This window comes from Leiobunum rupestre, chromosome 6, assembly GCF_980474605.1.
Source record: "Leiobunum rupestre chromosome 6, qqLeiRupe1.1.hap1, whole genome shotgun sequence".
Classification (NCBI taxonomy): domain Eukaryota; kingdom Metazoa; phylum Arthropoda; class Arachnida; order Opiliones; family Sclerosomatidae; genus Leiobunum; species Leiobunum rupestre.
In genome coordinates this window covers 9,942,427-10,014,515 of record NC_143389.1, presented here as the reverse complement: position 1 = coordinate 10,014,515, position 72,089 = coordinate 9,942,427, and the positions used below count along the sequence as shown (strand labels likewise).

General features: G+C 36.2%; 2 protein-coding genes across 2 annotated transcripts; both read right to left on the bottom strand.

Moving 5' to 3' along the window:
• Positions 1–29,602: 29,602 nt before the first annotated feature.
• Positions 29,603–35,289, bottom strand: LOC149939240 (uncharacterized). The gene is made up of 3 exons (XM_090179073.1): positions 35,219–35,289; positions 34,808–35,115; positions 29,603–29,930 (listed from the first exon to the last, which is right to left on the bottom strand). The coding sequence occupies exons 1-3, from the start codon at positions 35,252–35,254 to the stop codon at positions 29,603–29,605; spliced, it is 672 nt and encodes a 223-aa protein (XP_090035199.1). The 5' UTR covers positions 35,255–35,289.
• Positions 35,256–58,209, bottom strand: LOC149939239 (glutamate receptor 2-like). The gene is made up of 5 exons (XM_090179072.1): positions 58,117–58,209; positions 46,054–46,212; positions 40,827–40,986; positions 40,542–40,762; positions 35,256–35,309 (listed from the first exon to the last, which is right to left on the bottom strand). Exons 1-5 carry the CDS (start codon positions 58,138–58,140, stop codon positions 35,256–35,258), a joined length of 618 nt encoding a protein of 205 aa, XP_090035198.1. The 5' UTR covers positions 58,141–58,209.
• Positions 58,210–72,089: the final 13,880 nt, after the last annotated feature.

The window sequence follows — 72,089 nt, the reverse complement described above, 5'->3', positions numbered from 1 at the left end:
TACACCCGACTTGCCGCCTACGACTGATATTTAAAAACTAATAACATCACCAAACTAGAAAAGTTTGACTTTTCATTTACCCGAGAGGTACTATCGAAACCTCCCTGGGAGAGGATACGAAAGGCCGGGAGTAAAATATAATGAATTCTCTAAAACTTTATTTTTTTCTCTCTAGGGCCTATGTGCTACTCATGAAGTGGTGGCTTATTGCCACGAAAAAGCTGAGAAAGTATCTATAATTGCCCCTGCTATATTGGACTTAAGCGTTCCATCCGAGGCTATTACCAACACGCTTGCATCAGAACTCGGCTACCATTTGTAAACTTTAACCAACGAGCCAAGTCCTTTCCACGGCACCTCCTTCTTGGACGTATCACTAATTTCATGATTGAAATATTCTCAAGACGCACCGTCTTAGACAACGTCCTGGTTTTTCAAGACCCCCGTTCCTTCCTAATATTCGGGCCCTGGGTATTACGAGCTGTCCAACTTCAATACTGTCCTTGCTCTTACTGTTTGGATGGTAACGGAGGACTATGTCTCTACCCGAAACTGGGGATTTCTCTGTCCCACCAAGCAAAGAAATATCAATGGCTTGATACCCATGGTGGCAGTGTGAAAATTGATCGAGATGAAATCACTAATTTTAACTCCGACGAAGGGCAAGACATAGTCGACGCCGGTCTTCTTACTCCTCCTTGCTCCCCAGAAATACTGAACCTTGATATAGACATAAATCAATTGGATGATTTCCCACTAAATCCATTCGAAGAAGTCCCAAGTTTATAGTCCCAAGTAAGTGCAAAAATAATGCCTTAATACATAAAAACTTATTTAGAATGACTAGATTCATAATTTGAATGAACAAAATATTATTTCGATATAATATGTGATATATTTTCCAAAAAAAAGGTTATACAATAGTGTTAAAAGATTTTTATAGGCCTTATCTTTTTTTCGAGTGGTGATTTAGAAGATAATAGGTATATAAATATACCTACGTGTAGTAGATCAAACATTATTACTCTTGGTCTTTTATAACCGTTTCAAAGCTATTAACCAAAATCAAAAAACATAAAATAGACCATAGCAAATGGTGCTTTATCAAAACCGACATCTCAAAACGATCACCATATAAATCATCGACACAAGCGAGACTGAGTCAAAATTAGACACGAATATTTTTTCACTAAGAATAGTTAAGTTTTATTTTAATCAAAAGCTAAAATAATTAAGATAATGTAATATTTTGATCAAAATTCCTTGAAAACTAAAGTAATAAGATCAAATAGCATTTACAATAGTAAAAAGGGAAGAAATCGCAGAATAGGTAGGTGCGGATATGTTATTCAGAGCTCAAAATATGACGTGAAAACAAGTTCTTATTCCACGAAACCTCGATGCTAACTATTCTGCTTTATTAAAATGAAAACGTTGATTAACCAGTGCAGGAAAATTAAAATGTTGAGCGTTGACCAGCAGAATAGAAATTTCGACAAGTCATAGAAAGATATTTGATTGTACGCCAGCGGTTTGGGTTTCCTTCGAATTCTTTCCAGACAGTTGCGTGATTTGCGACTAGAAAGCAAACTATGTCCACTCTCCCATATATTCATTATTCTAAAATAAAAATTTATTAAACTTTAGAGATTCATATTTTAGAATAATAGGAACGTGCTAAAGTGCATACTAATTCCATAAGGTGGAGTTCTGTAGTTGGGATTGTTGGAATGGTCTGACGTCTATCTGTTCAGCTTATATCTGCTCTGGAGGTATCGAGTAATCTTTACCCGCTAACTGAACATTATGTATATATATTGTTTTTTAATTCACATTGTTTTGCTATATAAAGCAAAGATTGCTATACATTTATAATCTCGGTTGTTCTCCGTTCGTAATAAAACTCACTTGGTTTTATCTCGCTTGTATTATTTATATCGACGAGTGAATTTGCCATCGCTGCGGTCCGCGAAGACATTCGTTTTTGGGTTTGAATTGCGTTAAGGACTTTTTCGCCTTCCTGAGAACTCTACACCGCGTCAAGGAAGTGACGCTTTTAAGTTATAATGGCTCGAATTACGACCTCCAGATACTACTGCAAACGATGATGGAAGCCGACGATACGCTTACTCCTGACGTTATTATTAAAGACACGCGAATTCTACAGATAAAACTCTTCAATTTAACATTTTTGGACAGCTTCTGTTTCATCCCAATTCCGCTATCAAAATTCGCCACTTCATTCGAGCTAGGTGAATCGTTTCAGAAGTTTCACTTTCCCCATTTTCAAACTGCGAGCCGAATAATTTAATCTTGGCCGCACTGCCACCGACCCAAGCCTAAGGATTCGAGAATTTCAGCACCAAAGATATGCGAAAGAATCAAAAGAGCGTCCGGATTTTAATTACGTGGAATCCCTCAAAAGTTATTGTTCCGATGACGTGCACATTCTAGCTTCCAGGGCATTCCGTTTCCCAGCGATATTTCAAGATCTCTGCGAAGTTGATCCTTTTAAAGTTGGTGTAACAATCGCGTCCGTCTGCAGCGTGGATTTACGTTAAAAAAATTATCCAAAAGGACACTATAGGCTCGATCCCGACGAACGGCTATCGCCTATTCGAAAATCAATCTAGGGCCGCCCTCGAATGGCTTTCAGGGACAAGTCAGGTAACGGGTGCGGTCATAAATTCCGCCCTGAACGGGAAAGAGGAAAATGTACTCAAAATGAAGGTGGACCGCAAGTGTGGTTAACAGATATACAATTCGGCGGAAGTCGTTCGAGTTATATTTTAAGAGGGCCAACGTCTCAGAGTCCAATTATACAAGGGATGATAATTTTTTAACCTTCTAGTGAAGACACTCCTACAGGGGCTGGGGGTCAAATATTACAAGCGGAAAACGATGACGTTAAAGGGGGCTCGTCGAGAGGTACAACAAAACGCTTAAGGGTCTAATGTGGAAATGGTTCACTCACAACAACACGTATCGATACGTTGAAGAATTACCTAATTTCGTCAACGCCTACATTCATTCCAAACATAGTAGTATAAAGATGGCGCCCGTTGACGCCAATGACCGTAACGTGCTTCAAGTCTATAAGCACCACGATAAATAATTTACATTTGGGGACAACGCCCAATCGCGTTATAGTGCGTTTACTCGATAACGACGCCTACTGTGGTAATCTAACCGAAACACTATTTGGTTTCAATAATACGAAGATCAGGCTAGTGATTGGTTTCGAGATAATTCAGGAACAATCCGGGACTGGGATAGTTTCGTTAATCAATTCAAGTCGGCCTATCTTGGGGTGGATTACGAGGACCGGATATGGGATCAAATTCAAACATGTAAACAGGAAACTAATGAGGAGCCCGAGGCCTATATTCGCCGATTAAAAGTGTTTTATGCCCGCCTGCTATGTAGACCCAGCGAAACCACCGTCCTACGCCTAATGAAAGCCGGCATATTACCAGAGTTTGCAGCCCTGCTCCATCTAAAGAAATTTTCCTCGGTCGACGAATTATTGCATGTTGTCACCCAATTAAAGCGGGTAATAGGTGTTTTCCAGAAGAACAGTAGTCTTCCGGTACCAAATCCCGTTCACCCATGGTCTAGCTATTGTCACCTTTGTAACAGGTCCGGCCATACCGCGAACGTTTGCAGGACTCAAAGATCCTATCAGCCCAATAATTATAGACAGGAAACCATTCCCACACCCACAGCACCCCCGCCCCCGCAACCTCCTTATTATCAGACGGGACATTTTGCCCGCGATTGCCCCAGTCGTACGCCACCGCCCCCGAGACTACATAGATATTTTGTATCCACTAATACCATTCCTAAACAAGTAGTAGAATTACCCCTTAATAATGTTCATTTGATTCAACATTTTACGCCGGGTACCAACAGCCTCACCCTGTATTTCCCACAAGCCCACGTCGCTGGAATTTAGTAGTATAGCGGAAAAAGTTTTCCCCGCCCATAATTTTGGAACCATTTTCCCGCCAGTTTTTCAACGGCCGCGCACGGTCATAGGGTAGAAGCCCGGGGTCCAGTTTTACTCCCGATTCAATTGATAGACCAATTAGGCCCTCGCATGGATTTTCCGTTCTACATAGTAGATAACGCAAATTTTGGAATCCTTTTGAGGATGGATTGGTTAAACGCTTTAAATGCAGAAATACTCACGAAAGAGGGCGCGGTTTCCTTAACCTTGCATGGACAGACCCATTATTTACAATTCATCAAAGATCCCAGAGAAGGCATGGAAGCCGAGCCACCCGCCAATCAGCTTTTAAGCATAGACTAAGGAAGGTTTCACAAGGACATTTCGCGCGCGAATTTATAACCATGTAAAGTCTCAGCACGGGAGGGCGCCACGTATATCAAAATGCTGGTGCGAACCAAAGACTAGTGAACAGCGAAGCATACACCATATACACTTTAGGGACTTAAATCTAGTAGCACGTGCTTTTCATTTATCCCAAAAAACACGTGGCTTTGATGGTAAACAGTAGTGAGATTTTAATAATGAGTTCCATTGAAGATGACTTTGAAAGCCTATTTAATGGTATGTACCAAGTTTTTAAATATTATATCTCTAAGGTAATTCATTAACATATCAATTGTTTCAGATTCAATGTCATCATTATCATCAGTTGGTGAGAATGAACCTATAACATTGGTTACTGATCAAATTTGTAATGGTAAATGACTAAATGTATATCAAATTCGTTGATGAAATAATACTAAATATAATTTATATGGATTAGAGTCTCAATCATTCTTCACCGGTGATTATTATGGAAATGTCGCTAATGAACAAGATATCCCACCCGCATCAGTTCCTACAACTTGTAAAGAATGTCTCTCAAGAAAAATGCCCTGGAGGCAGAAAATGCGAAGTAAGTAAGCCAAGTTATTTACTTGACTGACATTATATTGTAAAATTTCAATTTTAACTTTGGGGGTAAAAAATCAGGAACGAAGAAGGCCGTTAACAAGTACGTAAACCTCACCGTAGCAAGTACGTTAGAATTTTCTATGAAATTAATTTACATTTCAAGTTATTAAAACATTTTCTCATATAATTTTTCAGCAAAGAAATTTAAGCCAGATGCGAAAGACTTCTTCAAAGAATGCCTTCGGAATATTAATAACGCTGCACAATCATGTCATACAAGAGAATATAAATCTATATTCTTGGGTCTCGCAGATGTCTGTTGCAGATATAATGTACTGGAATCCTTTAATTTCCTAGGATTTAAATGGAATATTGCAAGCAAAATATTGGCAAAAGGTCAAAATTATATTAAATTGTGAATCTAAAATAAAGCAATTTCTCATAGCAACTATCATTTCTGCATCTTGGGTGAGTGCACCCTTTGTGTTTAGACATACACCTTATAACACTGTTTTAATATACAAAGTAACCTAATTTTAAACTTAACTCTTAAAATCATAAAGTTTTCCAAAGATTTTTTAACTATTTAATGAGATATCTACTCTAATGTAAGCAGGTATTTCGAAATGTCTAGCCGAAAATAAATAGCAGACGACAATTTTAAAATAAAATATTAACCCACGTGATCGGCGTTTCACCACAAATCCGCTAGGCGCGCGGCCGTTCGCCCCAGGAACTCCCTCAGTACACAGTGAAAGGCAGAAGGGGGGTACGTGATAACACGCGCAAAATGTCCTTGTGAAACCTTCCTTAGTCTATGCTTTAAGACCCCCACCTAAATTAATCAGATGCAGAATTAGATAACCAACAAAAGGAAGAATTAATTGATTAACTTGAATCTTTCCCCGGGGTGGTAATGGCCGATAAACCCGGTAGAACCCATCTTTTGGAACATGTCATAGAAACCAGAACAAACCCCCCATCGCGAACGCCCCCTATCGAGTATGCCCCGCGAAACAAGCTTTCATTCAAGAGCACGTGGATAATATGTTAGACGCCGGAATAGTGCGCCCCTCAAAAGCCCCGTGGAGTAGCCCCGTCGTGTTAGTTCCGAAAAAGACGGGTGACACCCGTTTTTGTGTGGATTATCGTAAATTAAATGAGATAACAATTAAAAATGTAGATGAAGTATTAGATGCGATCGGTTCCCCAGCGCATGTGACCACGATTGATTTGCTTTCGGGTTTCTGGCAAACCTCGATGAACAAAAATAGTATCCCGAAAACAGCCTTCATAACTTCGGAAATACGAATTTCTCGTGATGCCATTCGGCCTCGTTAACGCCCCCGCCTCCTTCGCGTATCTTTTGGACCAAGTTGCCCCCTCCCCAAACAACGTAAACAATACAACAGGAGTTTGTATCGAGATGATATAAACACTGCCTCCCCCAATTGGCCCCGCCACTTAATCGTCCTCCGATATGTCCTTTCGTGCCTCCAGGCCGCCGGTCTGACCCTCCGCCTAGATAAATGCATATTTGCCCTTACCGAAGTCAAAAAATTAGGTCATATTATCAAGAGTTGCGGATTAGCTGGCTGGTTTCGCCGCTTTATCCCCGGTTTCGCTCCGCGCCCCTCAATGAATTTCGGAAAAAAGATTGGGAATTCGGACCCGCGCAAATGCATGCCTTCGAAGAATTAAGAAAAACATTATTCAACCCCCCCTATCATCGCGGCCCCCACTCGATACGGCACCTTCAACATCCACTGTGATGCTAGCGGTACTGCAATTCGGTGCGTTTTGCTCAAAGAACAAAACGGGATACCACGTGCTATTTTCTAAGCGGGGAGAGGTCTTAACTTTCACGAGATAAATTATACAATCACCGAATTAGAATGTCTGTCAGTGGTTTTCGCTATTAAAAAGTTCCGGCATTATGTTGAAGGTGCCCCCTTTACCGTTGTAACTGACCATGCCGCCCTTCAGTGGCTATTTTCCCTCAAAGACCCCCACGGTCGCCTCGCTCGATAGTTCCTCGCGTTACAAGGATTCGATTTCAAAATACTCTACCGTCCCGGAAGAGTAAGCAAACTTACCGACCCTCTCTCCCATCTACCGTATTCAGGCATTCAGTCACCCTCCCTACAGCCCCCCCCCCCCCCGCGACCAGCTCTCGAATAAGCACTGCCCCCCGAGGAAGAAATAGAAGATGTGGAAAAAACAGACTTTCCCTCTTTCGCGATTCAGGTAGATCCTCTCCCCCTCGAACCAAAAATTAATGTTTTGGAGCATTCGGAATGGGTAAAAGCGCAATTAAATGATGTAGAATGAGGGGAATTGCATAAAGATCCTGATGTAACCGTTAATCACCCCCGTTTTGTTAAACTAAATAGTTTATTTTATCTAAATTCCACGCATGATGATTTCCTCCCTCGATTAATAGCCCCCCCTTTAGCTCGCGAAAATGTGTTAATCACCTTTCACGATGCCCGTTTTAGTGGCCATATGGGAATGGAAAAACTTAAAAAAATTAAGGCAAAATTCTATTGGGATGGAATGAAACCACAAATTGAGGCTTATGTGAGGACTTGCATTGTCTGTCAGCGCACAAAAATAGATCGCCGAAAAAAGGCTGGATTAATGATGAAAACGATTAACCAGGGCCCATGAAATCTAGTTGGATTAGACTTGATGGGACCCTTCCCCCAATCCTCATGGAAATACGACCCTCCTAGTAATGGTAGATTATTTAAAAAAAACCCTAGAATTAGTGGCCCTCAAACAAGCCATCGCGGTATTTGTCGCCCTCGCCTTTATATATAATATCTTATGTCGCTATAACGCCCCCGTTCGAATTATTTCTGATAATGGCAATCAATTCATTTCCGATATATTTGCGGAAGTTAATAACCTATTAGGTATCCATCATAATTTCACAAGTCTTTACCACCCTCAGAGTAATCTAACTGAGCGATATAATCAAGTTGTAGGCAGACTCCTGGCAACATACATCGGTCTTGATCATAAAACATGGGATCAGAATAGCAATTAATAGTTCCCCCAATGACAGTACCGGATATTCCCCGTATTATTTAAATTTCGGAAATCAGACTCCCAGGTGATCCGATGCCCACCCCAATCGGCGATCGCCCTCCCGTTCAAACTGAAGTCATCGAAGAATTGAGGGAAACATATGAGAAAGTTAAAACTAATTTAAAGGATAGCCATGCCCAAAATAAAAAATATTATGATGCTAAACGCCGCGAGTTTGATTTCTCGATAGGATCCTTAATATGGGTCCGTACCCACGCTCAATCAAGGGCAAGCTCTCAGACCTACCAAAATTGTTCCCCAAATATGAAGGACCTTTCCGCGTTAACACCAGACTAAATGACTTAACATATGAACTCGACGATCCTGGGTCAGGGGGAGTGATCGGAACTTATCACGCCGAACAATTAAAGGTGTTTCACAAACGAAATCGGCCCCCGAATTAACCGCCAAAAGATGACAATCCCCCTCAATCTAATCTCAATTCCGAAGCCGATTCTGAATCTTCAGATCGTGAATCAAACCCAGCAATCGTACCCTCGCGAGTTAGAATACGCCGTCTCCGGACTCGGCGGAAGAAATTAATAATTCCAAAGGAACAAGATGAACCATGTAAAGCCCCCACGTGTCGTATCAGACAATGTACCGCAAAAATCTTCACTGGGTACCGTGCGATAACTGTGAAGATTGGTTCCATAACTATTGCCTGGGGTTAACCCATAAAGTCACCCAGACCATGCCTGCCTATTACTGCGCGAAGTGTGAACTTAATTTAACTATAAACTGCATATTTCTAGGCGATTTTCTCCCGCTTAACTTAAGCGACGGGGCAGAAGGAAGCGCATTCCACTATCCCACTCGACCGATCGCCCTGGTCTTCCCCACATTGCCAGCGTTGCCTAAAGGAAGAACCCCCGTCGATGGGCTACGACGAAGAAGAGGACCTGTGGGCTCCCACCCTGTCCCCAGAAAAGGTTGACCAAATGGAAGAAAATATTCAAGCCCATCTAGAATGGAGGGATGCCCTCACCGGTCTCTCTGTAGTCAAGAGAGATATTCGCTACTGATCCCTTCTCGCCCTCGCCACCTCTTGGGACGATTACCCTCAACCAGCCAGCTCTTTGAGTAGACCCCACACCTCCGCCTGGGACGAAGGGGCCACAGGATGGACCGTCCCTAACCCGGTAACGCCATCATCCCCGTCCCCGCCATATTTCTTGAAGGGAGAAAGTATAGATGCAAGAGATAACAGAATCCGAGCGGACTACTCCGAGATGGTGGCCGCCATCGAGGATTTCTGGTGGGAGAGGGAAAGGATAACGAATTCGCTGAGAGCAACATCAAGCATCATCTCATCTGTCCCCGCCGCTTTGCCGTCAACCACCGCCACCGGACTCCTCCCACGGAGAAGGAGCTACAGCCCTCCAGCCCTACCGCCGATCTGGCCCACAGCCGCCCCGACCACCAGTGCTTCTGGAGCCCGACAACCAGAGGCCAGCCCGCACCCTCAGCCTTTCTGGCCCCATCAGCCCCCCCCCCCCCCCCCCCGGAGAACACCCGGTCAACGGATTTTATGAAAATCACACTCGGAGATCCGTCTTCCAAGTAGTCCCCATCACCCACAATCGAGTGTTCACCGGTTACCAAAAACATCATCCCGAGCGGAGAGAACGCAGTTCCGCGGTGCCAATAACTAGCCGCACGGCCATCGGCCGCCCCCGTCAATTGGCCAAAATAGACGCTGCCCCCCTTAATTGCGGGTTCTTATCCTAATAATCAGCTAGGCTAATACCCAAGGCACCACCTTAGGCCTAAGTCGTCAAGCGACTTTTGAAGCCTTTAATTCAGGTGGCCGGGTTACAATGCGTAGGAGGGTGGCGGCAAGCCCTGCATGCCACGCGATCGAGCCAACAGCTCCCTACACTAACTACTACCGTTAACCTCAACAAGTTTTTATGGAAGGGGAAACCGAAGAACTCGGGGGAAAACCCATTAAACCAGTGGGGAGAGAACTTGCAAACTCAACGCAGAAGGAGTTGTTCCGAGTTTTCACCCAGTGCCACAAGCTGGGATCGAACCCGGCTCCTCTTGCTGCGAGGCGAAAGTGCTAACCACTCTGCCACCCCACTTAGGAACAGGGCCACGAACGCCACGAGTGCCATCTATGTGATCAGTCGGCCACTGAGAACCCCCGCGACAAGTCTTGTGAATCAAATGAACTATTGGTTCCAAAGCACCAACTTTTTTACAAACGTTGGTAACAACAATTAAACATTATTATTTTTTTCTCTTCAAAAGTGCAGTTTTTTTTCCTTTATATAAATTCCAGTGTTTTATCCAACAATCAAGTGTTTTTTTATTCAAGTGTTATGGTTTTTTTCATTCAAGTGTTTTTTTATTCAAGTGTTATGGTTTTTTTTCATTCAAGTGTTTTTTTATTCAAGTGTTATGGTTTTTTTTCATTCAAGTGTTTTTTTATTCAAGTGTTATGGTTTTTTTTCATTCAAGTGTTTTTTCCTTTTTTATTACAATGTTAATCTAACAGTCTACTTATATTTTTTTTATCCAGTGTTTTCTTTTTTTTTCTCGCCTCTCGATGGGATAGATTCTCCTACATTAAAATAAAACTAATAAATAAACCAGAACAATCTTTTATTGTCCGAGACGGACACTAACGAAGGAGAGGGATATGTATCCCTTCTGGTTCATTTTCCCCCGCATACTTTTTTTCTTTGTTATTACATTTTCCCCCCGCACTCTGACTACCGATTCTCAAAGCCCCCGCGTCAGACCAATCTGGTCTTGAACATATTGTTTGTATTAATTTAATCAATTTTAATGGGTATTCTTGACCCCTCGTAACGTACCATATACCAAAAGTCTTATGATTTTAAGATCTAAAACAAAATAATAACCCCCGCGAGTTAGAAATAATTAAAATTAACTTACACTTAAGAACTTCAATAATTTTTGACTGGTACATAGGAATCCCATAAAATTTACATAGGATCTGGTCTAACCTACCATTAAATATAAAAATTAAGTTAATTAATTAAACCGTTCTCTTAAAATAAATTAAAAACTAAATTCCTGCCTTCAGCAATACTAAGATTAGAGCCCTCGTATTATAGAGCTAATTGGCGTATTTCCCCTCATCGTGTTACCGTGGTGCAATACCTTCCGAGCCATCTCGAACCAAATTTTTCCCAAAAACTTTCCAAACTAGACCAATAATATTCCCTCAGCTAACAGCGATCCCATAGAGCCATTATCATGTTACCGGGCATCTAATCCACTACCAGGTAGCGATAACCCAACAAAAGCGCTCGTTTTCCAAGGCCGTTGCCACAGGGTCGAGAGGGCGCCCGGACGCTTCCGCTTGGAGACAGAAAATCAGGAACTTCGAGACTCTCTGACATCCCTCCTCCCGAACGACCTTTCGTTAATCAGACAACGTCACCGTCCCATGACAGGACACGAGTCCTAGGTGCACCAATAACCCAAGTAAAATGGGAGGTCACCAGTGGCTTTTTGTTTCAACTCCGCCCCCCAATCACCCGCACAAAACTAAGAGACAGAGCCCCAAAAGGACAGAATTTTTGGATTATCTCGACAGAACACGCCACGATCCTGGATGAAGGTTCGGAACGCAAGTTCGGAATGACCATCCGCTAAATCCAAAAGCCACCACCGATGGAACTAAGTATTCAGATAGACAACCCGAGCCGTATCATGAGCCCTCTCGAACGAGTCAATTCACAGCTGACCGCCAATCCTCCGATGATCCCGAGAACAAGCATCCAACAACACGAGATCCAACCCCTCGCCTAGCCAGAAGTTTTAGAAGGAAGCCCTAATTATCTACGTCACTCGCAAGAAGTTCGTCGTCGTCATCCGGACTCCAGTACCGTTATCGAGACGAACGGACAGTTTGGAACTGTCATTTCGAACAAGAAGTCCCCAATCGAGCCCCTTCAAGAAAACGCGTGTGCGTGTGTCTTGCGTTACCCGGAAGCCGTTTTCTGGAAGCTGAACCCGGAATCCCGTATATCGAAGAACAGCCACAAAGAAAATCTAGTGATAAGTACCAAATTTTGTTTCCCCCTCCCCCCATAGAATACCTAGGGTCAAGTCTGAATTAACTGTTTGAACGTAGAGAGAAAATTTCTAAGAAAGGTGCTACCCCTCGCTTTTGACCAAGGAAAGGTTAAAATAGACCCCTCCCGAGTTCGAGAGCTCATATCCGTTCGTATCTTTATACTGCTAGGAGCCATTTTTGTCAATCGTGTTTTCCATTCGCCTTCGTATATTTTTGTAAAGTTATTGGAGTTTTTAGAATTAATTGTAGTCGAAAATAATTGTAGCATTTTATTTTAATTGTAGTGATCAGAGTTTAGTGTACACGTTTAATTGTTTCCCCCCGCTGTATTAAGTCAGTATGGCTGATCCTATTGAAAACCGTAAAAAAATCTGTTAATTAAAGTTATTTTTTATATCTATTGAGCATGTTATCCCCCGCTTAAAAATAAAAAAAATAGTAATAGTGATGGCCTAACTATCCTACTAATCAAAAGAACCATAATATCTGATTTCCCCCAAATTTTATTATTTGGTGTAGTGTTTTGGTTGTAAAAGTTAAATAAAGATTTTGTGATTGATTAACGACAAAGGGTTTCCATTCGGAATTCAAGTCTTCCCCTCTTTGTTTTATTATTTTTCTTCCCCCTGTATGTAACCCCCTCTCTCAGATTTAATTCACGCTACGAAAGGCCACGACTCGCATTTTGTCATCATTTTTCCGCGCTTTAGTGAATTAATATCTTTGAGCAAGGGCTAGGAATATTTCCGTCTATCAATGGTATGACGATTTCCTAAAAAGGTTACAACATGTACAGGTCCAAAATGGAACTTTAAAAACAGCGAACCTTCCGGAGAATACACTCCAAATCTGACTTTTGGAATTACAAATTCACTATATAAAATATCACAGTCTAAAATAAAGCTTTAGGCGAACCGTTCAGTGAGAGTTAAGTATAATAAACCTTTATAAGTAAAATTCTAACATGTATAGGGCCAAAATGAACTTTAAAAACAGCGAACCTTTTGTAACTTTCAGAGAATACACCACTAATCTTACTTTTGGAATTACAATTTCACTAAACTATTCACGGAACAAATTTGAGCTATAAGTCCACCATTCAGTGAGAGGGAAGATGAATACTACATAAAGGTAACGAGTCAAAATAGACTTTGATTAAACATATTGTCTTCCTACCTCTGTAAAAGACACATTAAAAAAATCTTATTAAAATCATTAAAAAAATCAAACCGTTTTTTAATCAAATACTTACTCTTATGATAATTTATCAGCGATACTAGAGATTACTATGTTATCATCTTTAACGTTTGTGTAGCACGCATTATGGTGACTGATGTACCTTTTCCAAACTATCGAGTAATGGCGTCGTACAAAAGAAACTACAAACTGTCGAACTGCGCTACCAGATATTTTAAAAGGACTTTAGTGCGGCCAACTTAGATCAGCTTTTTCAGACACTAAGTAATTGGCTGTGATTGTTGAAATAATTCATCAAATAAAATAATTATCATCAGAATACAATGAAAATAGTGTTAATATACATTAAGAAAATAATAATATTTAATAATAGAAAAATTAAGATCAGATAAAATTAATTAAATAATTAAGTAGTTTTGATTTAACACGTAATTTCATTAATTCACGTTAAATAAACTCGTAAATTTAAATATTAATATTCATAATAAAATTAATATTTTGTGTTTCATTAATCATTATCGGCTAAATTACAAATACAGGTGAAACAACTTAAAATTAATTGCTGATAAACGCGCCTCTAGATAGCATTAATGGACGAAACATTTCGGACGAATAGTGGAGATCCATGCGACATCGATTGGGCTGAATATCGGAAATTGGTACTACGAGGACTAAAATGGTACGTCCGTTATTCGTCCCGTAGGACGAATTTTGGACGGGACCAAGATGGGCTCTATGGATCATGCTAGGACGTCCAAGGGACGATTTGTGTTTGCTGGGCAGTCGGATTTCATAATAATACAGAAACATAGCAACAGATGGCGCCACCTTAGAGGTTCCGGTTTTTTGCTATCTGCTACATTTTCTGCAGGCATTAGGCTTTTTGATATGGTAGTTTGATAAATAAGGTTGGGAGGCACTACCTCACCGATTTTTACATTATTTTTTGTATTAATGTAGGCTTGAAATAATGACAATTCCCAAAATTTAAGCCCTCTAGATGTTCTTTCAAAATGCCGCTTCTAATACAGACGTCCAATAAGAGGCCTCTATGGTCTATAAAGTTTTCAGCCAATTGGGGAAACGCTTCTTGCCCGCGCGTTGTTTCATTACTTCCGTTTTCACTCTGAAAGCGTTTGCTTCTTAAAAAATTAGGTTTTTAACGTTTATTCAAGTACACAAATTCTTTTTGAGCGCGATTATATTTCGGAAATTATTCACGAATTCGTTTCTTTCGGCCAGCTGGAAGTTAACTATCCTTTTTAGGTAAAAATCTTCAATTTTTCCACTATGTTTACTAATAACGACCAAGGCTTAAAATGTTTTCTTAGAATTCGACATATTTGGTTTGTTTGAAAATTTTGGAGAATAACTATATTGAGATTTGAGAGTTGAAGCGCGATTGAAAATGTCGAGCAGCGCAGTTTGTGTAGTAGCACACTGTGATAATAATTATACCAATTGCCGATGATCAGATATTTGGTTTCATTCATTTCCAAAAGATCCACAGAAGAGAATGACATGAATTAAAGCATAAGGAAAATCCGAAGATAATAATCCCCCTTCAAATTGGAGAGTAAGCTCAGCTCACTTCACAACCGATAACTATAATCTGATTACTTTTAAAAAGAGCACTAAGCAACACTCCTTGAAAAGAAATGCTGTTTCAAGTGTATTAGACCCAAATGTTTTTAAAAAAGCAAGATAAAGATGTCTGAAGATGAAACCAATCCAACAGTAGAAAATATGAAGCAAGGTGAACCATCATTAAAAATAACAGATGCGTCTCAATTAGTTTTTAGATCCAACACAGTTCCATACTTATTCTTCTAAAGTAAGTTAATATCCAATTAGCTGCTAAGTGATAACCTTTGAATTTAATATTAGAAGGCTTTATTAATATTAATATATTGTAATAGAAATTATCTGTGTCTACTGCCTACCAAGCAAAACCATGGTATAAAAGTATTGGAGTGCAAGTGAATACTATCAGTAAGAAATAATTAAATTATCAAAAAAATACTTGATAGAAAAAAAAACTTTCATTAGATTAAGGTGTTTCTCAAAGTGTTCAGTGCGAGATTTTGAATGTTCAGAGTCCAACACCGTCTCCTATTAAATCTTTAAAATCTGGTTGCGCCTAAGACATTTTTTACAACTCAGATGAGGAATATTAAGATGAAATTAAGTCCACTCCTTCTACGCCAGTGGCAGAACCAATTGGGTCTCCATTGTTTTCATTATCAAGTTTAAGTGAAATTGACCGTGACCATGACTTTGACTCTACGTACGATCCAAATGAAAGTACGGAGTTTAGTCAAGAAAATGAAGCGCTAGAAACTGAAGAGTGAGTATTTATATTTGAAGCCATATATTTAAAGGAAGTATAACCTTTGTCGGTAATAAGGGGGAAAAGTATTTTATTCCCATCAGGTGTGAAAAAAGAGAAAATGTAGGTGTATTTTTGGAAGAATTAATAGGAATTTTTTACAGATCATTTTCTTTTTAAATGTGGTTAAAGTTTATTTTTAACATATAGCTAAGGCAGGGAGCACTAAACCGCTGGAGAGATCCTGTTGGGTAGAATTGCTGTGAAACCGGCGATAGGAAGTTATCTCTTGCATCCCCCAAATTATCTTCCCCCGTTTTCCTGGTATAGGGACGGAAATCCTAAATGCGCATGCTTGTAACGTCATCATTGTAGTTACGTTAAAAGGGTAAAGGGTTAATCCATTTTGACACTTTTCTAGATATCTTTTCGGTTTAGGAAAAGGCACATTCCTTAAAACAGCATTTTCTATGAAAAACCATTTTTAAACTTGCCACCGTCAGGGAGCACACCGTTTAAAAAGATTTCCGTAAGCCTTGCTCGTCTTGAATATTCTGCGGCACATGCGCAGTTTCCACCTACGTCCCTGAAAACAAGGAGGGGGAAATTATAGAACTATCCCAGCTGGTAGCTTCTATCCAACAGGACCTCTCCAGGGGTTTAGTGCTCCCTAGCTAAGGTAGCATACATGAAGAGACTGTATTTCAAAATATAGCTCTTTTATAACTTAACTATTTACATAATCACTTGTTACAATGGTTTTGTTTAAAAAAATAACCGTAAATAAGTAGGGTTTTGAACTAAAATCAACATAATCTAATAGGTCATCAACAGCCTTATAGTAGAAGTTCTATGGGGAATTAATTCTACTATTTAACCGTAGCGCCTCGTGTGGATTTTTTAGCACCATACCTAGCTAGGAAGGTCATACTCCATTTAAATAGATTTATATTAAATATAATGGTTAATTTTTAGGGATGATTTTAAGATAGATGATACACCTCCACATCAACCAGAAAAATTTATAGTTTTTTCTTCTTGTCTACTCAACGTTTTTAAAACTTGCCACTTGTGCCATCAAAAGCCAGTTATCAGTATTAAGCGTAGAACTGTAGATCTTTACACGTTACAACAGAATGCTTTTATGGCCATGGCTTCAAGTGGCAGAGGCAGCAAATGTTTGGGTTCACCTATTGGGGGAATTATTTACTTGCTGCTTCTATGTTTCTTGCTGGCGTTCTTCCAACAAAAACCTTGACAATGTTACCTTCGCTGCTTCAGCATACGGATGTATTTTTACTACCAACTAATGTTTCATCCTAGCTATTTATTGAAAACCTATAAAATAATTCAATATTTTGAGGGTTTTGCCTGCTCTGTAAGGGAAAAGGCTAGAATATCGCCCCCCCCCCCCTATCTTGGCCGAAGTGAGGGAGGGAAACAGGAATGACAGCTTAATTAGAGTTCTTTCAGTTTGAAACTCATGACGTCACCAATATTATTCACCTATTGAGAAAAACCGATAATTGACATGGCGGACATGGTGAACACTACAGTTGTGAAGTCACACGTTTTCAAAAACGCTCTATACACTGTGGAGGGGCAGTGGCATAGGCAAGGAAGGGGGTTCCGTGTACAAAAATCCGACTTTAACTGTACTAAGTTTTCTCCCCCTTTTACCTTCACATTGATCGACCCCACCCCTTTATGAAATTCTGGCTATGCCACTGGAAGAGGGACTCTTGTTTCTCCCATGGCACCCACCAAGTCCCTAAAATATCTAAAAGCCCCTACTTTTTTTCAAGGTCCCTAAACCACCATAAAATCGGGATTAAATATATTAAAGTTCAACCAAATTCTAATGGTGAACAGAGAAGCTCAGGGACTGGCTTTTCGCATTTACCTCCAATAACGTTTGGCGATGTATATATTTATTTAATCTCTGGAAAGTCCCCCTACACTCAAGAAGAGTTGAAAAATTATAAAAGCTTACAAGCGTACAACCAATTTGTTTGCGGTTTCGTGAGAGATGTATGTGTAAAAAGAATGGAAAATTGTCCCAATACCATTGTAAAAAGCTTGGTGAGTGTTTACATAAGTCTATAATATTGTTCCATAAGTTCGTCACTTTGGAGAATATTTTACTGAGAGCTAGTAACGGAGTGACTTCGATCATCACAAGAAAAACATATCCCCCTAGCGAGGAGGTGTCAAAGGCTACGTGTGACGCGTTAGCAAGCGGACGCAAAACTGCGACGAAGCCCGTAATGCAGTCTGTCTTGTGAAGAATAGGAAGTGTCACACTTATTTAACAATATTATACACTTATGGTGTGTATAATCTTAATGTGGTTTTATAAATATTAAAATTCTTAAGACATTTTTAAGTAATATTGTTTATAATGGTACAAGTCATGCATTCTCAACAATTTAGAGAAAAACCATTAGAATGTTGGGTCGTGGCCAATGACTCTGGAACAGTTATTTCCGGACATTTTACCTGTATAGCAGGCTTGGACGAGTGCTGTTCTCATATTGCCGAATTGCTCTTTTATATAGAATATGCTGTGCGGTATAATGAAAAAGTCACCTGTACAGGTGAAAGAGCCAAGTGGATTGTCCCAGTAACCAAACACGTGTCATACTATGAAATTTGTGAAGCTGATTTAAGTACGCCAAAATTTAAAAGACGAGAATTGGACAAGGAGATGTATCAAGAAGTACACACTATAGAAACACCCAAAGGTATATCCAGGGGGAAAAAAAGTGCCGGCCATGACTAACAACCAGTTCGACAATTTTTGTGATAGAGTTTTTCTCCAAAGTGAAGAATGTGCCATATTTAGAGTTATTCCCAAATATCAAGATGGTTTGTTCCTAAGTGTCTCAGCACTAGATATCCACCTGTGGTGACTGAACTATTTAACGATGAAAAGAGACGACTGTCTTTTGACAAACTTCTGAATTATTGTGAAACTATTGACGTCAAATTTAATGTGGAACAAGCTCAAAACGTTGAAAAAGAGACAAGATTTCAATCAAAAAGTAGCTTGTGGAACAGTTTTCGGGAGGGAAGAATAACTGCCTCTAACTTCAAAAAAGCGTGTTCTTCTAATCCAGCGATGCCATCTCTATCTTTAATTAAAACCATTTGTTATCCCAACCTCTTCCATTTCCAAACTGAAGCTACAAAGTGGGGCAAGACAAATGAAAAAGTAGCTCTAATGGCATATAAAAGAAAAATGGAAAAAGACCACGCTAGTTTGAAAATAAGAGATTCAGGTTTATTTTTAAACCCAGATTTGCCATTCCTAGGAGCATCTCCAGATGGAATTGTTGAATGCAGTTGTTGCGGGGAAGGTTGCCCATTTTTAATGAGAGATATATCACCATTTGACCCACATAAAAATTCGTGTCTCAAACAATGTGGTAATGAGTATCGCCTTGATCAGAACCACGAGTACTACCATCAAGTACAAGTTCAACTACTAATTACGAAACATTCTTATGCGGATTTTTGTGTTTGGACTAAAGTAAACTCTCATATAGAAAGAATTTTCCCAGACAAAACCTTTGGAATGAAGCCCTTCCCAAAGTAGAAGCTTTTTATAGAGGTGCAATACTACCGGAACTAGTCGCAAAATATTTACTCTCGAGAAAGATGAAAATCCATGTGATGATATTAGTGTTAAATCTTTACAAAGTCCTACAAAAAGTAAATGTGATAGAATTTTGAATTTGGCAACTCCATCTACATCAAATTATTCCTCAAACTCGCCTTCTAAGGCGTTATCAGCATTGTCAAACCAAGAGGTCAAAGGAAAATCAAAGCAGAAATGGTGTTTTTCCAAAAGTGTTGACGGACGAATGATTGGATGTGATGGAGATAATTGTAAAATCCAGTGGTTCCATATGAAATGCCTAAAAATAAAAAAATGTTCCTAAAGGTAAATGGTTTTGTGTTGAATGTGCCAAATTTAACCGAATGACAAAGAAAAAAAGTTACTCGTAAACTAGCATTTTAGTATCTGTTATTTTTCAAATAAATGGTTTTAAGAATGAATACATTGTCTTTACTAAAAATACATTTAAAAATTTTAAATACTTATTTTAGGTCAAATACTACATTCTTATTCAATAGGAACAACTGATTTGCAAAGATTTGTCAATGCGTATGCAACTACAGCTATTTTATCAATAGTAGCTACTGTCTCCCCTTCTGCTACATGTAATAGTTCTAATGGAATTTTTGAATGTAATATACCATATTTTTGCCGAACTTGTCCTATTACCCTTTCAACGTGTATTCGCACATTTGCTATTTTTCTTGTAGCTTCGACTTCATGGGGATCTAACTGCTTTTTTCCTTTTAGAAAAGCTGGTAACTTTACTGTGGCATTATAAAGTCCTACCGAATCTTCTATTTGGAAGCCTCTATCAGCAAGTAAAACGTCTCCAGGAGTTAAATTTTCCAGGAATCCACAGTTTTCGGTTAATCGTTTGTCACTTACGCGACCTACCCAGCCTTTAGAAAGGAAACTTACAGTTCCTTGAGGTGTGACACCAATTAAAACTTTACTGTGTTTTGACTTTTATAACTGGACCAAGTCTCAGCTCTAGTTAATATGTTAGAAGGTTTTTCCATGTATACTTCAAAACAATCTATTATTTTTGCAATTTTTTCACCGAATTTCTCTCTAAAACACATTGGCATAGTTTTATGCAACACCTCTCTCTCGGGCCACTTGATTAATCTGAAGAGGCGTTGGTATAGAGCATTCAGGCAATTGTAAAACAGTCGAGCTGCTGTAGTTTCGGATATATTAAACCTGTAGGCTAAATCTCTGGTGGTTAATGCAAGTCGGAGTTTCATAATAGTTAATATCAGTTGCTGAAAAGTAGTCAAAACTGATTTCTTATATAAGTAAGGTTCAACTTCATTCAATATTTCCGCTAAGACACCGTAGGATTCAATACCCGTAAAATACCTCACTCGGTCATCATCATTAACGAAACTGGATTGCGAGTGGCTCATAGATGCTATGTTTTCCTTCAGATGGTTTAGTTGCCCTTACGAAAAAATTAGGTGGAACCATTACATAACCTAGTGGTTCCATTTGGTTTCCTGGTGGTATCTAATGGGGTTCATATGGGACAACTGTTAATTCAATGGGGTCTATGGTATTCTAATGGGCACCATTGGTACCATTTGGAAATCCAATGGGCTCCAATGGTTCTTGATGGAAGTCAACAGGCTCCGAATGGTTCCCGATGGAAGTTTTGAGGCTCAGAATGGTTTATGATGGAAGTTTCCAGATTGCGAATGGTATCAGTTAAAGTTTGTTTGTAAACCAAATGGGTTCTAATGGTTTCAATTGGAACTCAATGGGCTCCGACTGCGACTGGGTTTTCTTTAGGGTACCATTTGGGAACCTAATAGGCTCTAATCATTGATTTAAATCACCTATTTCAATTTTAAATGTCAATTTAGTGAAAATGCTAGCTACAGCCCTGGGCTAGTGATAGCCCACTGCCATACTTTTTCAGACATAATTGCTGCCAGTAAAATAATTTATCCAACAAATACCCAACTTGTTTTTATTCTATTTTAGTCTCCTCGGAATTGCTTTATCATCCAACTAAACGGACTGTAATAAAATTAGATCAAATTTATCTTTAATATTTCCATGCAAATTCATCCGTCTTAAAGGTAAATGCAAACAGTAGCGAATTGAATGGTTTCCCTAATTACATTTCTGGAATTGTAACAGTCATATTCAATACTCTAAACTGCTATAAATATAATGTTATCGGCAAAGTGTGACCCAATTCAATAACTACTTAACTGTGAAATTATCATTATAGTAGAGCTTCATTTATTACATTGTGTGAAAATTAATTACTGTGCGAGTACCAAAACCACTTAACATGAAAAACATGGTTGTTTTCTTAAACTGGGGTGTTACGTCACGTGTGCAAATCGAGTAATTGTGTTAACAAACTGGTTTGTTGATATAACACCAATTGGAACCACTGTAAAAATGCAAATGAAACCATTAATAACCTCCAATTGGAACCACTATAAACCTCTACACTACAACTGGAAAATCTAAATAACCCATTTAAAAAATACCAATTGGAAAAGTGAAATATCCCATTTAGAACCAATAAACTCTACAATTGGAAAATCAAAATATCCCATTTAAATACAATAAACAAAACCAATTGGAAAAATAAATTCTACAATTGGAAAAACAAATATCCCATTTAGAACCACTTTAATCCATCAACATTACCAATGTGGAAACCAATGGGAATGGTCCAAAAATACAAGTGGAACCAACTAATTGTTACCAATGTGTAAAAAACAAATGGTTTCTATTGATTTTTTTGTAAGGGTGACGCTTCAAAGATTTTCATTCCTCTAACACTCTGCTTAATTCTTCGTCCGATATTTTGAGCTTAGAGTTTAATTCCTCAATTTCACGTTTTAAATTTTCCACTTTTAATTCACTAGCTTCCAGTTCAAACATTTCTGTTACTCTGAAAACCGTTTGAATTCCCTTATTGGCTTCTTGTTTCATCTCAGTTTGTGTAATGCCAGCTGAAGTCTTACAAGAATCTTCTGCACTATGATATAATGTTTTAATTGGTAATGTTTGAACAGAAACAGCTGACTTTGTCATGGTAACTGTCTGAGTATGGATATCCATTCCCTTGAATGTGGTTTGAGTATAAACATCTTGTTTTAGCGTATAAAAATCTTCAGATTTACTATCTTCAGTTTCAATAGAAAATAATGGTTGTAATACCATGGTAGCAGTTACTTCAGATGATGCAAATGAAAGTGGTATTTCTTCTTCCACGAAACAAGACGCGCTTTGTATATTTGCTTTATTAACCATTTTTTTTTTCTTACTGGGAACTAACACACTCATTGAGGACAAAGCTGATGATCGTCTACGTTTTCTTTCATAACGTTGTACTGCAGAAAATTTCTCATCAGTAACGTTACCATTTACATGTTTTGTAGGAAGCCAATCAGGGTTTGTCGAGTCATACAAAATGACGGTCCTAAAATATTGTATTTCAATACTGATAAAATGTTAATTGTCTTAATATCCTTACCGCCTGAATGGAAATGCCTTGAGCTCACTCTCATATAACCACGGAAGGATTCGGGTGTAAGATTTAAGCATTTCAGCCACTTTTGGCGCCTTTCTTTTTATCTTGGTACAGTAAGATTTTGGAATTCGATAAAAACTAAAACCTGATGTTTATCTTTTGAAGAGTCCTTGCTACCACAACCTTTAACGCGACAATTTCTAACCATTTTAATATAAAATTATATCGTTAAACAGCATGCTTCAAGCTTGAGTGAAGCTGAGCCTAGTCTCTAATAACCTAGCATTATGGCGGCGAAATAGTGTGCAGACGATTTCTCAATAAACAGAATAGCGGCTCTGAGCTGCTGAACTGAACCGAACTCGAACCATTAAAGCAGTGACGTCAGCAATCTCCAAGGGTTGACTCCCTATTCAAATTCTAGGAAAACATTTTAAGCCTTGGTCGTTATTAGTAAACATAGTGGAAAAATTTAAGATTGTTACCTAATAAGAATGGTTAACTTCCAGCTGGCCGACACAAACGAATTCGTGAATAATTTCCGAAATATAGTCGCGCTCAAAATGAATTTGTGTACTTCAATAAACGTTAAATCCCTAATTTTTTACGAAGCAAACGCTTTCAGAGTGAAAACGGAAGTAATGAAACAACGGGCGGGCGAGAAGCGTTTCCCCAATTGGCTGAACACTTTCAAGAACAGAGAGGCCTCTTATTGGACGTCAGTATTCGAAGCGGCATTTTGAAAGCACACGGAGATTCCGAGTCAAGTTAGCCCGAAACGTTTTAGGCCCGATTTCGTTTTTTCGAGTTTTTAATTTTTTTAAAATTTGAATTTTAACTATTTTAACGAATAGAGATCGGAAATAGGAATATTTTTGGAAGTGAAATACATTAAAAGTAGGTTATTTTTCCATTTTATTATCCCTTTAACTGTCGTTAAGTTTCTATAAATTATACCGTCATTGTATGTCATTATTTGTTTCACCGGTTAAAACAATACAGAACTAAAATTATTTTTTCAATTTGCTATTTAACCTTCATTTAAAGCTTTACATTTCACATCCAATATATGAAATCATCGCACTGAGCCACTGACGCGTCTTCAACTGATTTCTTATTTTCCGCAAAATGGGTATTTTTTTTATTAATTTGTGAATTTTCGTGACTTTTGGTGCCTAAACTACCCAAATGTTTGATATAAATTTCCTAAAATAAACACATTTGAATCCCAGTTTAAGAATTTCTTTAAATCATATTTCCACTAATTTCAATAATTTAAAAGAATTACTTTTGTCGTGTTTTGCTTACCTATTTCATCTTTGATACTTTCCGTCTATCTAAAGACAGGAAATGAAATGGCCTCAACCGCTTTTGTATTGGTTTGCCCACCCGCGTGTCCTGAGGGTGGGCGGTGCCCACTCTCTAACATAGGATGGTGAATTATATATCAAACAATAGGAAATCACATGGGCTCAACAGCTTTTATATCAGTTTTCACACCCGGGTCTCCTGATGGTGGGCGGCATCCACTCTTTAATTTAGGATGGCAATTTATATATCAAACGATAAGAAATCACGTAGCCTCAACAGCTTTTGTATTAGTTTGCCTACCTGTGTCTTCTAAGGGTGTATAGGTTTGTCCACTCTAATACACGGATGTGCAACTACTATTACGGCCTGGGCCGACTTGTTATAATTTAAAATTGATTAAATCAAACGGCAGTTTAACGACCGGCATCTGACTATCCACACCCCACGAGATTTGACCACGCGAATCTCTCTAGTGCTGAAAAACCGAAACATATTGAGTTAGGCATTGCCTACTACCGAACGTTGCTCCGTTTTTTAGCAGGCGGAAGAAAAGCCTCCGCTCCCTCCGCGGATCAAAATATGTTCTCTTTTTGTTCACGAGGTGGCCTTTAATTCAACGGTCTATTTTTATTTACAAAGAATTATTGTTCATCTCAAAATTTGGGAGGACTTCCTAGTCTTATGGTGACCCTGTCTGCCTTCTCCCATACAATTTCCACATTGAATTAATGTAAATTATGTTCTGAGAGAACGTAGACCCATCTTCCGACAATATCCGTAAGACATGTAACTGTCGCGTTACTCTATTTACAACTACAGTCTGTCGTGCGCTCAACAAACTCTCGTTGTTGCCATTTATTGTAAATTTGCCTGACGACGACGCTAATATTGTCGTCGAAACGGCCGTAGCAGTTTTTAATAAACTTTTATTGTGCAATAGTGGTCTTTTATTAGTTTTATGTATTTTATTATGTACAAGATTGTCCTTCGACATGCTTAACACTATAAAAAATAAAAAAATTAAGTTAAGGAATTAGGCCTAAAAAATTAAAAATGTTAAGGAAATATATTATATAATCATGTAAACGCATTTTTTACATCATATTTTATTTGTTGTATAGTTATTTTGTAAAATACATTGTCATATCATTGCTCTTAAATATCAATTAATTAGGAACATTTTATAGGAAAATTTCACTTTTGTCTTTCTTAAGCAATTAATTATTTACTAGGTACTAGGGGAGGGGTGTCTTTCGAAGTTCTCTGTGCGTTGCTCATTTTTATTTTGGAGAGCTTGCCCTCAGCATCTGATAAATGTGTCATACAAAATTGCTTTAGCTCTATCCCTAACAATTAAATAATTTTCCCCAAAAGATTGTTAAATTCATCACTGACATCACTCTCTTTTTTCGGCTCTTCAATTTACTTTCCTTATTAACATTTTCAAGCAATAATACCGCTTCAAAATATGGTTTACAAACTTGATCTATTTTTTGAACAAATTAAAACCTGGATTTGTTAGGCATAGTTAACTACCCTGGTTTAAATAATTCAGTCCAATTTGAAAAACTACATTCCAGCGTTACCTTTCTGTCAATGCAAGTTTCTATAAGAACCAGTAACTCTGCTGCTTCGTAACGTTTGGATATTATTTTCAGGATGCATCCCCCTATATGAGGAAGTGCATTATCCTCTTTGTACTCCAGTTCTTTATCAGTTAAGCGTTTAGATCCTTCAGAAATAGATTGCGTTAAACAAAACTCTATCTGTGTACAGTTTGGCTTGAAACTAACCCATTTATGGGGAGTTTCTTCCAAAAAAGTCCTTATCCAGTTTGAAACGATAATTTCCAAATGTTCCTCAGCTACATCTTTGAATATTGAAATGTTTTGAAAAACGTAAAATAATTCGTCCAGAAGCTCAAGATCATTTCTTAGTTGTCTAGCTTGTATCAGGAACGTTGCCTTGTCTTTAATATGTTTTTCATTGAGGGAAGAAAGTTTATTCATAACTTTATCCCTTAATGTAATCGAAGCATTTTGGAAAAAAAAGTACGAAAGGTTGATTAACAGGGAATAAGAGTTTAACATATTTTTCCGAAACTTTTCTACCAGCTCCTTTTCATAAAATTTGAAGAACTCTCAATCAAAATCTAATTTTTTTTTAATTAATTTCAAACTGTGCATTCTTATAATTTTTTTTGTATATCGTACCATGTGAGTCAAAGTTCTTCGCGAAGTACAGTTTTGGCCGTTCCGCCTTCTTCGGAAGTGCAGCAATTAGTACATCGTTTTTATAGACAGATCTAAAGGTTTGTTTACGCTGAAAGATGAATTTTCCAAAACAAAAACTAAATTAAACAATTAGGTTTTTAAGTTGAAGCTTTTTTACTTACCATCCAATCTACTACTCCAAAGCTTGGCAAGTGATCTGGACCCCCATTAAAATGCCTTGAACAAACATATTGCCTTTTGTTTATTTTGTGGCTCCAAATCTGCCCTTCCGATAGCAATAATTCACTTTTTACAGGCATCCAATTTAGTTTTAGGAAACGGGTAAAAGGTTACGTTTTCCATTTCGAATCCATCCTTAAATTTCAAATGGCTTTTGCAGTTCATATAACACATTTCTGAGGGTAAACCATGCTTCGCTAACTAAGCCTAAGCCTAATGAATTTAATGCCGTTATGGCAGACTAGTGGTGGTGAACACGGCTGTTTCAACGCAACTGCGCACCAGATAATTTTGTAACCTTTTTGCATTTCGGTCTACGCCTGCTTTTTAGCGACCCCCTCTGTATAATTTCAACATCTCCTTCTATACATCCTCTTAAATTCGGCGTTGTAACTGCTGACGAAGGAGTTACAGTGCCTTGAAAATCGCAAAGCTCGAATGCATTCTTGGAATGGCTTTCAATAAAGAAGTAACCCGGGGGAGCAAAGATGTTTCACACTTGTTTATGGCCATTTCTGGGTATTCCTCATTTCCAGTTGATAAATGGTGGGTAGGTGACATTGGAGTTTTGTAATTTCAAATCGTGGAGCATTTAAGCGTCTTCCACAAGTTTCGCGTTATAGTACTTTATATCTTATAGATAAAGATGATGTTTGTGTGTATATATTTATGTTTGTCCGCTTTAGGAATATACAGTTTTCAACTTAGTATGGCAAATGTGGTCGACCAATCTTATGGTACCCTGAATGTGGTTTTAGACGGTAACGGTCGCCAAAACAACTTTAATAATTATGTATATCCGCTATATACAAGATACTACACTTTGCTCTTAACAAAAAGACCGAGTTTTTAATTCTTTAGGCATATTTCCCAGGGAAATACCGGAGTTTGAAGTTTCGTCACTGGCGCCTTTTCCTTGGTAATACAAATAGGAATATTTCCCCGTGAAATACCGGGTACCCCAGCTAGTAGTTTCTAAATTTAAAATGATCAGGAGCTGTCGAAGATTAGATTGCACATCGAATGATTTTGATAGAGTTGAAATTGATGGAAAATCCAAAGCAAAGTGTGAAAAATGCGGGAATATTCAAAGTAATAAAGTGGAAAGGATGAAAAACCACGTGACAAAGCTCTGCTCAAAATGGGCAGAATCCTTAATATTCCAAATGTGCAGTTTATAATTACGGCATGCTACCCTTGAATAAGGGTTTTTGTCAGTTCATTCCGTTTGTTTCTAGATCTAAGACGGAACACCTGGAAAAGTCTGCCAACCCTAATTGATATACGCAGGGTGACTTGACTTTCCATATTTCCTATGTTTCCTATAAATTCATTTATTTTAACCTATTTTCCAATATTTTCTTATAATTTGTACGTGCCATCGAATATCTAGTGAAAATACTGCCACTTTCGAACCAAATCGTGAAATGTACGGGCTTTGTAAATCCGCTAAGTGATTCAATAATGCAAGAAAGCAGTGTACAGAAAACTATCAAAATCAAAGTGATTTGAGTCCAAGTATACTGAAATGCAGTAATTGCCTTAGAATATTTCCTATATTTTCCTATTTAGTGTCAGGTTTTTTCTGTAATTGGCCTATTTTATTTCATAAATTTTCCTAAAATTCTTCTCTAAAATTCCTATTTTTCCCATTAAATTTTCAAAGCCTTTCTCGGAAAATATCAGTCCATTGGAAATATCGTTCTTATTTTGGAATAATTGATTCATTATATCAATGAATATCATATAGAAAATTTTAATTTTTAAATGTGAAGGCCGAATGGGAATTCGTTCCAATAGGAAAACTCCGAAATCTTTTACTAATCGATGAGATAATGAGCGATTCCCAATTCAAGTCGAGCAATTTTATCCCGAGCCACTTTCGAAACAATTCAAAACTGACAAGGAGACGACCCGAGGTGTAACACACCGATTTGGTTCAAACTCGGGGGTTTGGTAGACCTTCATGTAACTTGAAACACCCTAAAGGGAAATGTCTCCATAGGCAACCGTTTTGCCATGGCAACCAAAAATGTTTTTGACAATACAAAATGGAAATTTTCCTATTGAATATAACATGGGAATCTGACCAAATGTAAGGGTACCCCTGTAAAGATTTTAATCAACTTCGAACTTTTTCATTATTTTCTTATTTATATTTCCTATTTTTAGCATTTTCAAAAATTAAAATTTTTTACATGGGTTACCCTTAATATTGGTCAGATTCCCATGTTATTTTCTATGGGAAAATTTTCATTTTCTGTTGTCAAAAACATTTTTGGTTACCATGGCAAAACGGTTGCCTATGGAGACATTTCCCTTTAGGGTGTTTCAAGTTACATGAAGGTCTAAAAAAACCCTGAGTTTGAACCAAATCGGTGTGTTACACCTCGGGTCGTCTCCTTGTGAGTGAACTTGGTCTTTAAATGGTTGTTAAATATCTAAAGAAGTTTCTGAATATTTCTAAGAGACCCTTTCTTTATGAATGTCAATGTTTTTTTTTAAGAAATATGAAGTACTCATACTTGGCATTTTATGGAATAATTTCGATGCATTTTACAAATTCTATAACCTTGAGGCAAAGAAAATACGCCGCAATGTTTTGAACGCCAACAAACGCTTAGAAAAATAGTTTCATTCATATAAATAGTAAAGAGGCTTCGTGCAAAATTACGCATTTTTGGTTAAAATAATGAAACTGTGTAAAGTTATCAGGCCTGGATCGCAAAGAATGCACCGATTATTGTTAAGAAACAGTAAAAACATTTTAATGACGTCCCCGTTAAAAAAACGGAACGTGATTTATATAAGATAAACACTTTTTTGGGTGTCTTTGAAAGTTTGTCCTCCGAATCTCCATCGCGCTCTTTGTGATGTAAAACAACCATATCTTCAACGGGGATATTAAGGCTATACCTAATAGAAATTATAACTTTTAATCGGGATCTTGAAACCAAAGTCATGTAGATAAAATATAAATATTATAGAAGCTTATATCACTATTCCAATTTTTAAACTGTTTTGGAAATGGGTTGATAAACCTGTTCGCAACTTGGATATCAAGACGAAGAAAACTTATAACCCGATATTTCTTAATTTGTATTTTATTGACATAAAGACTTGTTACAATAGTCAATATCTGAAACGAACTGATTTATACACCGCCATAATAGAGTTCATAATCACGCTCTCAGTCTTCCACAAAAAGCACAGCGTGGAATTGTGCTTTGGTTTCTTTTTGTTTAACTGAAGGAAAATGAATATTTCCAAAAATGCGGTCGATATGCAACCAATGACACATATAAGATACATTTTAAAAACCGCATAGAGGTCCTGGATGCTCAGTGAACGCCATCCACCACCGCTGTTTTCTTCGTTCTTTATGCATCGGAGGAAAAGCGATTCGGTGGTCGGCGGATAGATGAAGTCCACTAGATTTCCTTCCAGAAACCTCGACACTCTGGAAATTAAAATCAAATCAAATAATATGTGGTTTCCTTGCCTTAATGACAAAAGGTAATATCCGTTTTTCGTATCGCATACACCGTGCATAATAATAAAAGGAGTATTTGTAGTTTTTTGTCTATCATTCCTTATAAGGCTTCGCGAAAATTGGCAACATCTTTTTAGGTTTAGTACGAATAATATCTGTCATAACTGAATCTTTTACACTTAAGCAGAAAGTTCGTTGTGTAAAAAATAACTTTACGAAAACAACTTAAGGACAAACACTGAATATATAAGATCCAAGAAGAGTTAACTAAAAACGATAATAGAACATTGGTAATTTGTCAAGAAAAGACAAAGTGTTAGATCGAAGTAACATTATCTTTCCCAGAACATGGTTACTTAGTTAGCATTAAGAATGGGCTTTCAAGCCGATATTTTAACATCTATTGGTGAGCTCGAGCTTAACGTTCTCCGAGCAGACTTACGTTACAGTCAAAATACTTATGGGATAAATTTACGTTGTCAATATGGTGCAGTAGTGCATGGCATTCAATACGGTAAATTTTTGCACCCAACTTTATTTAGTCTTAATGCTCAATATGTAAAACGGTCGCCTCAATAAGCGTTACACACAAATATTCGCGAATATACAGTTTGTTTTTTTTTGCTTGAAAAAGTCATTTTTTTCAAAAACTATGTTTTCTAGAAAAATAAAATTTGTACGTGCCGGGGGACACTTTCTACCAATATTGCATCTAAATCGAAAAATCACTTAACGTTTTTTGAAAATTTAAATTTAAACCGCTAAGTGCTATAAGGAAATTGTAAAGCGCCACCAAAAACGTGCAAATAGCGTTGGCGCGAAAAAAATAGACGTCTTTTTCACTGAAAAAGTATAACTTGAAAAAGGACAAGTTGGGCAAGCTAAAGGGTCAGTCCATGTCAAATCGAGAGGTTGGGAGGCACTACCTCACTGATTTGTACATCAAATTTTGGTGCGTAAGTAGCCTTGAAATAATGACCATTTCCAAAATTTTGGCCCTCTATCGATAAAATCGGCCATTTTATGAACAATTGAAATTTTCCCACACCAAAGGCTCCGCCGACCCAAAAATCAACATTTTTGGCCATATCTTCTAGCGAAATACCTTTAAACTATCGCAAATATGTTTTCTAGGTGTATTTTGGACAAGGAATCGTATTCTTGCTTCAAAAATTATCTGCAGATATTAGTTTGGACGATATTAACGTTTTCGGGGGTCTAAGAAACCCCCAAAAAACGGAAATGACGTCACCTTCGATTTTTTCCATTTTTTTATATTTTTTAGCTATTGACCAAGAAGCACACATTTAATGTTTCAACAATGAGAAGTGTTTGTTTAAAAATGTATAAGAAAAATTCTAGTTCGAATTAAATTTTTGATTCTGTTGATAATAGAGATAATTTGTGAATGACCTTGAAAAAGGTGTTGAAGGTCTTCAAAATTTACATTATCGCTGAGGCTTTTAAATGGTTAATGTGCCCTGCAAGTTTCATTTACTTGACATTATTAGCTTTAGAATTATTGCCCCTTAAGTGCGTCTTCTTGGACCATGTCTGTTTAACATAAATTGAACAATGTTCAATGTAAAGAGTTTATTTCGAAATTATATTAACTCTAAATGAATAATGTCCATGACCGAACACTTCAGGTATAATAAGTCTGAAACTAAAAGTGCCATATAATTCAAACTTTCAGGGCACATTAACCATTTAAAAGCCTCAGCGATAATGTAAATTTTGATGACCTTGATCACCTTTTTCAAGGTCATTCACAAGTTATCTCTATTATCAACAGAATCAAAAATTCAATTCAAACTAGAATTTTTCTTATAAATTTTTAACCAAACATTTCTCATTGTTGAAACATTAAATGTGTGCTTCTTTGGTCAATAGCTAAAAAATATAAAAAAATGAAAAAAATCGAAGGTGACGTCATTTCCGTTTTTTGGGGGTTTCTTAGACCCCCCGAAAACGTTAATATCTTCCAAACCAATATCTGCAGGTAATTTTTGAAATACACCTAGAAAACATATTTGCGATAGTTTAAAGGTATTTCGCTGGAAGATATGGCCAAAAATGTTGATTTTTTGGTCGGCGGGGCCTTTGGTGCGGGAAAATTTCAATTGTTCATAAAATGGCCAATTTTATCGATAGAGGGCCAAAATTTTGGAAATGGTCATTATTTCAAGGCTACTTACGCACCAAAATTTGATGTACAAATCGGTTCTGTTTACGTTCATTGTAAACAGAACGCCTGAAGAGGGGTTTCGACCCGAAAGCTAGCGTAAACCTTTAATTTTAATAAAATATTGATCCATGAAGTATCCGTCGTGCAATAATTTTGTAAATTTAGTATAGAACTTCCACCGTGGTTATAAAATTAAATGTTTATGTGTAACATTAATGTCGTAATCAATCTTAACAATCATGCCTCAATATTCCAGAGCTGATCGTACGGAACTAGTGGCCATTTACTACGCGGAAGGTGGAAGAAATCTCCGACGAGTGAGTAAGATCTTTGAGCAATGACATCCAGATAACTACTGTAAGGTGAGCTGTAAATGACTTTCACCAGTACGGTAACGTACAACCTCGATTCCGTGGGCCTGGTCAACGGGATTTGGATTTGGAAAACCCCGTTTTAGCCAATTTTATCGCATACCCACGTATATTGTGCCGCGGCGAGTAAGGATTTGGCTTGGAGTAAAACTTGCATTTGGGAAATTTTACATAGGCATAAGAACCATCCTTACAGAGCAACGCTTCACCACGGTTTACGAGATGGAAATGCTCAACAACGGCTGGATTTTTATAACTGGCTGCTAAATTCCGTGCATGATGACCCACAATTCCTCCGCAACATGCTATTCTCGGATGAATCCTCGTTTGCCAAAGACGGCCCTTACAATCACCAAAATAATCATGTTTGGGGAGACACAAATCCATACTGGGGATATGAACACTGTCACCAATTTAAATTTGGGCGCTTGAATGTTCGGATTGGTCTTGTTGGAAACCAGTTAATTGGTCCAGTATTCTTACAGCAAAATCTAAATGCCCAGAGTTATTTAGATTTCTTGAGAAATGAGCTAGAACAACAACTTGACGAACTGCCGTTGGTTTCAGCAAGACGGGGCTCCGCCTCATTACCACAGAGCCGTGAGAGATTACCTAAACAACGAATTTCCACAACGATGGATAGGGAGAAACGGTTCCGTACACTAAATTTCTTTGGAGCTTCGTCAAGTACAAGGTGTACGCCACTCCGGTTGAGACCCTTGAAGAGCTGCGTCAATGAATTGTAACCGCTTGCCGTGAAGTAACCACAGAAATGATTCAAGCCACCTTCGACAATATGATGGTTCGCAGCCAAAGGTGGTATTTTCAAAACGTTCTTATAAATTTTGTTTGTAAGTAGATAAATAAAAAGTCTCTTTGTTTTTTCAAAAAATTTGCATTTTTCATCCTACGAAATTAAATCGTGTAAAACCTTCTTCGCCATTGTCTCCTCGATTTTTTAGCGGTGTTTATTGCATTTAACACCAGGTTAACAAATTTCTGACTTTTATAAAGTTACACTACTCTACCAATGGAATTCAAAAAAAGTTATTTTAGCTTGACCAGCCTGTCTCTTTTTCAAGTCGTATTTTTTCAGTGAAAAAGACGTCTATTTTTTTGCACCAACGCTATTTGTACGTTTTCGGTGACGCTCTACAATTTTCTTATAGCACCTGGCGGTTAAAATTTAAATTTTCAAAAAACGTGAAAATATTTTTCGATTTAGATGCAATTTTGGTAGAAAGTGTCCCCTGGCACGTATAATGTACAGTACAAATTTCAACTTTCTAGAAAACATAGTGTTTGAAAAAAATCACTTTTTCAAGCAAAAAAAAAACCCACCCTGTATACGTTTGCAGTGAGTTACAAGATGTAATATGGTTTAAAAAATGAAATGCAAAGAAAATTCCTACACAAAAGCTCCGAGTTTAAATCTTTAATGCGAGCAATCATTTTAAAACAAAATAAAGGTGGAAGCAGACATATGGCTGGGTTGCAATTTTTCGAAAGTAGAAGCAAATTTTTACTGATGTTACTTAACTCACTTCTTATGGAATATATATGCGTTATCAGGAATATTTATGAAATTAATTCACTTAATATTGTAACTTTTAATCGTATTGATATAATTGGGAGTTTTTTATTTCACAGGACCCGAGTTAAACAGCCCGAGCTCGCTTCGACAGAAACATGAAATACCTGGTACGTGCAAGAATTATAAAAGCCCTATAACTAAAAAGCGCATAAATCATTTAAAGAACCATTCAAATTTAAAGGGGAACGGCCAAGCTTTTCCAAATATGGCCTTATTTCCGTATCAAAAGATTAACAAGACGTTCAATATACTAACACGTACCTTTTTTTGTCATGAAAAAATACCTTTTTGCTCAAAAATTTGAAACGAAAAATAACGCCAGGTGTTTGGGTTTGAATTTTCGCCGCCATCTTACGGGCTGCCGCCAGCGCCCCTAACCCCGTATGAGTGATTTGCGAACTATCCTAACTTTTAAAATCGCGCAATTTAGGTTTAGGTCTCTTATAACTGGAACGCGCCGCGCGTGCAAAACAAATTTTTTTGCGTCTTCAGTAGCGCTTTTACGTTGTTTTTCTGTCTCAGGTGTCACGGCGGACGCGCGCTTTTCAATTTCCCGAAATTTCTTTATTTTATTAAAAATTAACCAAGCAATATTTTTTTCGCCATAAATTTTAGTTTTTAATGGGCTATAAGGCTGTCTAACTGGTTAAAGCTTGACCATTCAAATTTAAATTATCGTTAATTTACTTACGCTAGATTAGCTTTTTCTAGAAGATGTATATTAATATCGGGCCTAAAGGCCAAAGAAACCGGAACGATCCTGTAGGGCTCTGTGGCGTAGAAGCGGCACTTTTTCCTCCGTTCGAATCTCTTGGCTAGTGATATTTTGAATACCCGCCACTCTTGGAACACACCTGCCTTCCCTGCTTCAATCAGGTCGAGTCGTGTGTCGTCGTACAGCTGCTTATCGTTCAACAAATACTCTTCTGTAACTCGGCGCCAAACTTCTGCTTCCGGTCCTCCTTTCGCGTTCTGTAATTTCAAAATGCACACTTTTTCCTGAACATTTTATATTAGGATAATAAAAAAAGGTTTTTTTCTCAATGCCTTAGTGATGGTTTCTCCAATTATAATATTAATGCATTGGTTATCTAAAGCCTACCTCTTCTGTTGCTATTAAAACACATTCGAGTGACATTTTACTTCACCCACTCGTCGCAAGGGACAACTAGGCCATGATGCATGGGGATCGACTGAACATAGTATTTATGCATACATATAAAGAAATACATATATACAGTAGCGGCGCCAGCAATAGGCCGGGGTAGGCCTGGGCTTACTTGGAGTTTTGGTAGGGGCCTCCAAAATTTAAAATATGGGCCTCCAAATTTTTGTATATAAAAAAAATTCTGTAATTTGTATGCGAAATAATTTATTTATTTATTAATTTTCCAATATTCAATGCGAGTGATTGGCTTAACGACACTGCTGTTTTTATTCATTTCAAAGGTACGAGTAACTTTTCTTTGACAGTAGTTTATTTTTTAGTTTTAATTTTTGCAAGCGCTACTATAAAGAAATGGTACCTTTAATTTTATCTTTACAAATTAATGGTTCTTTAACTTCCTAAACTTAGTTTACCTACGTACATTCATTTTCGAAAAGTTATAAGTTCTGATGTAAGGGATGTACATGCGAAATACTGAAGGAATGAATGTAAATTGATAGACTGGAATTCAGTGGTAGAAATAAGTAAATAACCACTCATTTGTTAAGTGTTATCGGTACACAAAAAGGATCAACACACTCAGTTTTTAGTAATGTTTAAATTCATAATTAACTCTAATTTTTCGTCGCGTACCCATTTTACCCAAACATTTCACCACTTGCTTAAAAAAAAATAATCCACGCGGATGGATTTGAAAAGATTGTGGTGGGGGGGCCTCCAAATGGTTGGCCTAATTCCCCAAAAATCCTGGCGCCGCTACTGCATATACAGGGTGTCTCAATTTGCTCGATCAGGCCATTTTTCTCAAAATGTATTTATGCTAGGGTTCTGAAATTTTCAGGGTTTATTTGTTAGGTATGGAAGGCGTTGGTTACTGAATTTCAGAAAAATCGAACGATTTTGTGCCGTTTTGGAAAATTTATTTTTTCACCGGTAGGTGTCACGCAAAATGTTTCAATAGAAAAGTTGTAGGGCATAGTCGAAAGTGTAAAAATAATTTTGGTTCGGTTGAAAAGACCTATTTTTCACTGAGTTTGGAGGTCGGGGGAAAAACAAGGTGTACTAGCAGGCAATAGCCTTTAACGTAAACAATCGTACATAATCACAACACACATGTACATTTATTTTAGGGAACTTATGCTTTCAGCTATGTTGTTAATAATCAGATCTGCAAAAAGTTATTGTTAAAGAAAATTATTACGTTCAACACCTAATTAGACAAAGTAGACAAAGACCGCGTCTTCCATTTCGACGTGGTTACGAGTAAGATCATCAAACAAAGATTTGTAGATCAAAAATTACGCTTATTTTTCTTTTGTTGTTTTTTAACGTGAAATATCAATTGTCCGAGTAGTATTTAAAGCGTTTACATTTCAAAGTTAAAACATTATCTCAGCTTGGCCGATTATTGTCCAGTATGCCTCTTTACACTCGAGATCAGCGCGCTCATATGCTAGAATTATTTTACGGAGAAGGTCGTCGTAATGCTACTCTAGTAAGTCCGTTATTTAGACGAAGATTTCCCAATTGCAGACCAAGTCATACGACGGTTCTTAGAGTGGTCTTCGACAACTGGGGTAATATCAATCCCAGGTTTCGCGGTCGTGGTCTCCAGGACATCGACATGGAAAACACCATACTTGCCTACTTCGTCGCCTATACTCGAGCGAGCGTCAGGACTGCCAGCTTCGACTTAGGGTTGGATCGAAACTACGTTTGGAGAACACTCAAAAGACACCATTTTCATCCTTATCGAGCGACACTTCACCAAGGACTGCATGACGGTGATAGACAGCGCCGACTCGACTTCTGCAATTGTTTTTGCCTCATGGCTGACGCACACCAGGATTTTCACGATCAACTACTGATGTCCGACGAATGTTCATTCGGAAGAGATGGGCCTTTCAACCGTCAAAACCAACATATGTGGGACTACGAGAATCCACACTGGGGATTTCCTCACCGCCACCAAGTGCAGTTTCGCTTAAATGTGTGGGCTGGTTTGTTAGTTGACAGAATTATTGGCCCGTTCTTCCTGCCCAATCCTCTGAACGGTCAAAACTACTTGGAGTTCCTTCAAAATGAAATATCCAACGTGTTGGACGACATTCCTCTGGCCGAGTACAGACGCATCTGGTTCCAGCAAGATGGGGCGCCACCTCACCAATATCGTGACGTGGTGGCATATCTAAACGACGAGTTTCCTGGAAGATGGATCGGAAGAACTGGTCCTGTTCGTTGGCCTGCAAGATCCCCTGATCTAACACCACTCGACTTTTTTCTTTGGGGATTCGTAAAGGACTACGTATACCAAACACCTGTGACGATCGTAGAAGATTTACGACAAAGAATCATCGAAGCATGTCGCCGGGTGACTCCAGAAATGGTTCGGGGAGCATTTCGCAATATGCAACATCGTGCAAATTTGTGCATTGCATCAGAAGGTGGCATTTTTGAAAACATTTTGTAGAAGTCATTACAAAACATTTTTCACTGGGGCTAATTATTATTTGTTTATTTTTCGAAATCTTATAACTGAAATGCATGTTACCTACAATTCGTTTAAGGCTATTGCCTGCTAGTACTGTACTAGCAGGCAATAGCCTTTAACGAATTGTAGGTAACATGCATAATAATAATGAATAATTTAGCTAGAATAGCTAATTAGCCTTGAAAAAGGCTGTTTAAAAATTAGCTTAAAACAGCTAAATAGCCTTTAAAAAGGCTGTATTGGCAAAGTTAGTCTCGGAAGAGACTTAGAAAAAATTTGACTGGGAGAGAATCGAAATTGAGAACTACCTGTTTGTTCAGGAGCAGAAAACGAAATGAACAAACGCGCGTTATCTGGGACAAGTCCGACCACCGAAGGTCTAGGTCCCTTCTCTACGATCAGTGGTCACTGATATCACGTGATTTCGGAAAAGGGACAAGGAGTAAAAAAGAAAAAACCCTGATCCCCAGGACGCTCTCTATTCAAAGTAGTGACTTGTACGATGCTTTACGCTTCGACTTCAGCTCCGCGGGGATTTCCCTTCGTTTAAGCGTTGCAACGGTTTAAGTCGTATTAAAGAAATCCAGTTTCTCACTTTATGCCCCCTTTTGTAGAGTTCCTAGAAACTAAGCTTATGTTTATTGTTTTGGTTGGAGCTAAGTTATCACTGAGACGAACAGGTGGTTTTTTTGCTGCTTTCCTTGCACGACGGACTTCCCCGTCCCGGGCCAGTCTTTTGTCATATACTCTATATCAATGTTAACAGAGTACACTACCAAAAGCAGAGACCACAGAGTTCGCTGCCTTTGTTTGTGTACTCAAGTAATATTGATTTCGAGTATAGGTGGTTCAAAAGGGAACGTTTTGTTAGGGCCATTTAGGACTCTTGGAAATTGGAATTGAATGGGAGTTCTTTTTTTAGGGGGCTAGATGACCAATTTTTAAAAATAAATAAAATTTAAAAATCACATTTGGAGGCCCCAGAGGCAATTTTTTAAACTTTTAGAGGCCCCTAAAATAGGCCTAAAATTTTTGAACATAGGCACGTGCCTACTTGTGCCTACTGCTGGCGGGGGCACTGCTAGTACAACTTGTTTTTCCCCCGACCTCCAAACTCAGTGAAAAATAGGTATTTTTCAACCGAACCAAAATTATTTTTACACTTTCGACTATGCCCTACAACTTTTCTATTGAAACATTTTGCGTGACACCTACCGGTGAAAAAATAAATTTTCCAAAACGGCACTAAATCGTTCGATTTTTGTGCAATTTAGTAACCAAAGCCTTCCATTCCTAACAAATAAACCCTGAAAATTTCAGAACCCTAGCATAAATACATTTTGAGAAAAATGGCCTGATCGAGCAAATTGAGACACCCTGTATAGTAGAATATAGTAAATAAAAAGTATAAAGTGTTGCTCATACGTCTCAAGGTAACGGTTTAAAAGTACAGACTTTTCAGTCACGGTGTAAACTTAGATCTATCAAGCGCTCGTAAAAGAAGAACCATTTTATTTCTAAGATTTATTTTTAATCAAAAGGGAGTTAAATTTAATTGGAAAGGGAGTTAAATTTAATTGGGTTGTGAAAAAGACCAACATTTACGAGTAAGTAGTAGAACCAGGTATCTTAAAAAAGTTATTTGGTTGAGATATTATTTTTTTAAATGTTAAAAAAATCTACAACTTAGAACTAAATGGAGACTTATTCTACATTTGGTCCTTAGAATAATTAATAAGATCAGTATATTTGTAATAATAAAAAGTGTTTAGAACAATTATTATAATTATTTAAATTAGCTCGTTGGATATTTATTTAAAAAACTTTATACTAAATTTGGTTATTGTTATTGACTTTTAAAACGCCATATTAAGCAATTTTTTAAAGTATAGTTACATATTTGAAATGCTAAATATTTGGAACTTAATTAACATGACTAAAATTACAGGATGTTAAACATCTATTCATTCAGCATTTTTCAATTCCAATCTGCTCCCGTACAAAACAAATTCCCTTAAGACCTTCTTAAGAATCCTCTAGAAATCCTTTAAAATTTAATTGGGCTCAACAGTCTTTATAGTGCTCTGCAGATATTTCTCAAGAATAACCTTGTTATAATACACACACACATTGATTTGTTTTATTAATCAGATGTTTTAAAAGTTATTTTAGGTAGTACCAACTTATTTTTAATGATCTCATATCATAAATATAGGCTTATTTATACAAAACAAAGTTTAATAAAAACGATTACAATATGCTCTTTAACATTTTTTTAAAACTTTTTGTCTAGCACCTACCGGTAGAAAAATATATTTTTTCAAAGCTGCGTAAACGTTTTCATTTTTTTAAATTTACAAATTACAGCGTTCCTAACCTTTAAATTATGCCCTTACAATTTTAATCGTCTAGCTTCAATAGTTCTTAAAAGTGAGATATTTTTTATGTATAAGCTATAAATGGAAGTTATAAATGGAAGTTATAAAGAAAACATAAAAATTAATTTTATAATATTCCCTATACGCACCCGTACAAAAATCATCTATAGAAAATCTATAGAAATATATAGATGTTTATAAACCTCTATATATTTATCTATATTTTCTATAGACGATTTTTGTACGGGTAAGTATAGATTGCACAAATCTTCTTTCCCGTTCATTCTGAAATGACTAATAGAAACATAGGAGTGCGCTATCTTTTAAGCTGATCTTTTTATTAAACGATCTTTTGTATATTCGTTATCATATTAAAATGTAGTCTTACTCTAAAATAGTCAACTTCGTTAGAGCCTCTATGCAAGATTGGTTGAACTTGAGGGTGGTTTTGGATATCTTCAATTTTCTCAATGAATGGGATGGTTTTCTGGACGGCCATGACCGAAGTCATCTTTGCGCTGTAGAAATTCATGACCAACACTGAACTATAGGCCCAAATGCCAGCCATGATCCGACCGGATTGTAATCGAGGTATATAACTGAATTCACCTATTGACAAATATTATAAGCCGAAGTAAAATCATAACGAAGAAAAGAAAAATATTTAACGAACCCTGGTTTATTAAGGCAGCAAAAGTGAAAAAAATATCTTGAACCAATCTTGACCAGAACGTCTTTTCTTGATATTTACTAGTGGGACTTGGCACAACTTGGCGTTGAAACACTTTCAGTATTGCCACCAGGAAGAAGACTGAGATAAAAGTTACCCAAACCTAACAAAATTTAAAATAATATAAGCATATTTATAAGGAATTGTTAGTATTTGTAAAGCAAAAACCACAAGTCTTAAATGAGAGAAAGAACAACTTTGGTATTGAAACTGAGCTTTTATTTAGAAAAGTGGTTTTTGGACTGATAAACCTTGAATTGAAAATGCGGATATGACGATTCTGAAATTAATTAATCATTCTTATTGATTTCAGTAATGGAGACAGGCCTATGTTGAAGCTATTCAAAGGGACAAAATATAAATAGTATTTTAAGTTCCTATTTCACCAATCTCATGGCTATCGGACTTTGCACGTGCAAATAAAATTTTAATAAATAATGTTAATTTGCATTTAAAGTTTTAGAATGTTTTGTAAAAAACATTAAAAAAATATGGTTATCTTTTAACATAAACTTGTGCAAATTAATGTTATAAATTTCTTATATCACATAAGGTTTTAAATCTTAATTTCGAACCGAAATTAGAAATTTCATTCCGTGCTATTATCAAATGTTTGTTTATAAAAATATTACTTCATGCAATCGCTTTATCTATCGATCGCTCTTTTTAATTTTTCCAGTGGATTGTTTTTTTTTCTAGGGTAAGAATTCAAGAATCAAATGTTTTAAAGAATCTTTTACTTAGCCCTGTGCATTTTAGTTCCAGGTTTATCTGAACGCTTAAATCGTTCATTTAAAATAAAATTAAATAACTGCTTCTTTCATTATGAACTATAATCAAAGAATAAACTTTAACCTTTTTTTATTAATTAGCCGAAATGAAGAAAACTAGAGAGGAAAAATCCAATATATCTTCACCCATTTACGGACATATTTATCAAAGCTACCGTATACATAAAAGGTTCTACCACTTCTTGAATCTTTGATTTATTTCCCATAAGAAACGGAGAGCCTTAGTTCACGTTGCCACCACACCCGAAATCATATTATTTTTAAATATCGCATAAATTATTTTTTTTCTGAAATCCGCCTGAAACGACAGGGCCGTCTTAAGACCTTTTGGGGCCCTGGGCTAAAGCCCCGGGTCAGCTTATGGGTTAATGGGGCTGGAAAACACCGGTGCATGTAACCTTCCGCGCGTACCTTCCACTGTATAAATTATCCGTTTAATTTTTATACGATGGATGATACGCGCTAAAGGTTTCATGCAACTTAGGTGGCCAGTATCCTTTAAATGCAGTTCATGTATCATGTTTGTCCGTTGCGTTGTCTTAAGTCAACTATATAAAAATCAAACCAAAACTTTAATTCGGCCTACTGGAAATAACATTTATTTTCTTTTACAATTGTTGGGCTTCTGTAAAGCAACGCACTTTTTTTAAGAACTCTTCTTCCTACATTTTTCTCTGAGACTCGCTAATTACATCTGTAAAGTCTATTTCATGTAATATTTCTGATTCTATGCTCATCAGGGATAAACTACATAATCTATCTTGAAACATGCAACTTCGAAGTTCATTCTTTATGATTTTTAATTTCGAGAATGATCTTTCGCCTTTTCAATTAGTTATCATCAACGTCAAGAAAATTATCATGGTAATTTCGATGTTTGGAAATGTTGATTCTAATTTACCCTGCTTTAGTTTGGCGTAAATTTGAAAGATTGTTCACTATTAGTTATATAGTGTTTGAATTGTTGACACTCGGAAACAATTTCATCTTTCATTATATCATCATGATAAAACGAAATAAGGTTTTCTCAACTCTCAACCATTTAATTAAGTTCCGTATCTTTAAGTTTTAGAAAGAAACTAAATCTCTCATAAATATTTGTGTAGGCTTCAGTTCTCTTTTGTAATTCAGACAATATAGAATCGATAATTGGTAAAACTTTTAAATTTTAAATTTTTACTTCCTCGTAGTACAGTGTCTGGAGCGCTACCATCAGAACTAGGGATACGACGACTTCTTTGTTTCACTCGTTTTTAACTATCACTATAATCAGTATTAGTAATTTGCTCTTTAGCTTTAAGTTCATACGCTTCAAAGTGATGACGCAAATCTTGAATATACAAGAAAAGTGACTGAAGAAGATTTACGGCGACCGACCAATCTAAATCTTCTTTTTGTAGCACTTTATTGGTTTTATCAATACGACTTAGAATATTTCCAAAGAATGGTCAAGAAAACTGTTTCAAGCGTGTTCAATTTTTGTTGAGGCTTGCAGCTTCGTGAATAGTGTCTTTGGTTTGACTGCTAACATCGGATAAGATATTAAGTGCAGTTTGTATGTTCTTCTAACTATTACTAAATGCTTTGACTGAGTCGGCATGAGCTGACCACCGGGTATCTGATAATCGCTTAACAGTGCAATGACTTTGACCAATGGTAGAAATAAGCACATACCAATGATGTGTAGACGCTGCAAAAAAAGAGTACAATCTTTGTACCAGTTCAAAGTATGACATGACTTGAACATTACTCTCTACCGCTTTTACACCGACTAAATTTAATGAATGTCCAGCACATGGAATGAAATCTGCACATTTATTTATTTCCTTGATTCTTGCCTGCAGCCCTGAATATTGTCCTAACATGTTCGATGCATTATCGTACGATTGTCCACGACAATCTAATATCGAAATATATTTTTCTTTTAGAAAATGTATAACGACTCGCGATAAGTATTCAGATACATGTCCAAAAATAGGTATAAATTTCAAAAAACGCTCAGTTGGAATTTGTTCTTTCATATATCGAACCGTGAAAGTTAGTTGGTCAACATGAGACAAGTCTGGTGTAAAATCTACACTTATTGAATAGTACTTGGCTTTTTTTAGTTCAGATAAAATTTCGGACAAAACTCTGTTTCCCATAATGGCAATGAATTCTTCGCATATATTAGCTGAGAGATAAGACGGTTTTCCTTTTCCAGCATTGCCATATTTTTCAAAATGCTGTTTCAGAAATGGGTCAAAGTCGCCAAGTAATTCTAGAATGCTTAAAAAGTTTCCGCTGTTCACAGAACCTAAAGTTTGATTAGTTTCTCGAAATGGCAAACCTCTTGAAACCATGAATTTTGTAGCTGTTACAATTCGATTTAGCACTTGTCTCCAGTAAGATTTTTCCGTTTCATATTGTTGAATTAGAACTGAGTCGATTCTGCTTGATTCTCTCGGTCGGTCGCAGTATGTTAGCATAGATTAACGATGATCTTGGCAGTTTTAATGTTCGGATATCCGACTACCAGCATGCTTCCAATCGTCAAAATCGTATGTCGAGAAAAATGAATTTGATGTGGAAAACAAACAACAAACAAAGCAGTATAGTGAACCTTGTGACGGCGAATATAATAGCCACTCGCGAAAAACCACCCCTCCATTATGTAATTCACGTTTTAAAACAGACTTTGATAGATACCTATTCTGATCTTTATAAATTATCTTTGACTTACCAAAGTCGCATTCATGATTTTGGAATTTCGCGAGTCCAGCTTTAACCCAAAAATTTCGCTGGACGTTAGTTATTGTCCCCCATAGAGCAGGATCAGTTGGAGGGTCAGAGGAAATATTCGAAATAATTGGTAATTCTATTTTTTCATATGGTAAATCCTCTATGTTAAAGTTATTTGTTGTGGTCTTTTGCGTCTCAGTCTCTAATTCAGCTGATTGCGTTTGAAAGAATGAAGTTAATTTCGGTAACTTAGCAATTTTTGCTTTTTCTTCTAAGGCACTTTTCCTCTTCGCTGCTCCACTTTGATATTTTCGATTCATTGTCGTTTGTTTCCAATAATTTACACTTTCTAACAACTCTTTAATATATGAAGAAATTTGGAAAATATTACTAGAGCCTACAGGTCAGGAAATGAACTCTTCTTGGTGTGATCAATATATTTTTAATTAGGAGTCGGAGAAACTGACTTCGCTCCATGACCAAACTACACGACTACAACCACAAGGGCAACTGTTTCCGTTTAGTTACTGACAAGACTCGCTGTTAGTTTTTAGAAATTGTATTTACTGTATGGCACGCGATGTGGGTATGAATCAAAATACGTTAGACATGACTAAAACTAAAAGATACATAATTTTAAATGAGCGTAAATAAATTAATCAACTAAACGCTTATCCCCACAACAGACGCTGTATGGCTGGCCTTTCCGGGGCCCCAAAACTGGCTGGGGCCCTGGGCTGTAGCCCACTTAGCCCATGCCTTAAGACGGCCCTGTGAAACGATCCTGCTAGAAATATTAAATACAACAAGTTCATAAAAATCGATATTATAAAGCGGTTATCTGCCTTTGTATTAATTAAGCACGAAGACAGCGAAAATGCATTCTCTTCGACTGTGTTCTTCGGCAAAATAAATTGGCAATAGAGCTGTGAGCATATTAAGAAAGAATGTTAGGAATGTTTTTATTTATTGTTTGGGAGAATGACTATGGGGAGTTGATATTTAGCGTTTCTATAAAGATTTGAACCGCTTCTGTTCCTAAAAAATGATATCATCCCGGTGCATCATTGCTTCGCTAAGACTATTTCGGAAAGGAAGATCTTACTCAGTGTTCCAGATTGTGGGAAATTTCCAATATTGCGGGAAGATTTGGGTTTCCATTTTGGTTCTGTGGGAGAAAAGTCTTTTTTTTCTTCAAAAACGATGATTTTGTCTGAATTTTTACGTCTACGGGTATTTATCTTATGTTTTACTATCAATAGAAAGCTCTATTTTCTCTAGAGCAGTGTATTTTCGTGAACCTTGGGATTTTATAAATAATAAAAAGGAGGGCCTCCTAATATTACAATCAATCAATACATAGGCCTAACAACCAAAATGTTTAAAAATTGTAAATTCTATAAAATTTATTTTAAAAAGATTCATTTTCCAAACTTTTTAAAAATTATGGCATGTTTTCCGTTGAGTTTTCGTTGGGAGCGGGGCTAAATGTGGGGGGTGTGGGAATTCGTTGGAAATTTACTATCCAACAGTGGGAATTTTGACATTGTCAACACTGTTCTGACTTCCCCTTCCACCTCTCGTGCTGAGGGGAAAGTAGACCTTGCCATAGTCATTCCTCCTGGGTATAAATTAATTTTTTCTTGGCATAACTTTACTTCTATTTCGAACGCTGAGAATAGGTTGAAAAAACTCTGTTTCTTTTCGGGGCGTCCAACGAGGATTTTGATGTTTCCAATGAAAACTGGGTTCGTGAATGCCACGTATTGGATTCTGTGATCCGACATCAAAAGCGGAGTGACAGACATGTCCACTTCCTAAAATTAGTCAAATAGTTATTCATTAAATTTCTTAAAGTGTACTAATTTAAATAATAAAAATATATAAAACGGGATCGTACACAAATTAATTATTTTGAAATTAAATTTTAATTTAAACCTATTCGAATACGTTAAATTGTAAATATTCGAGGAAAAAATTTGCGATTCTACGAAACAAAAATTGACTTTTAATGTGTTTCCACGGTTTTAAGGGCTTGCCACCACCCTCCTACGCATTGTAACCCGGCCACCTGGATTAATGGCTTGAAAAGTCACTTGATGACTTAGGTATAAGGTGGTGCCTTGGGTGATAAGCGTAGCTGATTATTATTATTATTATTATTCAGTTTACCCAATATCTAAAAGGTTATATTTTATGGGACTTTGAAGTGTTTCCTATTGGTAAGAGAAAAATTAAAAAACCTAACGGCTTAGGTGTCAGATATAATAGCTTTGCCGAATCACTCTAATATTGTATAGACGATATTACTGAAACTTTGTGCGTCGCATATTTGTTTTGGAATTATCTTTGTAACCTAATTTCAATTTAACGATATAATTTAACGTAAAAAACCCCACCCTAGCTAATTCTATAGTTACCCTTGTTAGAGCTATTTATTCATGTTCTATTTGAAGCATTTTCAAAAATTTTAATTTTTTTCAGGGGGTACCCTTAAAATTTGTCAGATTCCCATGTTATTTTCAATGGGAAAATTTCCATTTTGTGTTATCAGAAACATTTTTTGTTCCCATGGCAAAACGGTTGTCTATGGAGACATATCGCTTTAGCGTTTTACAAGGTACATGAAGGTCTGCCAAACCCGCGAGTTTGAATAAAATCGGTGTGTTACACATCGGGTCGTTTCCTTGTAAGTATGGGTTATTGCACGTTCTACAACTAATGAGAGATTTGTTCAATGTTTCGAAGAAAAAAGACGAGAAAGTGCAGCTATATTTGGGAAGAATAATGGATCAACATAGGAAATTGGATGCTTGCGGGTATGGATTTACGGATAAAGAGATGGCTCTAATCATGCTGATGGGTTTACCGGAACCCTACGAACATATTATTTTGAATTTGGAACAGTTTGTCAACAACATAAATACATAACTGGTAAAAGCGCGATTAGCAGTTGAGGAAAAAAGGCAAGAAAGAAGGGATGAAGAAGTAGATCGTGCGAACCAAAATTAAGATTTAGGACTCGGAAAGGATTTAGTATCTCGAAGACAAAGCGGAAGTCAAAATTCTAGTGAATCTTGAAAACCGAAGAAGAAATTCGTAAAATGTTTCTGTTGTGGAGAAATGGGGCACGTTGCGTATGACTGTCCGGAAAAAGAAGTAACAAAAGTTAAGGAGAATTATACCAAAAATGGGATTGGAAGATTCGCCAACTGGACATAACAGCCGCTTATCGTCACGGAACACTTGACGAAGATATCTTTATGGAACAACCCCGGATGCATATCGAAGCAGGGAAAGAAGACTGGGTATCAGGACGCCAATGGAACAAATGTTTCGACGAATTTTTGAAGACCACAGGACTAACAAGATCCAAGCAGACCCCTGTGTTTACTTTAATCTTGAGAAGGGCATAATCTTGGGAGTATACGTCAACGATACGGTATTAATGGCCAAGAACGATGATACCGCCGACAATTTTATTGACGAAGTCAGCGATGCATTGGAGACACGTGAATTATGGGAAGCAAAGAAAATGCTCTATATAAGTATTGACATAAATGAAGACGGTTCTATTTCTCTCAATCAAACTCAATGCGCTGAAGAGATTCTGAAGACGTTTGGAATGAGCGAAGCGAAAGGAGTAAGAACACCACTAGACACAGGAGTCAAACTGAAACAAATCTCTGATGAAGATTGGATAAAGGAACAGTCAGCAGCTAGAGACATTCCTTATAGGCAAGCAGTAGGAAGTATACTGTATCTAGCTGGAGTGACAAGACCGGATTTGGCCTACCCCGCAGCCTTCCTAAGTAAATTCAATGAACGGCCTACGAAGGAACATTGGTCCTGCGTGAAACACGTTTTGCGATAAATACATAAAACGAAGAAAAATAGACTGACCTACAGAATAAACTCGGTAAAAGTAACTGCATACTATGATGCCGAATGGGGAAGAGACATAAAGGACTGGAAGTCTTTCAGTGGATATCTGTTTCTTCTAGGCGGCACGGAGATATCATGGTGCAGTAAGAAGCAAAAAACCACAGCACTATCAACAGTAGAAGCAGAATATCTAGCCATGTCCGCGGCGTCGAAGGAAGCACTGTGGTTACGTAATCTTCTAACGGAAATCGGTATATCCAGCGTGAGCCGTTCGATATCCGCGTAGACAACCAAGGAGCCATGTGCTTGGCTAAAAATCAAACCACATCAGATCGAAGTAAGCACATCGACCTCAGATATTACTTTCTAAGAGAAATGGTGGAAGAAAATATTTCTTTCGAGTACGTGCCAAAAATTGACACTCTCGCGGACATGCTAACGAAATCGGTGGGTGCAAATCCTGTTGAACAACATTGTCAAAAATTCGGACTTAATGCAGAACGTTCCAAAGCCAACAAGGGGAAGTGTTAGAGCTATATATTTATGTTGGGCTCGTAACGCTAGATGGCGAAACGGTCGCTAAAGAGAGAAAGATATTTTTGTTTGTATAAATTCAGTCTCGTGAACGCTCCTCTCTTTTGTTTTATCTCTACCTCGGAGTTTTTAGTTCGCCGCTGACTGCTCGTCCACTTGTTTGTTATTACTACAAAATAAAGAAGTTTGTTTTTAGCTATAACCCCTTTCACGACTCAGTTATTATTTTCGTACACTACACGTTAAATCTAACAACCCTGAACACTCAAAATGATCTTAAACTTTTGTAGTTTCTTCAAAATATTAGTCTACCACAAATGTTTAATTATAAAATTGAAATTTAAACTAGCTGCACTAGAATAACAACTGTCGAAATTTAAAATGTAACAATATCAAAATCTGAAAAAGATGGTATAATCTCATAAAAATTTAAAAAAGTTAATATGATATAGTAAGAAATGGCTATAGCTTATGACTTTCGCCGATTTTATCTAGGACCTTGACAGCACACTATTTTCATAACGTATATAAGGCAAAACTATTTATTGAACTTTTTGTTCTTTACTCTTAAAGCCTTTTCGCACACTTTGTCCAGCATTGTTACTGAAGGTGGTGGTTTTAGAAAATTCCTCCAAAGATTCTAAGCTCTTCTACATTTTCTGTTATCCTTATTTTTAATTCTTTAAGTCGAAATGGGCGTAGTTATGACCAAATTTTAAATATGTATACATATTATCGGCGAAATTTTTCAAACATGTTTGTAAACCATTAAAAATCCAAATGTCAATGTTGTGTTAATAATTCATTTATAATATTGTTATTTTTCATTCTTTTCACCTCTCCGAGGGGACTTTGTACCCTAGCAGGGTTTATACAACCACCGTGTCTGTCTGTGGGTCTGTCTGTCAGGCCTGCGAACGCGTTCGCATTTTCGGGGCAAATGGTAATCACTGCGTACCCAGATTCTTAGAATCAGGGAAAAGGTTTTTCCAAAAACAACCTCCTTTTGTCATTGGGTGTAGTATAATTTTTTAAACGGCCGGTATTTGAATCCGAGCCCTCTTGCACGACAGGTGAGCGTTCTACCGCAGAACCAGGGATACAGTTACGCTTCACTGATAATTAAAAACTCTTCCGAGGAGAGGTATATTTTGGCTTGCCAACTTGTTTTCATTACGGTTACCTGCATGGCTTTAGAAAAATTGGTCCTTTGTGCCTGGCTTTTTAGAAAATATTAAATTAAATGATACTGTTCTTGTTGTATTTAGGTGCAAAGAAAATAAACTGCCCACCTAAATACAACCACTTAAGTCATGGCTTGTAAAAATTTCAAATTAAATGGTACTGTTCTTGCTGTATCTAGGTGCAAAGAAAACAAACAGCCCACCTAAATACAACCACTTAAGTCATGGCTTGTACAAAATGTCAAATTAAATGGTACTGTTCTTGCTGTATCTAGGTGCAAAGAAAATATACGGCCCACCTATAACAACCACTAAAGTCATGGCTTGTACAAAATGTAAAATTAAATAGTACTGTTCTTGCTGTATCTAGGTGCAAAGAGAATTAACTGCCCACCTAAAACAACCACTTAAGTCATGGCTAGTAGAAAATGGCAACACCCACATTTTAGCGGGAAACTTTCTAAAACTCACTATCGGGACTTTTATAGCGATGAGGCTCGAGTTTAGGTTTTCATTTAATTATTATATATTGTGTGTTATTTTTATTAACCATTTTAAATATAAAAAGAACTTTAACCGTGGCGCAAGTATAGCCTCCGCGTTTATAATTGATGGGCGATATTCACCGCCAACAGGAAGATAAATAGCTAGTGACTACGATAAAGGCGTGTGTCTTTCCCCATACAGATTAGAATATGAACTATTAATAATATCCAAATGGTCTGTGTGACAGAAACATGGTAAAGAGACGATGAATAAACGGAATTTTCTTTAAATTTTGAGTAGATTGGTCTTCTTCTGCGTTGAGTTTGCAAGTTCTCTCCCAACTGGTTTAAGGGGGTTTCCCTTCCATAAAAACCTGTTGAGGTTAACGGTAATAGATAGTGTAGGGAGCTGGTGGCTCGCCACAAACCCTCCTACGCATTGTAACCCGGCCGGCTAAATTTAAGGCTTTAAAAGTCGCTTGATGACTTAGGCCTAAGGTGGTGCCTTGGGTTTTAGCCTAGCTGATTATTATTATTATTATTATTATTATTATTATAGGAAATATTCGGAAAAACAAGGTGGTGAACTGGCATTTGTGCAAGGAACCATTATGAAATGTAGCGTCTGGAAAAATTGTCACGAAAACGTATGTTTAAAAATTAGGGAAAATATGATTAGTTTCTTCTCGAAGTTGTTTATTTTGCCACATATAATCGTGAAAAGATAGTAGAATCAATGAATAACCGAATGCACAATTGCTGACTTACCGGAACTAAACCCTAGTGAAACAATACCACAATGCCTAACTGTTGGCGTCCACGCTCATATCTACAATTTGGATGACCGAGAGAACACTAATGGGAGATTCCGTAGCAATTTTTGCTACGGAAAGGTACGTTGATTAGAAATTAACTCGCGAAACAAATGAAAGAACAATACATAGCAGTAAGAAATTATGCTCTATAAATCAAGGTCCAACAAAAAACATTTATCTCTGATGCCTTCCAAGACTGTATTTTCGATGTGGTCAATGACGTGACAGGATGTCCGGAACCGGAGCCCTCCGTAAGCCCCAAACATACTTAAAAGCGCTGGTTTGATAGAGCGGTCAACAAGGCAATCGCTGAGAGAAAATTATTGAATCAGGCAAAGCGAAAAATTATAAAAGCTGGTACTCCTCCCCTCACAGATGGCAAAATCACACTGGCAAGATGACCTAACAGCTAAGAAAATTTTGTAATTGAAGAATCCCTAAAAATTGTTGGAAGGAAAATGTTTGAAATGTTATGGAAACGTTTTAAAACCTAGAAGCTCAAGCCGGAGGTAACTGCTTTAAAGGTTTCCGATGGACGGTTACGTACTGTTCCCCTCTACGAAACGAAACTAATTAATATCTTTTTCATGATTATAACGTGGCTTTTGAATCGAACCATAGTGGATTGTACTCTTCTGCTGAGTTGGAGTACAGAATGCAACGTCCAGATGCAGAAACGGACCCACTTTTAGAAGATATTATATAGTAGTGGAATTAAGCTTTGCAATATCAATTATTCCATTACTAAATGATTTGATTCCAAATGAGCTGATCTCGATTAAACAGCTAGAAAAACACTTATTATAATTATTATTGTTAATTATATAACAGCATATTACGTAACAATGACATTTCAGAACCAAACGGGAGAAGATGCAAACTAAACTTTTATTTAAGGAAAAGATCAAAACCATTATCCTAGTTCTCTCTCCTAAATTCACGCCTCAATACAAAAATATAGATTAGATAATTCTTCTCGTAAACAAATTTATCTATGTGAACTACAAAACGGCTTCCCTTGTGACCAAAGAGGGTCTGGCACAGGACAGGACTGACACTATTGGAGGCCCTGTGCAAAGTAGAATTTGGTGCCCCTAAAAATATCAGACTTAATGTTTTAACTTAAAATAGTACCATTAAAAAAAATAAATTGTTTTTTTTTTTCGAAGAAGGAGGGCCAATAACCTCGGGTGCCACTGTACACATGCCTTTATACGGCCCAGGATTTATTTTCCCTTTTTCCGGGATTTCGGAGTATGGTAAGAAGAGTACATCTATGACGTCATTTTACTCCGATTCTGTGCTGGCGAATAGTTTGAGTCGGAGTAAAAACATTTTTCCAAAATGGCTGCCTGTGGCCTTGTTAGCAGATAAATTCTGGATAGCAGACGACAATTCCGTTTTACTCCTTTACAACTCATTTTAAGAAAGAGTAAAAAGAGTAGTCTTAAAACTCCGGAACAAGCGAATATTTTATGGGGTGGAGTAATTCTCATCTATGGAACAGGCGAGTAAAACGTTTTAGGGTAAAAAGAATACACTTTTGTCCGAGAACAGGTGAAAAGAAACCACCTAATATTCATCCTTATTCACCTCATCGAGATGGCAAAGTTACGACTAATCTGCTTTCAAAGCTGTGCCAAACTCGTATAAACATGGGCACTCCAATGTGGTTCACGCGCCATCCACAAACTCTATTCTACGGTTGACCACTTTTTCCGCTGTTACTTGCCTTGTACTTATAACCTCTTGGGACGAAGCGATTAAAGCGTTTTACTTGAAGCATCCATCAAATTCAGATTAAAGTTATACCATCTCAGGAACGTTCTTCGCGACGGTATTTTAAACACGGTAGAAACAGGTAAAGTTCTTCAGTACATTGTACATATAAGTTGCAATCTTGCAAACGAGTTTGGATTAGCGTTCCATGAAATGAAATGTTACGAATTTCGAAGAGGAAAAAAAGGCGATCCACTGCTCACCACGTAGTGCGCAGCGGCGGTCTTTTCGTGTTTAAATTTTTTCGTCTAAAAGCATATCCGCAAAAATGGTTAAAAACTGCGCTTTTTCACATTGTAAAGATAGATCTGGGAAAGAAATAAAATTCTCATTTCATAAGTATGTAATATTATAGTAAATATTTTATAATAATCTCGGAATAAGATATCTTTTACACTAAGATGAATTACTAGGGAAATGGGTTTTAGCGGTAAATCGCGAAAATTGGACTCCATCTTTAATTACTTCATATGACTTTGTGTGTACTAACATTTTCTGCCGGATGAAATTCACTTTCAAAATGGAAGGCACCATTTGAAAGCAAATGCTGTACCTACACCAGTAAAAATTACCCTATACATTCTGAAATAAAAAACTAACTGAAATATGAATAATTTCTTTATTAAAACAAGAATTTGAAAGAGCTCCCAAAAATATCTGTTCCAGAACAAAGCATATTTACATCTTCTAGAGTATGCCAATTTATTGATTTTAGTAATTTTTATTTAGTTTCCCTATTTATCAGAGGTTATTTCAGAAAACGTACGGAAAAAGTGAACTACCGGAAACCACTCAATTTGACTTGACTAATACTGATGATAGTTTAAAAGACACTGAAACCAAGATTTTGAAATCTCATGTAGACATATTTTAAACCACACTGAAATAATTAAAATTTAGTTAAACTGTGATGATTTGTGGTATTTCAGACTTACAATTATTGCGCAAAGTTAACGTGTGACTTTAAGGGTGACACGGTAGCTATGGTAGATTCTTGAGATTTTTATGATTTTCCTAAAGCTGTTTAAATAACTTAATATAATGTCAGATAAATAAAAAACGTTTTTAATACGTTGCCTACGATCTGTTTTATGTTATTCCACGTGACTATATTTACTTATTTAGTTAAAATTGTTTCTATGAGATGGCGCGACTATCGCTATTCCACTCTGATGGCAGCCTTCTAGCTGGTACGTCCCCGCCCAATCCAATCGTGCTTCTAGTCTAATTTCTAATTCTATGTATTGAACCAGCTTATCAAAAATGTTTTGACGGATATTTTAGGGCTACGACCGGATACACGAAAGAGAGGAAAGTGAGTAGACAATATTATAAAGCTAAGACGTCCATTCACGTAGTTTATGCTTACTATTACATTGTCGTTTATCCTAATATAATAGAAAACTGATTAGCAATATCGTCTTTAAGATTAATAATTCCTTTAAAGGCTAGTGTGCAGGGCCGGACTTAGAGATCCTGGACCTCTAGGCAGATGACGAGGATAATAAATATAGTTCAGCAGCTGCTGGTCTCATACCCTCTAAATCGAGAAGTGAAGACAGGCTTTCGTTTAAATTAGCGATGACTACCGGGCTACCTTTCACGAGCTGCACTTACTCTGATCCCTGGAACTAGGCTGTGCCTGAATTTCCCTAGAAGTCAGAGCTCTTCGGGTGTACTACTAAATAAAAGCGTCGACTAAATATGCGATAATTATGCAACATTCCTATTAAAGGCTGCGTATGTTCACTGCCAGGCAGAAAGTTTGGTAATTTTAAAACAAAATCTTTTACCTAGCAATCTCTCCAATTTAAATTATAATTAAATTAATACTCACTGCTAGTGTGATCTATTTAAAATAAACTAGCATTGCAACCGTTTTTAAAAGCTAGTTTTAAACGGTCGCGTGTGCGTGACCGTGTCCATGTAATGTAGTGCTTCGAGATTTTACCGTTGTTGTAGAATAGCCTGTTAGCTCTTTCTTCTTCGTGTATCCTACTTTATCACGAAATGTAAAAAACAAATGCTTTTTCTGCCTCGCATTGAATCGCGAATCAGCACGCCAATGTGACGCCATAATCGGATTATTAGGGTCTTTTGCTCGAAGAAATGCGATCACCTGAGACAGTCGACAAATTGCTAGACGATGCGAAAGGAATTCTTTCTATTCGCGAAACTGAAGATAACAAACGGCCTCAGAGGAAAAAACGGTTAAGTGAACGTCTAAAAGATTCAATCGTCATGGAAACATTGGGGAAACCACGTCAGATCCCCCTTTCGAACAAATTGTCTTCGAAGTTCTTGACGTAGTTTTGTTTGAAATTAATAGACTTTTTAAAAACAACAACGATCTTTTAAAAGCTGTAGCCTGTGTCTATGAACTTGATTCCAATAAAATAAAGCCATTTACAGATTTAGGATTACATATACCTTCGACCGAAGAACTAGTTGTGGCAAAAACATATTTAGGTGCAGATCCTGAAAATGTTTTCTGCGATATCTTCAAACAGCGTGTTGCTTTTAAGGACACCTATAGTCTATTGGCAACCGTTGCAACCTATGGATGTAGTACTGCTACATGTGAATCTACTTTTTCAGTTTTAACAAAAATAAATCGCCCTGAAAGAAGGTCAATGACTTTTGATAGGCAGTCAAATCTAACATTTCTAGCTTTTGAAAGGGATACAAAATCTTTAAATTTGGATTTATTTATGAAAAAATTCAATGAAAAAAAGCGAGTCCTTAAATTATATTAAAAAGTAATGAAAACTGATATAACATAACATGTGTTACATGCATTTTTGTATTTTAAATTTATTTATATATTTTTAATAAAATATTATGTTTTCAAAGAATTCGAAATTTATAGTTTAAAAAATAACACAATAAACCAATGTATTTACTAATTTCATAGGTGGGGAGATAAAAATGACTCAAGGCATTGGCACCCCCAAAAATAATTTGAGCGCCCCCGAGTGTTGGCGGCTGTGTATGGGCCTGTTACGTTACAACGTAATAGTGCTCCTTACGGCTCCGGCTACGGTTGCAGGATATTTCGGAGCCGGCATCCCTTTGAAAAAACTGGCTTCACGAGCTGTTTCCGCTCTAGTAGAGTAAAATTTGTTCGTAAATTTGACCGTAGCCGCCATTTAATGCTGATACCTAAAACATCACCAAAAGCCTAAGCGATTTATTTCAAGTGGTCAGGTTATATTGCGTAGGAGGGTGTTGGAAAACCCTTCAGGCGAGTCAACAGCTTCCTGCACTAACTATCATCGGCAACATTATATTATGGAAATGTGAAACCGATGAACTTGGGGGGATTTCCCTTTTACCAGTGGGGAGAGAACTCACAAACTCAACACAGAATGAGTGGTGTGCAATCACTTGATTACAAAAATCAAAAACCAAACCCAAAATATACCCCGAGCCAGCTTGGCTCCGAATATTTATGGAACTGTTTCCGGCTGAGGATCCAGCCTTGGAGCCGGATTTGTGACGCACAAGGTAAATCGATGCACCAGACGTTTTCCACAATTAACCTAGTAATAACAGTTATGGCTTCTATGGAATCTTAAGGGAAAGAAGAGGTACCACTACTAAGAGCAGCTAGACTACTTCAAGGATTCGTCAAACACATAGCAGTCCACTCTAACGACGTTTATGGTGTTTCTAGACCATCTTGGGAAATCTGTGGTCATGACCAGCCTCACCTACGCAAATGACGTCTATATATCTTACTCCTTCCACCACTCAAACCATTGACAGGGCCCAAACAGTGGTAGAAAAATGCACCTTGAGAATTAACTTCCTCACTGCTAATACCTAGAGCAAAGGAGCAATAGCCTAGTCTACATTCGCTGAAAGAGTGGCAAAAAGCAAATGAAACAATTTGCACCGTCTTATTCACAAGGACGAAGAACACGTGGTGAAAAAAATCTATCGATATCTTCGTGGAATGGGACACCATACGAATTGGGATTAGAGAGCGGAGTAATTGGACATGACGTTCGCTGTGGGCCATAGTCGATCATCTTGCGCAAACTATAGGGAATGAGGATAATTAATTTAATAGATTTCAAGACCAAATAGCCTGGTTATTTACGCCATCCAAGAAACCTCATCAATAGAGCCATTTTATAATAATGACCGAGGAAGCCACCTGCTCTTCTTAGCACGTACGCGTGCTCTCCTCACGGCGTTTTCGGATTTTTTGTAATGATCCATTTTTTTCGTTTTTTCAAAGATCTATGGTCCAGCATTTTAAACCCAATGACTATCTTTCTTGGTACCTCTGTTCCGCCATTTCACAATTAAGAGATGCTGGGGCCACAGACAACTGCATCCAAATAACAAATTAAAAGTTGTATATATTTCCGATTTTTTTAACACTTTAATACTTCTGAGAGTCCTACTTTTGAATACCTTTCCCTGATATGAAAGGTGTCCGTGTGTACGGAAAGGAAATTAAATATGAATTCAATTATTCCTAAGAAACGTGGTTTTTCTTCAGTATATTATTAGATAAAAACAATTCATTCTTATAAATACCAAGCCAAACAATAGAGGCACTTTATTCTTGAACGATATTTAACGAAACCTGTATTTAACATGGAATGACTTCTATAGAAAAGCGTACACTTTAATAAGGAGTGGTAATACGAAAGCGAGTGAGACTTACATGTTAACCGACATGATTCGACTCTTTTTGTGAGGAACATAAACAGGTCACTGATAAAATACCGTTCTTCATCTTGTGTATTATTCATTTTAATTACCATGGGCTGCCATTTGTTTGCTACGCCCCTTTGCGTTTCGTCTTTGCACATAAGGTATCGCCACCGGAATTGCTGAAAATTTTAGGTTCCCTGCTATTGCAATTTGCTTTCAAGACTATATTCAACATGAATTTGTTCGTTTACCAATACCCTGGCAGTAAAGTACTGTTAAATGAGATAGCTATACAGTTTTTCGAACTAAGTCACAAAGAAATGGCTTAAATAAATGACTGGTCGAATTTTTAGGAAACTAAAGCTCACTTTCCGATGCAGCATTCCCATCATTCCTGTCCAATCGCTTGTTGCAGAAATGTACGTCCCCGATTGTTTCTCTCGCGGAAGGACGAGTTCGATGCTATAAAAAATAAATAAATAGTACCTAAAAGTTACGAAAATTAAATATAAATCGGAAACAGTGCCACTAATTTATTAAATAAATTTTTAATGTTTTATAATATGTAGTAATACCAAGTAGCGATAACTTATATTGTGAACTAGTAGGTGTGTACTCTATTACAATTTTAACCTTCACGTTTTCGAGGGGTGGGGAGGTTTATCAGTCTAATATAAAAATCTAATAACTACGGAAATAAAGACGTTTCCTAATTATCTGTGATTCGTTATTAAAATTGATTCTTAAGGCTGGTTCACACGGGCATTGTTTTATCAGCTTTCTCTGTTCACTGTTTTAAACAATTTTCCCGTTGTTCTGGCCCTCAGAAAGGCGACTTTGCACACGGAAAAAATTTTACCGCTTTTTGCGTCATCAGCGCTGCCGGAAAACAAAAAAAAAAAAGAAAAAATGTTCGCGGTTTTTGTCGGTTCATTGGAATCGTGCAATTAGCACCCGTTATTTGATCACGTGGTATAAAGCGCGTATTTGAGAGCCTTCAAAAGTAGACTCGTTTTTGTATTCTAATTAGTTTATATTCTAAACGTTGTAAAATTCCGGAATTTTCTGCATTAGCCGAAAAAAAAACTTTCAAATATTGCCCGCTTTTTGCGTCTTCAGCGCAGCCGGAAAATGAGAAACAGAGAAAAATTTTGTAAAAATCTCTACTTTATTTTTTTAGTTTTCCCAGGCTTTTTCGAGTCACCCAATCAGCGCAATTTATTTCGTGACGAGGTAAAAGTTGGTTATTGTCAGATTTAAAAGATGGCGTCCGTCGGTAACTTGAATCGACGTCAAATTTTACTTCAAAATAGTTTTAGTTGTGCCATTTTGATGGAAAGAGAGTTTTTAGGAAAGATGACGGCGACTTCTTTAATTTAATTCCAAAGCTGGCAGTGTTTTAACATTAGAGCTAATATATTATTATTATTTTTTTATAACCAGATCCACTTGCTTTTGATTTATTAATATTCTTCTTATCCCGAATGTATTTTCTTTCAACGCCTCAAATTTAAACAACAACTTAGCTTAAAATATCAAGGAAATATATTTAAATAGTTGAACAATTGCTATATAAACGATATTTAATTCAATTTTCATGAACACCCATTCTTTTACCAATGACTTTCCATGCGCTATCGCGTCTATTGCTTTTTTGTATTTAATATTCCTAATACATTAGTCTTCATTTACAATACTTAATAAATCATCTTCTTTAATGTTTGAAGTTTCAGCTATTAATTTACAGAAAGATCCGGCATTTTACAAGGTTTAGAATAAAAACTAATTAGAATACAAAAATGCGTCTACTTTTGAAGGCTTTAAATAAGCACTTTATACCACTTGATGAAATAACGGGTGCTGATTGAACGATTCCAATGAACATCGGAAAACTGCGAACATTTTTTATCCGTTTTCTCATTTTCCGCCAGCGCTGAAGACGCGAAAAGCGGCCAAATTTTGTCCGTGTGTACAGTCACTTTTCTGAGTGCCAGAACAACGGGAAAACTGGGTAAAACCAGATAACAGATAAACCAGGTTTAAGAGAAAAACCAACAGATTTAAGTTGCAACTCATTGAATGAGTTTATATAGTAAGGGTTGCCCATATAACAGAAACACTTTTCTGTCCTTAATTAGAACACTTAGTAATAATATCTAAACAAGCTTAATGATTGCACCTACTTTTAAAAACTATAAACGCTCATTTTGTATATATCTGGTTTATCTGTTTTGAAAAATTCTGACTTCAAGTTTTACTAATATTTGGTGACGGAACAGATAATCCTAAACGGATTGCTCGATTTTGCTCAAACTATTCCAAAAATATGATATTTTTAAAAAGATAGGCCGTTTTGGAAATAAATATGTGAATATAAGAAATTTTACTCTATTGCTCCAAGTATCACTTGAAGGAAATCAAGTTGAGACATAAAGTCATTTTTATAGGGCACTGACTAGGTTGTCAAATTTATCTCAGGAAGTAGGCCCAATCAGCCACTGGTTATTTTGTAGATAAAGAAGCAAGAAATCTAAAATTTTAATAAGATCTCCGCCATAATAAATTTTAAACACTAGCTTTTTGGCACTTAAAATCAGCTTTTTTGCTGGTGTATAGAAATAATTTAATTTCATCATAAAATGTTATTTCATATCCAAATTTGTTTAAGCTAGAGGATAAATTAATCAAAAATATTTATCGGAAATAAACATTTATACCATTAAATATCTTACCGAGGTTTGACTTTTTAACAGAAAAATCATGATATTGATAGAGAAATGATGGTTTTTTTATTTTCTCGTTATTTTAAACGAAGTGGCTCAAACCTCATATCATATTATTCTAGTCAATTAAAGTTTTCAAATTAACATTTACCGTTTGTGTAAACATTTGATTTAGAAAGTCTGAAAGAAGCCTGAAAAGCATATTTCTATCAAAATCCACGGCGGCCGAGTGAAGAAAGTAATATATTCTGAATACAGTAATCGCCACACTTTTGAACTTGCACTATCATAAATAGCATACTTATTCAAAATAATTTAAAATGTTTCTATGGGATACTTGCTGTCACAAATTGGGTTATCGTTACACGGTAGCTTGCTCGCTTGCAGTAAGATAAGCGCTATTGCATCGAGACCTGTAAACATGTTCTGCAGTTATTTGTAATTTTGTGGCAGATGCCTTTAAAAATACCATACTTATTTTTTGCCCTAATTTACCTAAGGTTAAGAGATTTTCTTAGGTAAAAGAGTATGTCTGCCATTGGACCCCAAATTTTCATTCCTTTTTCTCCTGTGAAATTTACCCAAACTTGAGGCATCCACTGAAAATAAAAATGTATCTTGTTAATTCATTATAAAATATAGTGAAACAATAGTGAAATAATAATGAGTTAAATCATAAAGCTATTTCGCTTAGCTCATTTAAAACATTAAGAATCATCTGTATTATTTTCGTAGTATAGGTTGTCTAATACTGTTTCACATAAAAAAAAATTCAAACAGGTAAGCTATAAAATCGTTGGCGACGACATTTTATAAAAATATTTAACCGATAAATAAATTCATGAAGTGTTTTCAACGTGAGTCGTCTATTTGTTTTAATTTCCTAGTCTTCTTTTTTATTATTAATTAATTAATTGGAAAAATAAGAGATATTAATAAGATATTTTTCTTATTTTAAAGCAGAAAACAGTTAAGAACGGTTTAATATTTTGTATTATTAATAAAAACCAATATTAAGCTAAGCTAATACCCAAGGAAACACACAGACCTAAGTCAACTAGTGGCTTCTGAAGAGAATTACGCGTGTCTGGGTGAATTCGAAGGTGGTGGCCAATAAGAAATAAAAAAAATGGTTCGATATAACCTTGATAATTTCCGAACAGAAAACAAAAAATAATAAATTTATTACTTTGAAACAAAAAACGAAATTTTTTATATTTGTTTTGTTTTTTAGAAATAGAAAAGTAGAAAAATTATTCGATATTTTTTATTATTTAAGCAGAAGTCAGAAAAAAGCCGATGGAATTTTTCTTACTATTTTTAGCAGAAATTAAAAAATAGCGAATTATGTACTATTATAAATAAAATTAAAGAACGGTTTAATATTTTTAATTACTTTCGAGCAGAAAACGAGTAACTTTGCTACTCCATTTCGCTGTTTTACTGTATTCTTGAAAATGGGTTAGCATTTACAAACAACAATAATGGACTAGGAATTAGCTTTATTCCAAAGAGAAACATTTTCCCACAGTAGGCGACACGCAAAATGGGATTCTTTCCATTTTGCTTCTTCGATCTTTGACCGTGACGTTGTTTACCTCCCGATTTTTATTAATAGATATTCAATTTCAATTATTTTTAGCACGAATTTTATGAGTTCCCTTAGAAAATGGTTTTTTTCAACTCTTATTGAAGTCTATTATTAAGTATTTTTTTTTTCAAACTAATATTGAGGTCATTAAACAATTTTCAATTACCTCTGAGAATTTAAAACCGCAGAACCGACTCGCTAAAATATATCGCACTCGTTATTTGGCAGCGCCTTGCAAAGGTTGCCCAATGGTCACTTACACTCACCCTGCGATATTACACCACGACTTCCCAAAATAACTCTCTCTCGGAATACAAAAAACCCAGGGTTGGCGTGGTAGTGTTTCCCCCGGAAAAGCTATAGTGACTCACAATGGGCACTGGTTTAAAAATCAATACGCTTATAGTAATTGTTTCGGTTTACCTTTTCAAATAATATTCAACAAGTTCAATTCAACTATTTAAGAAGATTCACTTATTGATTAATAAATGCATTTATTAACATAAACCTAAAGTGTGGTGTCAATTAATTTTTTAACAGCACTTAGTAATTGAACTAAAAGCGAAAGTTATACGTATAGTTACGTCTTGATTTCAAATAAATTTTCTGTTTTTTTATTAGATATTTATATCGACTATCATTTCACATAAATATTTATAAATTTGCGAAACGTGTGCGTGTATGAGTAATTATCTAATGGAAAATTACCAAATAAAGCAAGCCTAAACGCAAAGCAGAGAGTCTTGGGTTCCCAAGTGACCCTACTTTTTTGTTTCGAAGTATACAAAGATATTAAATATTTAACGAAAAATGTAGGTGAACTGATCCAAAAATAAGGCAATAAACTTGTTTTTAGCAACAATTATCCCATTTGATTAAGAACTTTTTATGATATTAAAAAGGGGTTTGCAAAAGCGTTACTAAAAGTTCTAGGAGGGGGGAGGATTGTTAAAATTTCATAGATTTATACAAGGCAAATAATTTTAATAATTTTAATAGCTTCCTTGAGATAAACCTATAAACTAATCCTCTCAATTTTGAAATAAATTAAATTTTTCAATTGTAATTGTGTTATTACAATTTAGGAGTTATTCGAATTTCAATTAGCCAATTGATACTTCCTGGTGGTAGTTTTCTTTCACTTGAAATCTTATCGTTTAGTTATAGCTGAAGTGATTCATTCTTAAAACAATTGAAAATCTATGTTGCAGTATTATTAAAAGATTAATGCATAACCTTATTATTAATGTGCTAGGCTTATAACCAACTTAGGTCCAATCAGCTAGCGAATTTTAATGACATTAATTTAGGTAACATTCACGACAGTTAAACGCACTATCCTCCCCTTTCTGTATATTGCCTTCTTTTAAAACAGTATGGGTAATTCTTCATGTCGCAGGCGTCATATTTGATTTGCGTAGGAAAAGGATTTATTTTGGTATTCCTATATTTCAGATAGCGATTTAAATAGGACTTCGCAGCATTTAAATTCGGATGGTGCAACCATTATTTATGGCCCCTAACCATTGAACCAGTTACATTCTCACTAAGCTAAATTTTGCGCCCCAGACTCATATTATTTTTGGGTTCACAAAATATGATCATGCTATGAGTGTAGTGTTTTAATATCCTGGAAACTGGCAAAAGTGGCACGACATCAAAAGAATACCCCGTCAATTAAGGTATCAATCTCTATTTAGTTTTAATTATTTAATAACAAACTAGGTAGATAATATACTTATTAAAATATTTCATATAATAAAACAGTAAAATACATAGCGTATCAAAGCATCTGAGGTCGCATTTCTACCAAGAAAAAAAATGAAATTTTTGGAGATTGTTTAAACAATATATTAGGCAGCTAATCGATATTAATAGTGTTTGCATTATTTGCGACGAATTTTATTTATGCCATTAATTATCTCTTAATAAAGAATGAAAAACCAATAACATCAAAAGCACTGTCACACTATCACTTGAATCCTGATATCTTGGCGAGTTTGCCCCACGGTACTGATGAGTGACAAATAGAACGAAGCCGGTCTACCGTTGGAATTTCTGTACATTTTATATCATTATATTGCATATAGTTTTTCACTCGAAGATCTTTTTGGTCCGAGATTCGCGTCTCTTAGTTTGATTTAGTAAAGTGTCTAAACATATCTATTGGAATGATATATATTTAAATCCCTATTTGACATCGGTAAACGTTAGTAATTTTCCTTCATAATTTCCTTTTTATTATTAAATATATATAAATATAAACGTAGAAAATGTTAATCGCCACGTCTTTAGGATACACCGATGTGATACTCAAAAATATATAAACCTTACTTAGGTGGCCTGCCAGTATTCGTTGGTAAATACAGTAATAACGGAGGCCCACGCAGATGGTCAGGTTCCCATTGCTAACGCCTACGTTGAAGAAAATTCCTATTTACTTCTACCAAGAATATCTTTTATCTATTTAATGAGAAGCACTTGGTTGACATGTTCTAAGGGCACTATTGTTAAGTTATTCTTTAATACAAGAGAGGAGAGCAAACAAGTCACCAGCGTGTGTTTCATTTGCGTAGAAAGATATTAGTTAAAGAGAACCAATCTGAAACCCAGATGATTTAATTAAATTTTATTATAACTAGCATACTAACAGACCACGGGTTAGATTTGGAGACACGTTTAATATCACTTCATTGTATTGATGCCTCTTAATTTAAAATGCATACATTATTGAGTCTACATTATGAAACATTCTTTAACTGCGAATTCCACGACAATTTTTTTCAGTAAAAGTAGTAACTGGCCATAAAGAATATATCAATCTAACTAAAGCGAATTAAGTTCAAACCGTATAATATTAAGAACCCGATTTAACATTGCATAAACTAAGGGATAATCACTATGACAACCAAAATGGATAGAAACAGGACACACGTGGCGGAAGTATGACAACCACTTAAAGCGGTTGGCCTCCAACGACATCCAGCATTCTGCGCCTCCCAAACGTATTGGATAACAAGAGTTCGCCACCCTCCCGGCACAGTTCGTTTCAACATAGAATTTCCTTGTCAATATAAGGAAGAATATTTTTGATATTATAAAAAGATTAAAATATGATACGCTCCATACGTTTTGACTTAACTCGAAATCCCTTCTAACTGCGAGCACTTGAAAAGTCCTGTTTTTTCGCTTCCGCCCTTCATACTATTTTCGAAGAAATTATAAATAAAAGTTCGAGTAAATATATTGTATGAAACTAATATAAACTGCAGACGTTAGAGGTCTGTTGTATAAAAACATTATTTCCGTTAAATAATCTTTTTTATAGTGACTAGATCGTCGTCTTTCAAATAACATCTGTTTTAAAAGAAATAGTTTACAAACATTTGGTTGGGCAGGAAAAGCTTTATGTGAGGTTGAGTGCAAACTTTAAAAATTTTGAAACCCTTGTAGCTGTGTCGTGGTTTTTATTTAAAAATCATGCCACCAAAACGACGGAAGATTACCAGTGCTATCTATAGACGACATGACCAAAGTCGTCCTTTATATTTGTTAATTATAAATATGTTAATTACTTTAGTAGTCTTATGAAACCTTGACAACGAGTATAAAGTCATTTTAAATTTAAGTATATTAAAAAAAATGACATATTTTGTAAGAAAACTCTTAAGCCTTTAATTAAGCCACAGTTATAGCTAAAACATATGATTCTGAACCTTTAACTGAAATGTTGTAATGGATACTACGGTGGAGGAATGTCTTGTTGACAGTGGTGTAGCTTGGGTTAGTAGCGCCCCCAGGCCGCGTAAGATTTTGCGCACCTTTCTATATATATATAATATATATATATATATATATATTAGGGATGCAACGGTTCCGGTTCTTAAATTTGCGCTTTGTCGGTTCCGGTTCTGGTTCCTAGCATTTTTCATTGTTCAACAAAAATGATGTAGGGTACGTGACAGTACTTAGACAAAATTACATCGAATATCGGAATATCACATTATATCTTACTTTTAAATTTAAACAACCCCTCTCCTTAATCTTATTAAGCTCTCCAATATAGAAATGTAACTTAGTGTAAAAACGTGTCCATCGTATATCCTGCTTTATGAGCTAATTCTAAGCAGTAAAACTTAAACTAAAGTAGAGTAAATCTTGTAACGCGACTAGATAATCTAAAAAGTCTCAGGCGTGTACCCTGCGTTATGAACTAATTCTTCGAAGAGTAAGTTAAAATAAAGTAGCGTAAAACTCGTAACGCATTTAAATAAACTACTCGTGTTTAAAGACTGAACTAAATCAAATTTAAACCAGTCTTTAAATACTTTTGGCGCCAACTATAAAACTTACTCACTTTATTGTCCTCGAAAAAATGCACCCCCAAACCTCTTGCGCCTCCACGCAGTTGCGTACCCTGCGTACCCTAAATCGCCGCCCTTGCTTGTTGAATAGGAGTATTCAATTGCCGTTTAGTCTTAAATGACCCTGGGGAACCCACTGATTCATGGTAACTAACATTCTGAATCGATTGCAGTTAGAACTAATGTTCTTAAACTTATTATAGTGTACAAAAAAACGTTAATTATTTACTTAGTTATTTATAATGCTTAACTATATTACATTTATAAGAATACCAATTATATGTCCTGCAAAGATAAGACTATATGGGTGCTACAAATACTGATAAATACTAATTAACAAGTTTGAGGGTCTTATAATTTTATCGGCAATCAAACGGGAGTGAAAAAAAAACTGATCGCAACCACAAGTCTACGTCACTTTTTTTCACCGACACCTTTTTTCATATTTTTTATTTTTATCGATGACGTTTCGCTTTGACGTACGCGTAACCGACAGATTTCGGAGATTAAAGTTACAATCCCATTCCCCCCCCCCCCCCCCGGAAGTTGGTAAGTATTTAAAAATTATATATTGAAGCCTCAAGTGAGTTACTTTAAAAATAAAATGGTGGTAGATTCTTAACGAAATTGAACAACTCAGTATCTTTCAAAACCATCCATCGAAGATCCAAGTTAATCACCCAGAAGGTGTTTTAAAAATTTAAAAGATGTGGGAACTTTTTTAAGTATATGAAATCCTTCGCGTATAATCCCAATAATCTCCTCTAACGCCATGAAAGGGAAACAAAATAATAACAGGAAACCGGGTTCTGTCTCCGATTGGAAATAAGACACCTCGAACAGATGTCGATTTCACATTTACCGTATAACTTGACATAATCAATGCGGAAACGCTACGCTCCAAAAAAAGGTTCCAATTTAAACCAGTGGGTGAAGTGCAGTTTATTTTTAATATTTTACTGTCTAGGGGAAAAACCAAACTCGAGAACCGCGATCATTAAATTTCTACACGAACACTCTATTTAAAAAGTCTTCGGCCGTTACGATATTTGCGCTTTTTAAGTTTGTTCTTGGAAAAATAAAACCATTGTCTTTTTTTAAATCAAATGTCATTTTTAACAACTTTTCCAATAATGACTTTACGCCCCTGATTCAGGGTTGTCGATTCATATTTAGAATGGGTCATTAATATCGTATACGACCAACGATTAAAGAGTTATTGCCGTTTGAAAATTTTGGCGTAAATAACAATTTTGACATTCCATTCTAAGAACCGCAACTAACCAACAACAATTAAAATTATAAATGAACATGTATAAAGAATAGCGCTCGAAGGAGTATAAAAACAATGAAATTAGGAAATTGGTAATGCAGAAATTTAAAACGTTTTTCAGAAGCGAAACAAACAGTTTCTTCCAACCCTTTCACCCAGTGGTGCCTAGCTGGTTTTAGTTAGACATTCTAAAGAAACTAAATAACTAAACTGTTTTGTTTTGGGGAGGAATTTTGTAGCTTAAAAGTTATATAAAGTCTTCTAAAATATAGCTTAACTAAGTTAAAGCGAGTGGACTTGGTTCTCCTCGTCGAAGATAGCGGACTTTGCCCTCGTCGAGCCAAATAAATTTCAGCTAACGAGCTTCGTTCTCGTTAAAGCTATCGATTTTGGTCAACATCAAACCTTCCAACGTTTGTCGTTGCCAAAAGCTAACGGCCTTCGTCGCCGATAAACCTGACAGCGTTCGGTCAGAAAAGGATACTTTTTACGAGTTTCCCCTCTGGCTTTCAATTTATTTATGAAATTTTATTCACTTTTTGAATGTCTTACTAAAACCAGCTAGGCACCACTAGGTGAAGGGGTTGGAGGAAACCTTGACATACGCCTCTGAAAAACGTTACAATATTCTGCATTACCAATTTCCTAATTTCATTGTTTTCATACTCATTGCAGCGCTATAAATAGTTTTATTTGTTGTTGGTTAGTTGCGTTTCTTTGAATGGAATGCCGAAAATTGTTAATTACGCCTTTTAGCGTTTCGAAACTAATGTCAAAATTTTCAAACGGCAATAACTCCTCAACCGTTGGTCGTAGAGCGATATAAATGACACTTTTTAAATTTGAATCAACCACCCTGAATCCATCTATGCAAGTTTCAGGGGCGTTAAGTCATTATTGGATGTGCTTTTAAAAATGACATTTGACTTTCCCGCCGAAAATGAAACATTTTTGCAAAAACTAATGACTCGACGTGAAAGGAAATAAAAAATATTAAAAAATCCTATGGTTAATTTTTCTATATCTTACAAGTGTCGAGAACAAATGTAAAAGGCGTAAGAATCGCAACGGTCGAAGACTTTTTAGACGGAGTGTACACACACCAACTACTTGTTAAATTCTACTTTTTATCATAAATTATATCCAAATGAAGCCACCATAATGGCGATCTTTATTTTATGTCGGCCTCAACCTTGAAAATGGTAATTTATGTTTTAGGCAACTGTACCGAGACAAAAATTTTAAATATTTTCAGAAAAATAATTGCTATAAACAATCTTGACATTGAATACGATGAATTGTTTTTTTTTCTTAACCCATAATTTTTTAATTAAAAAATAGAACACATTTGACCAAATCTAGTGACGTCAAACCTAAACACCTATATGCTAACATAGCGATATTTGAAACCAATGTAGTAATCAATGGGCACCTGTTTTCCGTTTTGGCCGTCCCAGGGAACGCACGTTTACTTTATTAATGAGGCGTCATTCAATATTTAATTCTTTAAAATGTTTCAACGTGATTCTATTTTTAGGTTTATCTTTTAATTTGTATTTTTCGTTAAATATAACAAATAACTCACCTGATATCCGGTTACAGTGAGAGTGGTGGGAAAGTTTTTTGTCGCGTTGCGGCCACCGTACTCCATAAAAGCCATCTAATTAAAATATTCCGTCTGTAGTAGAAAGTTAATCAATCGCCATTACAATAGTTTTTCGCTAGATGTTGATATTTCCAAACTCCGAGTACAAGCCAAGAATGAACCGGAGCACGTCTACTGTTGAAATATAAATTGAATTTTGTCTTTAAATGTATTAATATTATATCTTTTGATCAATTGCGCCATACATTGTAACGGGAAAATTTAAATAATTTCACTACTCGATTAGCGAGTTAAAAAATTTAATCCGATAAAATGTATTCTTTCGCTGGAAATGTTTATCCCTGAGAGTATCGACTTCTCTTCCGGTAAAGAGTTCCTTTTAAAGGCTCTATTTCTTGGGAGCTGCTTATTCTTTGGCTGTTGGTCTTCTGTCTAAATACATTCTTGAAGGTGAAAGGCTCGCGTGGCCGTAATTGAGTGCTTGTGTGACGAGAGTCGTTCCGTGCCGTGGAAAATAGAGAATTATTAATATCGTAATGGCTGGGTTCGGGAATTTCTAATGTCGCGTGTCCATAAAAATAATGGAATATAATTAACAACGAGCCTTTTGTCATAGCAACACTTTTCTTTGCAAGATGGCACGTAACACGTTTGCATGGCAACCGGAACCCGCACTGTTACTTTGTTTTTATATTGTCCGTCCTAGAAGGAGTTTATGGCGCTTAGAAATTTACGAGCACCTCAAGTATTTTCGGGAAATATCAGTATCGCGGCTGTTGCAATGTAGATAAGGGCGATTCACCCATTACCATAGTGGCGGTAAATCGCATGATCTTTAATCTTCTTTTTCTGAACTTAAATTCTAATTTATCTAGTTTAAGTATTGTATTTTTTATACTTTTTGAAATTATCATCAGATTTTCATTTGCGGTTTTGTTCAAACCAAGAGATATTCCAGTTATAAATGCGAGATAAATATATATTTATTTGAGGTTTCCCTCTTCAACAGAGAATAGAAACCACCACCAAAATAATGAAACAATGCAATATGGCCAACTTTTGCTTTCATCTATAAATAATGGTGCTTTAAATTTTACAAAAATCAAGCTATAGATGATTAAAAGACAGCTATTTGGAAAAATTTCTACTCTCTGATTAGTTTTTACCCAGACATCTAACTGATAACTTAATCTAGATTTTAAAACACTGATTATTCGTTTACTCGCTTAAGAAATAAAAATATTTATAACTTGGATTATCCATTTGGTTTGTTTTTCTTACTTTTAAAACACGCATTTTGGTTTGGCGGCGCAAACTAGCAGTCAATGTTAATTTTCTTTATGATCATAAAAGCAAACCCTGAAGTTTTATCATTATCCTAAAGGTGTGCTCAGAAATATAGAATTTTTTGAACGGAAGTCTAGAATAAAATTGCTATCTGCTCTTTTTATATGCACTTACAATGTAATTGTCAAAATGATTGAATACATGTTAAAGCTTTTCAATATTCTTAAGTGCAAGTCCTTCGTGGGGAGTGCATTATCTTTTATTTGTAATCGTTATACAGGTAAGCCTTCTCGCACATTATGTTTTGCTTTTCGTAACATGGCTAGCTTCCCTTTTGAGGTTTGCAGTATACTTGCAACGAAATACAATGCACTAAAAAATATTCACCTTTTGTTACTATTTTAGGTAAAGTACCTTGTGCGATTTAGAAAATATTCATGCTATCACAAAATGAAACAAGAAATTTTATCTTAAAATGAAATGAATCCAGATTGCCTTCCTTTGCTAACGACTGTTAACGGAACCGCGACGATGTTTTCTATTTTTCTATCACCGTAAATAAAGGGCCTAATAAAATGAAAAATGACTTATCTTATTAAATAATTAATATTAAAATTTGAACTCTTCGTTGATTGATTAAATAAATTAAACAACAAAAACTCAAAGTGTTAAATATCACAGTTTGATCTAATTTAATGTAAAATTTTGATTTTATTCGCGATTCATTTAATAAAACTGTACAATTATATTTGGTCAAACAGCGTAAGAAAGAAAACACTTTAAATTATGAGGCGAGGTATTTTGAAAAGTCCTATGTACAAAGATAATTTAATTCTTTATTTATTGAATCACATAAGTTGTAAAATTAAAATTGTCATTTAACAACGATTAAGTTAACTAGAGCATTCGTTCTCCAATATAAATTGAACTTTGACAGATGTTTAAAACATTGATAAAAAAACAAAAAAAAACAAAGAAACCAAACCAATTTGTTGTTTTGAAACATTTTTTCAAATTTTTGCTACTCGTGAATTATATTTTATGCGAAGGTAAAATTCCACAAAGGCTTAACGAGGCCTAAATCTCTCGTTAACCCGAACATTCTACCTTCAGGTTTCTGAAATAATAGTTTTAATTTGTTTTTAATCAAGTTTAACCTTTTAACTTCAAAATCTATAGACCCTCAGATGTAAATAGGTTATAAACCCAAATGGAACATTTTAACCATTTTCGATAAACTTTATTTACATTCCTGAAATTAGGAAAATAAGAAAAGCAAGCTGGCGGGTAGTTGAACAATTTTACTGTTTCCAAATACTTAACCGTTATATTTTCTGGGAACCTTATAAATAGACTCTTAATTAAACGAAGTAGGAAAGTGGCCGACCACGCATACTGTCCTTCTACTTTTCTAGCAATTTATTGACTGGTTTATATAATGTTCATTCGTTAAACTACATAAGGGTAAGTTGTAACTTATGAGCAAACACATTGTTT

Excerpts from the sequence above, each read along its gene's own strand:
- LOC149939240 (XM_090179073.1), bottom strand. The coding sequence starts at position 35,254 with ATGTCACTCGAATGTGTTTTAATAGCAACAGAAGAG. Across the intron at positions 35,116-35,218 it reads TTTTAATAGCAACAGAAGAG|GAAAAAGTGTGCATTTTGAA; the intron begins GTAGGCTTTAGA and ends TAAAATGTTCAG. Across the intron at positions 29,931-34,807 it reads CTAGAAAAAGCTAATCTAGC|AGTGTCGAGGTTTCTGGAAG; the intron begins GTAAGTAAATTA and ends TTTAATTTCCAG.
- LOC149939239 (XM_090179072.1), bottom strand. The coding sequence starts at position 58,140 with ATGATGGGAATGCTGCATCGGAAA. Across the intron at positions 46,213-58,116 it reads TGGGAATGCTGCATCGGAAA|GAAGTGGACATGTCTGTCAC; the intron begins GTGAGCTTTAGT and ends GACTAATTTTAG. Across the intron at positions 35,310-40,541 it reads ACGAAGTTGACTATTTTAGA|TCGATCCCCATGCATCATGG; the intron begins GTAAGACTACAT and ends TACTATGTTCAG.